This window comes from Chroicocephalus ridibundus, chromosome 13 (assembly GCF_963924245.1).
Source record: "Chroicocephalus ridibundus chromosome 13, bChrRid1.1, whole genome shotgun sequence".
Classification (NCBI taxonomy): domain Eukaryota; kingdom Metazoa; phylum Chordata; class Aves; order Charadriiformes; family Laridae; genus Chroicocephalus; species Chroicocephalus ridibundus.
The window spans coordinates 13,835,516-13,907,604 of NC_086296.1; the positions used below are offsets into that span (position 1 = coordinate 13,835,516).

The 72,089-nt window shown below is 46.1% G+C and overlaps 2 long non-coding RNA genes across 2 annotated transcripts; one reads left to right on the forward strand and one right to left on the reverse strand.

Moving 5' to 3' along the window:
• The first annotated feature begins 11,559 nt into the window (after positions 1–11,559).
• LOC134522899 (uncharacterized) lies at positions 11,560–16,225 on the forward strand. The gene is made up of 3 exons (XR_010073168.1): positions 11,560–11,762; positions 12,514–12,726; positions 13,872–16,225. It is a non-coding gene; the product is annotated as an uncharacterized LOC134522899 (long non-coding RNA).
• A 2,812-nt stretch (positions 16,226–19,037) lies between these two features.
• On the reverse strand, positions 19,038–38,690 carry LOC134523111 (uncharacterized). Its single transcript, XR_010073222.1, has 3 exons — positions 38,592–38,690; positions 37,669–37,781; positions 19,038–19,322 (listed from the first exon to the last, which is right to left on the reverse strand). It is a non-coding gene; the product is annotated as an uncharacterized LOC134523111 (long non-coding RNA).
• Between the last annotated feature and the right edge of the window lie 33,399 nt (positions 38,691–72,089).

The following is a 72,089-nucleotide window of genomic DNA, read 5'->3' on the forward strand; positions in this document are numbered from 1 at the left end:
TTAAAATGGCACACGATGAAGCAGGAATCTGGGCAAGATTCACCCTTGGTTTAGGCTGAGATAAGGACTATCAAAACGTGCAGCATCCGGATGGGTTTTAGACCACAGACAGTGCCCAGGTCGCAGACGTACGATGCTCCCCAGGCGAGACCATCGACGTGCAGGTTTGGGGCTGCAGCGCTTTCTATAACATCGCCATTTAAGATGCTTCCAGTCCTGGTCAGGCTGCTAGGACTGAAGTCAGCTCCCCGAGGAAATTTAGAAAAGTCATCTATTGTTGGCCCAGACCCCGGGAAGGTCAGATCACACAAAGTTAAGGTGAGTTTTGAGTTGTACTGGACTCAATTTTCAAAGAAGTCAGGCCACGTTTTCAGAGACCTGGACCACCTAAGCAAACCACCGCCAGTTTTCACTACAGTTTTCAGATAAACACAAAACTACAGGCAATTCAACTGTTTCTGTCATACATAGACCCAAGGGAGGTTAAAACTCACTACTTGGAAACAACTTTTCCAAGTCCGGGGATTTGAAAACGTGATTTACCTTAGGACAAGAGAAACATTACAACACTTCTTAGACAAGACCAGCTGCCAATCCCGTCAGTCCCCAAACCCACCCATTCATCTAAGGAGAAACATCAGCACGTTAAAGGCTTTGGGTATAGAAAACAAGGTCATGAAGGAGAATAGAAAAAAAAAAAATAAAAAAAATAGAGGCTTCCACCGCTACATCAGCATTTTCCTTCGGTGATTTTCCCCTACCTTGCCTATTGCTTGACACATCATTACCTGGTAATAGGTCTCTCAGCTCTGGGTGGGAACGGGAGTGGAAAGAGCTGCTGGGAACTTAAGGACCACAGCAAGCCGCGTGCTTAATAAAACCAGAGATGCATGTCTGGAAAAGGTAGAGCAGACATATAGAATTGCAAAAGAGGCCCTTGCTCGCACGATCTGGGGCTCAGCCCTGCAAAACTGTCGAATACCTCCTGCAACGAGTGGGAGTGAAAGGTGCTCACATGACGTTACGGGATCAGTCGCTCATTCATTACTTGACTCCTGGTTTTACTATTCTCCTTAATGGACTCCACTTCCTCCCTTTTCCCTCTATGTGTGCGTTAAAGGGATCGGACCTCCACATGTGCTGACTCTCAATTGAGAAACACCCCATATAATCACAGGGAACTTTATCTCATCTGCAGCCTGCGACACCTTCCCACAGAGGATGTGCTTTGTACTGTCCAGTCTGGATAAAAAAAAAAAAAATATATTGCAAAACACAACAAAAAAAGACAATCATTTTCCTTGTTTAGATTTCACTGGAGCTGCCAGAAAATCCAGCTGGTTGAAGCATACTAAATGTGTTTTGCAACTATTTGCCTTAAAGTTTTCTTTTGTAAAGACTTGTGAACATTTCTGTCGCCTTTTCACAAAAAACCAACAATACTTGAAGAGAATTTTTGCAGTTGTTTCTCTCTTTCTGAACCCGTTCTCAAGAAAGGAAAATTCAAAAGCTTAAAACAATTTATGGTTTATTTTCTCACGTAGACTTACATTTCAACTGAAGGTCAGGGCCTTTATAAAGGTTTGCATTCTATAGGTGAACAAGCTTTGAATGCCAACCTTCAACCGAGTATGAATGACTATTTTATCTGGGTCGTGATCTTCCAAGACACCAAACTCAGCTGAAAAATGGATTCATCTATCCTAACTTAGTTAGGTGATGTATTTGAGCTGGTAACCCTGGTCGATTTGGTAGCTCAAGGAGAGAAAGGGGCAACTCAAGAGACACACAGAGGAATCGCCCCCCTGAGCCACCTGCTTCTCTCCAGTGGCACTTGCAGGAGATGACACTGGCCAGGTGATGCTGAGCTGCCTACCACCAGAGAAGTGAAGCCTGTCGATCCCGTTAAACGTTCCCAGCACACAGACAACCCAATATTCAACAATTACAGAGCCTGCCTTGCTCTTCCTTTACATCAAGACAGAAATTAGCCACCTGAGTTTTCTTCATTGCTCTCCACAAAATCTGCTCACCCCCAAAAAATCTGAAGGCAAATTTCAAACCAGACAAGCCAGACTTTGGGAGTCACTCCCTGACCTCCCCCACGTTATCAGCCGCATGAGATGCCACCGTGGCCTAGTCTCGCCCGGCAGGCAGCCGCACCACCAGTTCAGATTGCTTGTTGCTCTGTTTCCAAGGAATAAATTGACCCTCTAGGCTATGCAGCGTGGCTGCGTGATGGCCAGTTAATTTTTATAACTGGCTCATATCTAGTCCTCTCCTCTCCAGCATGGGCTGACCCTCCAACAGCAGCAGAGCTGCACCTTCTCCCAGCAAAGCACCAAGCGCTGCCCACCTTCAGGCTTGCAGGGCTCCACGCTCTCCTCCTCAGCCAGGGTTACTATGGCTTCATAGAAAGCATTAATAATACAAACACTGAACCCACAAAATATGGGCATTCAAGCCCAACCGGTTTAATTTGGAAAAGCATCAAGAAGATCCAGGTTATCAGATTCTACTACATGTGGAGCACGGCAACGCCTATTGCACGAGCTGAGTGTTTCTAACCTGGCCCCAGTGGTTTCCAGGAAAGGTGGTGCTCCCTCCTCAGTTCCACCCCACCCAACAGTTTGTTTATAGTCTATGTATAAGGCAAAAGCTTACTTCAGATGTACGTTTTTAGAAGCCCCTTCACCTGTAAGAAGCTGTTTTGCCAAGAGCTTCGCATGATCAGAGGACTACGGAGTTGGGTAGAATTGGCAAGTCAAGGAGAGCACGTTTCTCTAAACAATGGCACAATGTGGGTTCCTTCCGCACAAGAAAGTAACGTAACTCGTCCAAACTTCCTCCCCAATGCCCGTCAAAATCACTCCCAAGTAATAACGCCATGCCCGGAGATGCTAACAGCTCTTTGAATTTCTACCATTTCAAACCCGATCCCCCTTTTGGGTGGCCCTCGTCACTCACATGTGCTTCAACTGCCAGCTGTTGGAGGCAAAGAGCTGGAACGCGGCCACCACCTAAAAACTTGCAGGTGACCTAACCTCCGCCTGTGCATCTGTGCGGTTCTGCAAAGAAGTGAATCAGAAATAATAACGGGAAATGAAACGTCTCAGCCCTACATGACTCAGTTTTCCGATCTGAGTTCACTTTCTTCTTCCTTTGTCCTTTAACAGTTTATAACACTTCACTGGGAAGAGGAAGGAGGGATTTGAAGAAGTGAGATTAAACGTATACATACGTATCTTCCATTATGGTCAACTTGGGGCATGACGGAGCTGAGAGACCCTGAAATCAGTCACAGGAGCCAAACCCCGCCGGCTGGGGCCACCCCCCAGCTCAGCCCCAGGTGCCATGGGCCAGTGTCCCAGCGATGACTGCTGCCACCACACCAGGCGCCTGGCTGGGCCCTGCCGCCGCTCAGGAACTTGGCTCCCAACTGGGTTCATTAGATGCGAATGGCTTTTGCGTTAGCAGATATCAGGCCTGCTCCTCCACCCCCCTCGCCCCACGTACCACCCCTGTCACTTCCGCAGCACAACCCTCCTTTCAAACCCCCAATTTGTCTGTTTAGTGTCTTCATAAAGGAGGTAGAAAATGAAAGAGCGAGGCTGGGGGAAGGGGACGGGATGACTAAATCAGTAACTGGTCTCTTTAATTTCTCTGCACCCCCCCCCCCCACCCGCCCCCATACATACCCCGGGGGACACAGGCTTCAAAGTGAGCTACAAATATTTACTAATTCTATTAACAGGATACAAATTGTTTTCAGGGGAGCATCAACCACACAAACTGGTGTCGCAGCCCCCCCCCCCGCCCCGGCTCACACCCCCCCCGGCCCCGGCGCAGCCACATGCACTATATAGGCAACTATTCCTTCCCGCCCCCCCCCAATTTTTCCTAAGTTCAAGATGAGTTGAAGGGTCAAAAAGGCAAAGGGTGTTTCAGAAGTTTAGCAGACAGCATTTGGTAAGGGGAAGGCAGCGGGAGGGGGCGGGGGGGAGAGAAGAGAGAAGGAATCTGGCATGCATTAGGCTGAACAGTTCCAAACATCCATCCTCCACAGACTTGTTACTTTCTTTCTTTCTCACAGGATTTTTTTTTTTTTTTGGTAATTTGTGGTTTATTTAAGTTTTTGGGTTTTTTTCATATCAGCCAACAACTGTATTTTAATCTCCTTCCCCCACCCTCCTCTGCTGCCTGCTCGCCTCCAAAAAGCACACGCTCACTTGCGATACTCAGACCGAAGCGCTCAGACATATCCTACGTGCTTCGCCCAAAGAGCTGCCGCGAGGACTTTGCAATAGTTGCTGGAAACTTGAATAAAACGCTCCATCGTGGAGCTCGATGCAGCGAGATGCTCCACTGCCGCCAGGACGCGGCCGAGGAGGAACAGTGCTCGCTGGTGTCCCAACGTGTGTCCCACTGCCCAGACGCAAGAGTAACGGTGAGCTTTCTAGCGAGGAGAAGGAGGTCTTAGTCAAAGGCTACAGTTGCTGCTGTATAGTTCAATGGAGTATAATTAGAGTTAATACCAGCTAAGCCTTTGGCTCCACAAAGTCTTCCAGGATGTAATTTTCCACAGGACTTAAATGTTGACCCATATCTCATTATGTTTTATGAGCCCAAAATAAGAACAGTACAGGCTACGTATTTAAAAGAAATAATACTTCCCAAATGTCCAGCTCCTTAAAGCAAATCCATCTGGCTGACTGGACAGATGACCAGAGCCCTCACAAATACATCAAGATGACATCAGTTGGGACCGTGGCATAAAGTGGGCCAGATCTGACCTCCGGACACCACCTCCTCATCCTGGAGGAGAGTGGAAAACTCAGCCAGGCATCAACAGCATCGGGAATGACTCGTAGCAGATGTGTCCCTTTGCTGTCACCAGACTGTCAGGTGTGACCCAAAGAAGATTGTTCTCTTCACATCGAAGTGATGTCATGGGGAGGAGAAGGCTGTGCACCACTTTATTTGTTAACCTTTTCTGGCATGCCAAATATTTTCACTTTTGTTCTGGGTCAAGGAGTACTAAAGATGGAGTAGAGTGTTCAGCAGATTGTGGAGGAGCTGTTGAAGAGGACCTGCCTTCTGCCAACCAGATGTGAGAGCCGAAAAGTCGTGGTACGTGGCAATTAAAAGAGAGCGAACAACCTGACCAAAGACCCCCTCAATCTTAACTACAAATCTTGTTTCTTTGCCTCTCATAGGAGATGACCCCACCAGTCCTCCAAAATTTTTTCCACCAACAGGAAACAAGTAGATAAAACCCTATATTTTAGGGGGAATCTCCTCCCTTCAGAAACAAACAAACACACACACACACCCAAGCCCACACAACAAAAACCAACCCAAACCCAACTGCCCCAGCTTTTGGGGGCGAGATGGAGGGCATATGAACACACGAGCAGAAAGTAGAGAGGCCAAGCTAAGGAAAGGGAGAGCGCTGCGCCCTGTTGCATGCCACCCAACCTCAGGTGGTTCTCTCAGGCGCACGTATTAGAAGTCACGTTGCCGCTGTCTTATCAGTGAAAGAAATAGGTACCTCCAGAGGGCAATTTAAATCTCAGGTGGATTAAAGTGCCCTTTGGCACTAAGCAGTTCAATAGTGCCTGAAATTAGCCAGGATGAATCTGGGCCTTAATCAGCAAATGGACTTTTCATTCCGTGAAAAGTGTCAAGATTGCAAATTATTTTTCATTTCGAATGAGGACCAAAAAAACCCCACCAACATTTCATTTTCCCCATGATTTATTTTTAAATTCATTTGAGTTAATCAAAATATATATTTCCAGTCCCTTCAAAACATTCCCATTTAATTTTACACATCTTTAATTTGTCTAAATATAAACTGCATTTTAAAAATTAAAATTTTTCCCCCCCAAGGAGAACGAGTAAACTCCTTTGGTTTGCAACTACTAAAGTAAGACCTCTGACATTATTTCTCTCATGTTATTTAAAACAAGAATTCCTGAAAAACTGTCCATTTGCACATAGAAAAATAATCAGCTTTCATCAAAGTGATGACGTTTTCTTCGAAGAAACCGGGAGAGTGGCGTTTTATGAACCGCTTAGGGATGGCATGACTTAACCACCTTGTAGAGGAGGATAAGTCAAGGGATGGGCAGGGCTTTGGCGAGGGACCATTTATCCCAGTCCAGGATCCGGAGAAGCTGAACACCGTTTGCTTTTCCTAGGAGCAAATAGCAAGGTACCCATCTTCCTCCTAATAAGTGCTATCATGTTTGACTATTGCTTGAATAACGCGGCTCCGTTCGGAATATCAATCTACAGCAAGAGTCTTCGAATACACAGTTCAAGAGGGAAGGAAAGAGGAGACGGGGCGGCGGGGGGGGGGGAATAATCCACCATCAAATTAGTTCTCTGATAGTTTTCAAATGTTCAAAATGTCAATCTCCTGGCAACACCTGCACGTGGCACATAGACCTTGGCGTTCTGGAGTCCCTGCAGCATCTTTTCAAGTAATCTACGGGAGAATAGAAGGATGTGGCCTTGGAAAAAACCCTCTAAGTGCATAAACAGCTGTGGCCACATTTCCTACGTCTGACATCTCAAGGTTGCTGCAAGAGGGGAGAATGAGGACAAACAAGGCTCTATAACAGGCTCTCTGAAGAAAAGTATTTCCCATGTGTTAGTTATTCGTTAAAGAGTTCAGCAACTGAATTTGTGGAAAGATTTTAGCTGCTTTCTGGTAGTTGCTTTTTTGCAATAGGAGCGGTGTAGAGGATTTCTGCGCCGCCTGTCCGCAAGTACCTGTGGATATCTGAGTACACGCTTTGTGGATGTTCGACTAGATAAAGTTATAGATGTGGTAAGATACAGTCAAACAAACATCCTTACTCATACGAGTGGACTTACAAGGATGATGAGCATTACCCAAAGTAACCACATCAGTCGAAATCATTACTAAGCACGGGCATTATGCTAAACGAAGATAAACCTGAGGATAAACTACAGCATTTTCGGTTACTGTCATGGCTACACCACGTCTAACACTTGGTATCACACCAGTATGACCGAGGTGGCAAATAATTTCCAAACTGGGAACGAAACAGTCCTCCTCCTGGGCAGACCTGACGATGCAGAGCTCACCTATGAAACGGAGCAAGGAATCCAAGTGGCTGGTGTAGCCATTAGTGCTTTCTGGTTAGCTCATCACAACGCAGAGAGACCTGCACGGCAATCTAAGAAGGGATGTCTGTACAACGCATACTCAAACTGAACAAAGTCTGCACGAGGGGCTGGGGGACTCATCCAAGACCAGGAGTGGTCTCCAAAACAAAAGCCGTAAGGCCGAGCAGAACACCCTCGGTCCGGAGGGTGTTCCTCCGCGCCTGGCTGGGGGGCGGGAAATGAGAACCATCTATCCACACAGCTAACATCCACAGGCACCGAGACCTCCACCCTCTCCCCGCCGCGGCCGTGGCCTCGGTCAGTCCCCAGGCAACAGAGGAGAATGGTGAAAACATCAGATGACACCGACCTGCGAGGAGCTGCTGCAGCAGCCGGCGGTTGCTGCAGCAAAGCCTCAGCCCCTCTGGCAGGCTGGAGGGACGGACAGTGGCACAGGGGCAGGCACGGCACCAGAAACTGTGCCTTCAGCTGACACAGCAGCAGTCTGCCTGCCAAAGGATGAGCTCGGACTGATGGCGTACCAGTGAAATTGCTCTTAAAATTCATCTTCCTACACTCTATAGAAAATCCAAGCCCTGCTTTGCCCCTAGTCTGCTGTTTGACTCCTCGCGCCATCAGACCCAGAGATAGCGCTGAATCTCGGGTGCGTCCCATAAGCGCAAACGCAAATAAGCCATTTAAGAGAGGCAACTTTGAACAGTGTTTGCCGAGCACTTCATCAGGGAGCAGAAGAGCTGCCGGGGCTGCGGCAGGTGAAGCCAGCTGTTGTGGAAAATGAGCAGAGAGCAAGAGGCTGAGTCTCCATCTATTCCCCTTGCTGAGCTCAACTCTCCGTAATCCTTAAAAAGGGAGGAAACAAAACAAAACAAAGCCCCTCTGCATCAGCCTGTTTTGGCCATACATCCTCCCTACTGCAATGGCACTCCGACCATCACAGCAACCCAATGAAGTGTTGCTGTAATTAAGGTTTAATGGAGCTGCAAGACTGTGTCATAGCAAAGAGCCTTATAACAGAGGTGGAATGCAATTTACTACCCACCAGGTATAGAGCAATAAATCTGCAATATTTATTGGCAAGAGAGAGAAATGTGATCCAGAATTCCATATGCTGGGTTGGGGGAGGAGATGAACATCACTTCCAAAGGGGGAAAACTTCCTCGGCCGCTCTTACCCCTCTTACTGCTGTGTCCTGGAAGAGGGATAGTATTTATGTGCTGGTAGCCACTCCCAAGGACCCCACAGCACCTTCCGAGCCGCTCGCAGAGAGCTCCAGGGAAGGCTGGCTGCTCCCAGGGCAGGAGTGGCAGCTGGTACCCCGTTGGCTGAGGAGGGGAGGGGGTACCGTAGCTAGCACATCTGGCCAACCCTGCATTCTTGCAATATGAGCCCCAGGATAATGCGAACACAAAACCTTGGGGCCAGCGCTACAGCTGGTGTAAGCTAGCCAAGGCATACTGATTTGCACCCACCGAGTGGCTGGCCTCAGGGTTTTCTTTTTCTGCCCCCCCCACCCCCAACCCCTGGCCCCGGCTACCTCTTTCACTTGAAGCTTGCGGGCAGGCAGTAAACTGCATGTTATTCCATTTATTGCCCTCAGAAGGGGAAAAGGCTGAGCAGACCACGGAGCTGAGCCTGCTGTTCCCGAGGAATAGAGGCATTCCTAGGCCTGCTGCTCCAGGCCATTACACTATCCCTTCTGCTGTTAAGACAGACTCCAGGGAAGCATCTGCTGCCCTTCCAGCGCACTGGCAAATTTGGGTCCAAAACCCCCAAAAACCAACAAAATGCCCCAAATAAACCACGCTTCAGTGGCATATTGAGCGCAGTGACACGATGGAAGTAGTGGCGAGAGGATGCCACCGACCAGCCCTTAAGGCACAGAGATACAGATGCAGTAACTGGAGAAGATCCGCATTTCTGAAAGGTCTTAAACGGCACAAACGCACCATCAGAAAGCACGTGTGCACACGCACAGGAGACATGCATCCAGCACATGCAATTCACGTCTTTCTCTATTGATTTTTAAGCTTAAAAATTGAGATGAGATACACGTGTGGGAATAGGGCACACCATATTTTTCACCGTCCTGAGGCGGACGGCCAAATGTCAACGTCTGTGAAGTACAACCATTAGATAAAAGCAAAATGCAGAACTGCTGCCAGGTGGCAAAAACAACCAGAGAAAAGCCAGAGTGCCCCAGCCCTGGAAGGTGCTGAGTACCTGGGCTGGAGACTGTGGGAATGACAAACGGCTCGTCCCTCCCAGGGGACTGGATTAGTTGTTTCCTATGTGTCCAATAGACATTTTCTCTTCGAGCAAAACAACTAGCAGGTGGCTAGTCCTGCCTTCCGAACGGGCTGTGGCAGATGCAGGGCTGTGCTGAAGGGAAGCTAGGGTTTCACATCCTTTAATTCCCTGCTAGCTAACTGGGTTGTCGGAGGGTCACCGAGATTTGTTTGTGTGCATGTGCGAGCGTCGGAGACCAAGCAACGAACAAGAGGGAGTTTTCCAGTAAGATTAATCCTCTACCAGACCTGGCTCTGGCCCAAGAGTGACTCTCGGAAATGCTGGCATAAATCTACAATTAATGCTGTTTTCTTCAATGGAGCTGCTTGGGAAGTAACTGACAGCAATGTTTGGCCCCCTTGGTGCTGATCCCATGGCTTATGCTCTCATTTTCCCCTCTCTGAATGAATTTCCCACATGAATTTCTTCCTCCTCTCCACAGTTCAAGTATTTAGGGCCACAGAACTACATCACTCTATAGGAGCAATTTCCACTGAAGACCTCAGACAAGATGCATTGGCAGCGACACAACTTGTACCTAGTACCGTCTGTCGTAACTTCGTGGTGATGTTAGTGCCCTGGCTCCTTCCAGCCCGGAGGAGGCCGAGGTGACAGGGACACAGGGCCCTTCACGTGGGTTCAGCATTTCAGCACGAGTGGCGTTGCAGACTCCGGCAGCATTTCAAGATAGCGTCTGAGTTCACTGTAGACGTGCCAGGATGATAACCTTGGCCATATCTGCCGAGGCAAAGGTTTCAAAGGCTCCTCATGGGTCTGACTTCCAAGTTGAAAAAGTCCATCATTTATTGACTTAGGGAATGAGGTTGTTACCAGCTGGGAGTGCACTCCAGAGGTTAAACCCTCCAAGGAACCCTAAGAAACCGTACATCTACCCAGAATGCAGGTTCCTGTCCTAAAAGTTGTGTTAGCAGGCGGCTTTTTAGTTCATCACTTGGCCTGCCAGCATGCCTCTGTGATGGTGGCAGCAGCAAAACCCAGCAGCTTTCATCGTCTGTTTCTTGAACAAGGCAGAGCAAGCATTTCCCCCCAGTTTGTGTGTCTAAAGGCCTCTCGTGGCACTAGTGAACGCAAGCACCACACACATGGGACAGGGATAGCCTCTGGGTCATATCGACAGGGCTCAGAGGGCAAAAGGAGGGGTTTTTTTCCATCCTTAGGTTTAGACTGTAATTCTAGGACAGTGCCAGGTCCCATCTGGATGCCCCGGTGTGCACCTCTAGCTGCTGTTGGCTGAGCTACATAGTTTTGGGAAGCCAGGGTTGCCTGGGAAGGCTGAAGCCTTGTTTCCTTGGTGCACAGGAAAGGAAAATACATGGAAGGTAAGACCTACCATTTCTATAACACATTCTTTGCAAAAATCTCTTTGGTTGCCCCAAGCTTTTCACAGTGACCAGAGCTCAGGTCACACTAAGGTGAGGGAGCACTCAGGGACCCCTCCTCAGCTCTCCGAGCACTACAGTGAACCCCCAAGACATGGGGTTTTGCTTTGGCCGGTTACGCTCCGCTTGGCTTCCTCCACATACAGTGCAAAGTGCCAGATGCCTCCTATGACTTCTTCCAGTAGCTAAGACCCTTTTTGGAGATGGCAAAAGACACAAAGAGGCTGATTCGGGGTTGTCCACAGCCTCTTCCCACGACTGCTCTGAACTCTCACACTGTACCATCCTCCCTACCCTTCCCTTTCTGCCAGGGGCCGAGGGCTCGTTACCTTCACAACAGCCATTTTCAGCCTTCAAGCCCTTACGACTTCAAGGCTAATACCAGGCTGCCCGTATCGGTCAGCTCAAAACCTCCATTTCGTTGGTCTAGATCATCTCCAGGGCTGTTCTCCTCCAAGTCAAACCTTCTCCATCCCCTGGAGCTCCCACACCAGGGCCTGGCTGTACAGCACTGAGGGCTAATCATCCTGAAATGAGCCATTTCTGCTCTGAGAAAAGCTCTGTCTCCGGCTGAGGGCAGAGACCGTTCCTCCATCCTGAAGGCACTCTGAAGCGCTCCGCGTGCTGCCTAAACACAGCAAAGATTTTGTTATTGGGTTTGGGTTCCCCCCCGCCCCCTCCCTCCTTCTCACTGCCTACAGAGCCAAAGGGCCTGTTTGTTTTCCTGTTACTTATCAGAAAGGTTTATTTGCGATTGCTTGAGAGGCGGGGGGAAAAACCCTCTGTAGCCACAGGCAGACAAGCTCAGCGCTCAGGAACATAATGGCTGGAGCCCGCGGACCCATATGCTCGCCATCCTGCGAGGTGGAAGGCCAGCTCTGATCACATCCAGCTGCTCAGGATACGACTGATCAGGTATGGCTGGATGTCAAAAAAAAAAACGGGGTCGGGTTGACTGGGGGTTGTGGCAGGGAGGGGAGCTATTTAAAGCGTGTTGCAGAACTGGGAATTTTCCTGTTTGGCGATGTCAGGGCTGCAAATACAGACACATATACAGCCCCCCTGAAGGGAAGGAGGAGGAGGAGGAGGTTATACTTTCCCTGTCAGCTGCTATAGCATCCTCCGAGCTTCATGAGAGAAAGGACTAAGCTTTCATACTGCGCTGAATAATTCCTGCATTTTTAGGTTCCTATTTCCTCCTCCCCGATGAATTAAGACCTAGGAATTCAGCTTGTTTGTTGTTGCTTTTGTTACTGAATATCCATGAAAAGCTCAATGTCCCTGGGAACTAATTAGGTATTAACCCTGCATTATTGCTGCATATCAGCCATGGAGACATGCCATTTGGATAAATCTCCTTGAAATATGGAAATATTGAAGGATCAGGTGGAATGGCTAAAAAACTAAGTTAAAAAATAAGAAGATTTCTCATACAGAGAAGGAAAGGAGGAAATACTTCAAGCAAAAGCAACTACATAGTATTCTTGTCTACAATTTCTATCATATTCTAAACAAAACTACCAGGTAGGAACAAATCTGTTTGTAGAGGAATACGGTCTCAGCTACCACTAGGAATTGTGTCTGGAAGAGATGTGGGAGAGGACGGGAGCTATAACGGGGTCCTATTCTAGCCTAACTCCAATGTCTTCACTTGTTTTCTGCTTAGCACTTCACTGCACCCCCAATGTTTTTGGGCAAGACACTTTTGGAAGACCACCTCAACCAGACCATATCTTCAAAGACCCGGACCTCCAGTGACGTTAGGCAATAATTTTGTATTTTGGAATATCTTCTTACTTCTATGCATTGCAACCTTTCACAGCACACTATCGCCTGACACAGAAGCACAGACCACTAATGGCATCATATAAATAAGTGCGTACATATCTATATTTTATTACTCAAGCCATTTCAGGAATTTGCAGAGAATTAACTCTGAACACTTATTCATCTATTTTCCCCTCAAAAATCTTCCCATTTGACTTAAAACCTCTATTTGTGGTCCAAGCGGCCGCACACTTAATCAGACTGAACAGAGCCACGCAGCAGCTTTGAAAAGGCCTTAAAATACCTGAAGACTCTAAACCCAAGCCATCAGAAATAGGATGGCTCTCATCCAGCCTCCCCTTGCCACAACAAACTGCGTGTCCCTCTCCTATGTCTTAGGAGAGCGAGCGGAGATCCTGACCCCTCCAGCGACAGGGGATACAGCACCCTCAAAACTCAATGTTTCCACAACACTGTGGCAGCCTAGACAAACACTGACTCAGAGCAACACACCGCTGAACCAAAATATTTTGATTTGATAAAACAAACTCAACAACTGTTTAGACTTTGGGTGACCAGACTCACAATGGAGGTTTCCTTTTCAACTTCCCTATTTATTCTCACCTCTGCCATTGTGCAGCTAGGCGACCACAGCCAAATCTATTCCCTCCTTGCCATGAATCCCCTCCTCGGCTATTCAGATGGCCAGTTCCCCTGGATTGTCTCCCACTGCACGCTTGCATGGAGCCAACACAGCAGGACTCTAGACTTCTTCAGGAAACCCTACGCACGGCTATAATGAAAAAAATCATTATTACAGTTCTTTGCTTTCAAGTTGTTGTACAAGCACTTCCCACAAAGCCAGTAGAGAAGCAAGAAGTCTCATTTCAAGTATTAACGGGTTTACAGAATTCAGTGGTCCTCCCCAAACCACCCTCGTCTCCCTATTACAATAAAATAACCCTGCCTCTGATCGCAGCTACACCCAGCTTCCAACTCCCCTTGCACAAAACAGACTCGTGAGTGCTCACGGTGGGAGGTCTATTCTCACATCAAATTAAAACCAGACAGAATCAATTAAAGCAAAAAGGATGGGGTCCGCTGAGATGACAAAAGCATTTGGGGCAAAGTCTCACAGCTGAATGCAGGAGAGATGCCATTGCCCAGGCTTTCGTGATCCTCCATGGAAGCTGGGATCCAACAACATCTCTCCAGAGGACTCGAGACTGCCAGTCCTAATTTTTTTTTTTTTTTTAGCGGTTTCATGGTGATGAACAGCAAGGAAGACTGAAGTCAGAGAACGATCGAAGAGGATATGAACATAGGAAATTACCAGAGGAGGGACTTTTAGTAACTGGGAGAGAGATGAATAATGGCCATGCTTCTCTCCGTTACCCAGAGATGACTAATTACTGTGGGGGCTCTGAGATAAGAAAACCAAACCCAGGTTTTGTACATTGGCAAAACCCCCCCAGAGGAACATTTAATTCCTCCTTCTTAAGGGCTCATTCCCTACCTTATACCCCTCTGCAACCTCAGGATCTATTCTATGTATTTACACGTATTCCTACAGCCTCTCGGAAACGCCGACTGTGCCCATTCCTACCTTTGCCCTGTGGCAACCCAAGGCCATTCCCCCGTGCCTGCCTGCAGCCAGCCCTGTTTGCCGCAGGGAATGGCAGAGCGCCGCAGCCCATACCCTCAGGAACAGATGTTGGCTTTGTAACTTTAACCCCCCTTCAAGCCATCCCCCTCCCTCCCTCCTCATCCGGCACCTTCAGCCTACTTGCCATCCAATTTGTTACCTACAAGGAAGGTCAGGGTCCCGCTGGGTGCCGTACATCTCCTCTCAGCTTGGGGCACTTAGTTTCACATTTTTTCTCCCACTAAACAAGATGTTGGAGCACAGAAAGAACAAGGCAAAGAAACTGGCTTGAGAGGAGGACCAACACAGGCCCTGTCTCGTGGGGGAGGATTTGTCCTTGCTTCCCCCCCCCAGTACATTCTCCAATGTCCTGGTAACAGGCACAGATTTCCAGGAGAGCAAATGCCTCTGCAAGCTCCTGAGATATTCAGTTTCCAGTGGGAGCAGCATTAGCTCTTATGAGTTTGACATGCTGGGCTGATTTGTGGTGTGAACACACTCTAATTAGTCATTTAACTTAAGAACTAAGACTCCCAAGAGAAGATTTCAGAGGGGAATTCAGAGCTCTTCAGACTGAAATTATCAACTGCCTAATGCAATTGTTCTGCATCTTCTTTTCATGATCTCTTCCCATCTCCCTCTCTCTGACTATCTATTAAAAACAGGTGGAATGAATATTTCCACATCTTTGCCAAACCATGGCTTGTGTAGCCTCCCCTGAAGGCACTTGCGTAAATTCACATCCGGATTTGGGCTGGGGAAAGGAAAATCTGTTCAAGAGCATGGAGCTGGTCCGCAGCAAGTGCTGCTTCACATCTGCCCGATACAATGGAAGGAACCGGTGAAACTGGTTGAAAATTCCAAGCCTCCAGCATGCAAAGGGATTCTTGGAGATGGATGCTCTGAACACTAGACTTGACCCGGACTGCGCTTTAAGTTTGAATCCTGATCTAAGCATCAAACCTAAGCCTGCATCTTAAAATGATCCTAGTTTTAGTTGAACATCCCCACTGCCCCGAGATTATTTGAAAGTTCCTGTAAACAACCACGACGGAGTGCCAGTCTTTGCTACTCTCCCAATGTACATCCCAGAGACTGGATGCCTTGGGTCTATGGTATTCCCAGCTCCAGTACAGCCATGCTGAGTAACCTTAGCACAGTAGTTTCCCCAGCTTGTGCTCCTCCTAATAGAAGAGACAAGCAAGTGACTTTGTGCATGGTTTGGAAAGTTCCCAGCTGGTTTAGCAAGGCTCTATTAAGGGATTTAATCCCCTGAAAAGATGCAGGCTGTGCAATATTTGGCTTCACATCGGATTATTGTCCAACTTGCTGGCTGTAAAATAAAACTTACTCCTACGCAGGTTAGCCTGCTGGAGAAAGCACTGGCCTGGGATTTGGGAAACTTGCAGCAGGATTCAGATCACCTCATCAGGTACCTCAATCATGACGCTGTTCAAGCACCCAGAGCATTTAGTCTCAAATCTTGCCTAATGCAGAAGGGGCTCAAAGTCTCACCAACACATATTTCGGGCTGCAATACTCTCCCCCGTACCTGTGCAGAAGCTCCTCAGGTAGCTGAGCTACAGACACCATCCCACGTTCTGCCACAGTCCAGATCCAGAGAGCCATCCACAGTTCCCTTGGCCAAACCTGCTGAAACACTTTCAACTGGGTTCCCAGCTCAACACAGAGGACACCAGGATGCCCCTGGAGGGACCAGCTCCCAGTTAACTTCACAAAGTGCCTGGGCACCCCTGTATCATGCCCTTGGGTCAAGCATCTACTTCAGGCATCACAATGCCTAAGCCAGGTATACAAAGTAGGTATTATGGTATGTGGGCCTGGATTGCCAATCCTGAAGCTGCTCCAGCTAGAGGATTTGGACAAGTTGCTTCACCTCTCAGTGCCGCAGTTTCCTTATCTCTAAGACGGTAAGACTGATAAACATTCAAAGCACACCGCAAGATGAGATACCAATTAGTTCTAGGTGTTTGTGAATAAAATACGCTTTGCTTGCAACACTGAAAGTCTCAATACACGGGCACTAAATAAAACTGAAGGCCTGTCAGATACTGAATAATTTGGCTGAACTGTATGCTGGTATTTGAAGGTAAAACCAAGCAGAAGTCTTAGTCACTACTTGATTCTACAAAATTCGGAATTCTTGTTTCCAGTAAGTGATAGCCCTTTTACCCCCATACTCCCCAGCCAAGAGAATGTACCTAGCACAAAAAACCCCCATTAAAATCTTTTTGATGGTCCCACAAATGAAGTATGAAAATCCTGCCACGGGGTCAGCTCTCTCTGTCTTCTCAGCCCAGCTCTGCAGCCAGCCAACATCACACGCGCTTCTGTGTGATGCCAACACAGATCTGATCTGAGGACGAAACTTTCATTACTCCTTGCACTGTGCACAGACACAGAGTTTGACTGGTCTAATAAGCTCCAGGTACCTCTGCTTGGCCGGTCACAGCTGCACAAAAGACAAAGGAGGGATCTGACTGGTTCTACATACCACTCTCGGTATACTTTCCCCATCCTACTGAACAACAGAATCACAAGATCTCCTTCCCAGGTCCTCTGCTAGATGAGAATGCTGCAAGTCCAGTGACCTGAAAAGATCTCAATTTCCTCCACAAACCTTTCTAACCATAGTAAAAGCGATTATTTTACAGGTGAGGAGACAGATCTCCAGTTCCTTCTTCAGCAGAACCACTGCTAGAGGAGGTCTTGCAGCGATGTAAAGTCTTTTTTTTTTTTTTTTTTTTTAAATAGAGACTGCCAGACAAATCCTCAAGCTCTCTGGTTTCCCAACACACATGTGAAACCTCATGTCACATCAGCATCTCTCGGAACTCTAAGCTGTAATCAAAGACTCTTCAGAGTGCAGTAAGCCAGCAGGTTCACCTCATCTCACTAGGTTATCTGTTCTTCCTGTTCAGTATAGTGCCTATAGTAGTTTAACGGACTCTTTTTAGAGTTCAGTGTTCTCCATGGGCATAGCATTGAATTTAAGGGGAATGAATAGTATCCACTTGCAAAAAGAAATTAAATCCTTGTGTGTCCTTTGAAACAGTCTAATGTCCTATTAATAATATATTTTATTCTGAGCCCTGGGTTCCCCAACATTGCAAGGGGCTACTAATACCAATTCACACAAGCACAGAACACTTTGTTTAGCTCCTCTCGCATCATAGATCTGGCCACCAGAAAGCTGCTGTGTTTGGTGAAAAGAATTCCAGCTGATATGGGGATCAAATGAATCTCTAGACTGAAAAAGAGAAAGTTTTGCCTCAAACTAACATTTCGAGCAAGAATTCCTGTTCTAGAAATACCTAAACTCAGAATTAGGCTGCAGGAAGTTTGCCAGTGAGGAATCCCACCCGTCATCGATAACAATAGTCCAGGGCTTTCTCCTCCAAAGATTCATATAACATTCAGAAGATGATCCAATATATGAAGATGACCCATATCACATTCAGAAGATGATCCCATATATCCAAGTGAGATATGTCTCACTGGACAAGAAGGGTCTTCACAAGGCTACAACCACCCTCTCAGCAGCAAACGATGGAAGGAAAGGGTTAGTATGACGCCCACCAGCACTGGCAGAGGCTCTTTATACCCCCGTAGAGATCAGTCACTCCCCTGTCCACGCACGCCGGCAAATACCGACCTTGGTTTGCAGAAGGGCCTCAGGTGGTTTCGCACGAGCAGGAGAGGGAGGAAGCCACAGCTCTGCCCGAGCCCCCGACCCCGAGCCACCCCCCGCAGGAAGCCCAGCCCCGCGCCGCCGGCCACCCAGGACCATGGACAGCAGTCCCACCGCCCGGCCCGCCAGGCGCCCGGCCGCCCCTCCGCGGGGCTCTCACTGAAGCCCACGACAGATCCCAGCAAGAGGCTTGGGTTTCTTAGTTATCCTGTTGAAAACGCTCCCATAAAGCACCATGAATCAATTCTGCCCATCCCGAGTGCTGGAGTTCTTCAGTGAGCGCACACTAGTTCAAGGAATGCCATTGTCCCTGCTGAGTTCTAGTGAACGCCTCAGTCAGAACAGTGCAGAGAACTTTAAGTCTCTCTGCTCTGTTGTAAACAGAAACCTGCTCCCCAGCCCACGTCCTGATAATAACTAAGATGTAATGAAAGCATTCAGAGGAACACCTATGAACCTCTCCTTCAGCTTCCACTGTTAAGTGCCCCCTGGCTTCCATGACACACTTAAAGGACTTTTCTGCAAAGGCCAAGTTGTTACACACACATGTATTCTATTTACTCCGTATCTCCACTTATGCCGTATGAATTCACTAAACAAGCAAGAGACGGCACGATGGCATCTCATTTTATAAGGTGCCAATGTCATTTTGCACAACTGAATTTCTTACCACGCAACACTGGGTGTATATACAGAACTGGGTAGATACAGCCTTCGAGGATGAAAGAAGAGCGAGCACATTCACCTCTGCTGCAAGTGATTTTAAATACCAATGCCGGTACATCAAGAACTAATTATTAATTACCTCACATTTCCAATTATACACAGTTGCTTCAAAACAAGCAGACAATCAGGTTTAGCTAGTTATCAGCAGCCACGCTGACAAGGAGCACATCGCTAAGATACTACCAGACCAGTATTCCTATAAGGTGGCTTCATTCTCATTCAGCATCCAAAGTTCAACTTGGAGGACATAGAAATTGAGAGAAATGGCTAGTGACAGTGAGTCTTGATAGGGTCATAGGCTTTGCAACAGCTTCAACATGCAGGCGGGTGAAAACATCACTCTCAAAGTAAAGGGACAGAGGAAAGAAATAAAGAAGGGGAAAAGGGAGAGGAAAGAAAAAGGAAAGGTTGATGGACAGTTGGACTTGTTGAGGGTGAAATCAATTAAAGTGCATCAAATCCAGAATTCATGCTTTTTCAAAGTGACAAATATGTGCTGGAAACTGAGAAAGACGAGGGGAAAATAATGTCTTTGACCTCCCGGAGACCGGCTGTTCCTTCCGTCAGAGGAGCCAAAAGTGAAGTGAGATGCGTTCATGATAAATTGTAACAGCCAGGCAGCCACCTTAAAAAAGAACGAGGTGAAAAGGTTACAGAAGGGACCCAAAATGCAAAGAATTCAACCAAACATCAAGATAAATCAACTCAGGCCCTTGTGTATGCGTACCCAGCCTTCACAGAGCTGCTGCGGCTCATCTCAATCTGTTAGCCTTACTTAAAGTGTAAGAGACACACATGCACACATCGTGCCTACAAAAGCTTTTGAAAACATCGTTACAAGGGACGGACTCACTTCACCCTTCCAAAGCTAAGGGAAGCAGTGACCAAGCTACCTGCCACCCTGCTTGTGGAAACTGTTAGAAAATAACAGCATTTCTTTGATGCACACAAGTATCACAGGCAATCCTGTGTGCTGCTCAATTCAGCTGTGTTTCAGGGGAAAGCTTTCGAAGAGCTAGACACCTCCCTCCTAACTAAAGCAAGCGTACAGTATTCGTACTTCTGAAAGTTTCAGAGTCTTACTATCTCTTATTTTCTCTTGCACTTAGATCTAACGTTCTGGTTTTGAGCTTCAAAGCAAAGTACAAATATTTGTCTGGATGTTTCCACTAGCATGGCAGCTTCGGATCTTTTCCCTTACCGACAACCGGAAAATACTAACTCTGATAATTACTCTCATGCAAAACAGTTGAATGCAAAGCTTAAATATCAGAAAAAAAAAAACCAGTAGGCATACAATAGCTACTAATAAAATCTTTGAAACATCCCTCCAAAGACTGTGCTATGCAGGGAAACACAACTTCATAACCACAGAACACCAACACACACATTTTCAACCCATTACACGCCCAAGCAAACAACTCAATCAAGGTGAAACATTGAAAAAATGATACAACTCCCTTGACAGCGGTGTTCTCCATGTGAGGGAAGACTTCAGAACTTTACACACTGTCTTTTTGGTTGAAGTTCTCCTTCTGGATCAATTCTAACAAAAAGAAAAAAATCTTCCCCAGTGATGCATCTCATGGTTTATGTGAACTGTAACAAGCCAAAGCAGCATTTTTAGGGAACACTTACTGTTGTTCCGCGCGTTTGTGCGCTTAGGCGGGGCATACGCAATACACCTCCCGTTCGCATGCCCACACTCTGGCGTCGGACTGACTCCCCACTTCATCCCATCACGTTTTCAAACACGAGGTGTTTGCGATACATGGTCCTTAAACTATTAATACATAGCAATGGACGTTACCCTGAGACCTTCATGCGAGAGCTGCCCAAGCCTTTCTGACTGCTTATTGACCTTTGAAGAGGTTACTGAAAAAAGGATGTTTGCTCTCCTTTCCTGAGCTATCACCAGCACTGAAGGGACTATATGAAGTAGTTTACAACAGTTCAGACATGATCAGTCAAGCCCGTTCACGCTGCTGACTGTTGCGCAAAACGGTAACCCTTAGGGTGGCCCTGCGCATGGGAGCTATAGGAGATTCCCAACTGCAGCATGGAATTTCTTATGCCTGGGATCCCAGCTGGCGCTGAGAGCTTATCGTTGGCAAATGCCTGCACCGACGGGAACGAAGCTTGCATTGACGCTGCTGCTGCGAGGAAGCTCAGCTATCAAGTCCTAGCTGGCATCCTCACAGCTCTGCCTTCAGAAAGCACTGGTGATCATCTCACCAACTCCTCCTGACGCAGATGCCCGCCCCACTGTTGTTGCATTCTTCTTCACGACAACCTTCTCTGGATGGTCCCCTCCCCGAAACAGCATGATTCTCTCAGGGAGACACGAGTTCACATCAACAAATTCTTCCCGACACTGCCCTGAAGCACTTTCGCTATGATCAGCTATTCAGAGTGATGGGACACACTAGTTAGATCTCTCTGTGTGTTTATCAATCCCTTCTCAGCCATTTTCCTCTGTAAATCCGTCAAATCTTTTTCTTCAAGCTCTGTGGGAACAGTTAGGAGCTATCTCCTCAGAGGTGCCTGCCCTGCCACTTGGATTTCATCCCCCTCCTGGAGAAGTTAGATGTCAGCAATCAGAGGACTGGCCTGCACAAGGCAGACCCAGCAGCAGCAGCGCTTACTGCCAGTGCCCTCGGAGGGAGGGGGTCCTTATGAAAGACCCTTGTAAGATCCCTCGTCCCTGTGCAGGGCACTGGGAGGAGTCCTCTTAGCCTGGGACGGAGAAGGAAGAAGGGGAAAAGCGCAGAGATGAAGTCAAAGGAGTAAAAATTCTTTAACAGCCCAAACCAGACACAAACAACTTGCTCTGAGCTGAGCCAGGGCAGGAATCAAGCTGTTCCACAGGAACACAGGACTCTTACAGGATTTTAACGCCACAGGACTTAAAAAGCGTATTGGACTTTACATGTGTATCAGTATTTCAAGCATCTACTGCAATGTCCCTTAGCCAACATAGTGCAAGACATTTAAATGGTAGCAAAGGGGGAAAACCACCCGTTTACAACCCTGTGATGAATGTAAAAGAAGCCACATACCGCCACCAACAGATCTGGATCTTACAAGTTTCCTTTTATTCTTCCAGGGAATTTTCTGCCCGAGAAGTCATACGTCTTCTTCCCTTTTAAACCGGGAGTATCAGACGGCCTGTGTGCCTTACATATTGATGCCTGTAACCTTCACAGATGGCAGTGAGTTGCCAGCCAGTCTAAATCTGCATAGATGCTGTCCTATGAAACTACACTGCGTAGCTTATATGCAGTTTGATTGTGCAGATCTAGGTCAGCGTCCTGCATCCTGACAAACGTCAAATGAGAATGCTTATTTCCTCTTTTACACTTGTCATCAGCCGAGCTGGTCATCATCCCCATTTTGCAGTCGGGGGAAAGAAGCACAAAGCAGTGAAGTGACGTGGCTGAGGCCACTTTGCCGGCCAGTGCTTGATTTGGGAACCAAGTCCACGTAAGCAAGCTCCAGGTCCTCCACATCACCAACCAGGGCAACACCATGTTCATAAGACTACTTCAAAATGCTTTTGGGAAGATATACTTGGTGGAGGGTTGGCAAAATCTGTAGATATCCCCAGTTGCATTCTCTCAACCATCTACCTGATGAGTTTACCATGGAATTGCAAGTGGCATCCCCACAGTCCAAAATTTAGGACAAACCCAAGTGTCTCCCAACAAGCTACTTACTCCTTGTTTGCTCACCAGCCAGAATAAGCCCTCGGGAATTTGGATCCTTTCTTTTAAGCCCTGCAGAACGGGGCAGGAATCTCACAGAACAACCCTTCGTGCTCTATCTCATCAAATGCGCTGGATGCAGGCGTAAGAGACAAACACGAGATTATATATATACAAAGCCAACAGAACATTTTACCATCCAAAAAAAGGGGTTCTGTCACTATGATTGAATAGCTTCTGCTCCTGCTTCTGATGTCTCGTGTCGGAAGGGGCAGATGAGAAAGGCCCACGTGGCAGAAACAAACAGCTTCACAAAAAAAAAAGTCTGGTAACTAGCAACCAGACAGCTCCGTATCAGCCACATCCAGGAGGACAAAAAAAAAAAAAGTTTCCCCAAGAGCCAGACGGCAATTGTTATTCTTTTAGGACTGAAATTTATTTGTTTGTCCAAAAAAAATTTGCCATTGGAACATCAGCATATTTTTTTATTTTGGTTTTTCAGTTTTTGTTGACTTTCACTAAATTGTTTTCATTCATTGCATGAAATCTTCCATCTATGCGGTGTTTCAGTCTTTTTTTTTTTTTTCCCCCATCTATTCTAAATTCTTTTTCCATTTTTGTGGATTTCAAAGTAATTTGGTGCTGAAATATTTTGGGTGAGTTTGGAACGGAGACAAAGCTTTTCATTTTTTGAGGAAGAAAAAGAAATCTTTTTTTAAGCTCCTGTTTCATTACTGCTCATTAGAAAAATGAACAAAATTGTTATTTTTTATTTTTGAAAGGAAGACCATCAGTAAAATGCGACTAAATGGAAGCTCCTCTTTGCTGATCCTTGACATTTGGCTTCACCACAGCTGCTGCCACACAAAAGCCAGGCTGCAGCTCTGCGAGTTCGGCCACAAAAATGGTAAAGTTTTATTTTTGGAGGGACAATACAATTGAAAGGAAAATAAACCAAAACAACTACAACCAGCTGTTTTCCTTAAGCACAGAATAGTGATTTGTGTCGGGATGCAAGCCGTGCTGGGCTGCCTGTGCAGAGACTGTACCATGCTACTGACACAACACCGTACGCGCGGCATTTGTTGCCTTTTGAGCACAGGCTAGCTGGAAAACCACATAAAATCTTCATCTGTGCCCTTCTCCCCTTCCACTGGAAGGAGCCGCTTGAACACTGCATTCATCTTTGAATGACCTGGAGATGTCCGTATGTTGTCAGCCCAACACACAGAACAGGCTTTCACCCGATGCGCTGTATGGAAGGGTTAAATCCAGCTGCCCCTGGACATCCCGATATGCGATGTTTGCTGTTGATACCAAGACCTGATCCTAACACGTGACCCCGGAGCAATACAGAGGAATAGATGACAGATTTTAGCATGGGATTGCCGTTCCTGATCACCAAGCGTTCTGTGTTGTTAAGTGAAATCCATCACCAACTGAAACAAGGCCATTTCCTCCGAACGTAAATCCTAGAATTACTGGTGGGGAAGGGAATTCAGCAGAAGTGCTACAACACTGTGCCATGCACGTAATTCAGCTGGTTTAATTCACAGCTTTCCAACCTTTGGAAACCTTGACTTGCATAGATTTGTGAAAGGCCTGAAGCTTTAACCTTCTTCCCTCTGGTACAACTTCCTACACTAACCCTCTGGGATATTAAATCTTCCACTTGCCATTTTCTCCGAGGCAGAGAGGATATGAATTTCATAACAAGAGCCATGAAATACGACAGGAAACCAACAGCATGGACTTGCGAGTGCTCCACGCACAGCCGCAGGACCGGACAAGCCATTAGCACCAGCACACGGAGCAGCTGCCGGGGACACAGAGGGCCACGGGGGTGCGTAAGGAAAGGCACGATTGCACTTGATCACATCAGAGAAGGACCAAATCGGAGCAGGACAGAGCCAATGCACAGGAAAACCCGGGCTCAGCAAGGAGTTACTCCTTACATTTGTCTGACTTCAGGGGTTATGAAGGTACTGGGCTGACAGCTTAGAAGGGCTGCAGGAGGGGAAAAAAACCCAAAAATTTATGCATGTAACAGCTACAGGAGTACAGCACTGCTTATTTCCTACTTGAACTTGTGCCTCTGCTATAACCAAAGTGATATGAACCGGTGAAGGAACAGGAGTCAGGCCCAAGAAGTCTTGTCTCCCTCACCAAGAGCTCTGCCAACGCAGATGTTTTTCCAGAAGCTCAGAGGTCACAAAGCCCCGCGTGGATCGCAACAGCGACGAAGTGTTCCCAGTGAAAGCAATCCAGCTGCAGAACACCCTTCCAGAGGAGACCAGCACAGCAATCCAGCACCTCACCACCCTGAGGGCACACTGCAAAGCTTTCCTCCTCCTAAAGACTATTTTATTATCAGCAAGAAGTTTATACAGATACCCCCTTCGACCCCGAAGGGCTGCATTTAGGCCCTCCTTTCAGTATATTCAACAGAAATTAAAATAAAAACCCAAGCATTTTTAACCTAAACCAATATCATACTTTACCCTTACCAGAGTTTTTACCCCCCAAAAATAAGAGAGTTGAATAGTTAAAGAAATCCCCAAAGGAACTCAATACTGCTGTCAGACAGTACGCTTCTGCAGATGATACAAAGCCCTAAGAGGGACAGTACAGCATAGTTTTTCCCCTGTGTTGTTGGAAACTGAGAAGCAGAGGAGATACTCCGCAGGGGGTTGCAGTTTATACCACAAATGCATCCAACTGCTGTGGCCTGCTAGACTTTAGCTATCCAAGGCAGGCCACCACAGCTGGAATAATCAACAACCGGGGAAGGCCCTGAGTGCCTGTGTACAAACCTGGGTCACGCAGAAGGGAGAAACCAGCACAAGGTCTTCTGCCACACGGAGTGCGTTAGTAAGAGGGCAAGCACACATTCAAGGGTATGCAGGAAGAAGGCGTTAAGGAACAACTACGTGAGGTCTTCCACAACACATATGGGCGATGTTCATGAGAAACTGCAAATCAACTGCTGCAAAGCATCTAGAAAGCCCTTAGTAACACAGACACAGCCTTCTCTTCCAAATCAAGGTTCACCTGCACAAAGGATGCTCAGAAGCACTATAGCAATCCACATGTCCATGCCACACGACATGGATAACATTCGGTAAACAACCCTTATCAAAAGCTTTTGGCTGCAACAATAACAGTAATATTTTTATTGTCGTAAAGATCCTGGCACTAAAACCGATATGCTTGCTTAGTTAAGGTGAAAGAACTAGAAAAAAAAGGAAGAGATAGACTGGCTGTTCACTGTACCACATCCTTTACTCCAATTATTGCTGTTCAGTCAGCCTGGGCAAGAACGTGACCAGCTCTCCACCTGCACGTGATCTGGTGCGCTAGCAAAAGAACCTCATCACTTTAAAGTAGTCTGTGAGCATTCAAGTCTAACATACAGGTTTTAGCATATCCGGCCTCTTGAGCCAGAAGCAGCAAGAAAACACTTGACCCACACTCCACATTTGTCCAGAAAACTAAGGAAACAGCCAACTTCAAAACAACAAAAGTAAGAGCTCAACAGAGACAAAAGAGCTCCTCTTGTACTTTCTCTTCGGCCATGCTCCAACCAGAATCAGGTGTGCATCTTTCAATACTTTCAAGCTACCAAGCTTCAACATTTTTCCAAAGAACAGCTTCTCCAAAGAGCCAGCTGGCTCCTAACACTTCCACTGCCCAGTCCACCTGGGAAACTGTAGCACCTCTCTGATGAGGCACCATTCCACAACCCTGCTACTCACTACACGCATTTCTTCTTACATCAGTCTCTACAAGCCGTATTCCCAACCGCACGTAAAGTTCACTTACAGTCAGGAGCAGCCGGTGCTTTTCCTTCCATCTCTTCTGGTGGCTCCCATTTCCCCAGGTCCTTTGCAGCAGAGGTGGCTTTGAAGCAGGCAGTTTATTTCAGCCAGTCAATGAGCAGACTTCAGTAAAAGCAACCTCACCCCCCAGTGAGTTTTCCTCACAACACAGGGAGCACTTTTCTCATCCTTTAAGGAGACTCTGCAGTCACTTGCATGCTTCCCACTGGTGGTGTTACATATAGACTGAGAACAATAAAGAGTTTAGTTTTCACTTATCAGCATGGGTTGGCTTCTCCTCTTCTCCAAACAGCACAGGCCACCAGCTAACCCACCCCGGCTGCAGAATGATGGGATTGGAGTCCCAGCGTACAACGACTGAACTTGAATCCTCCACGCAAGCCGCAAAGAGACAATCCAAAGGTAGCCCGGGGCTGATAAAAGAGAGCTGGGGTGAGGGACTGAGCTTAAATGCAGCTCCCGGACCAAGGAGCAGCCGTGGTGGGCCCAGGTGAGGCTCATCGGGGCATTAAGGCCCTATTGGTGCACCCAGGCCCTGGCAATTTTTTACCTAATTGCTGCCAAAAGAAGACACCTGGACACACCCAGGGAACTTCTATCTAGAGAAATTTCTAGTTTTCTGTAAGGGGATTCCCCTCTTGGAACAGCAGAGTGCGAGTAAATGGATTCCTGTCCCTCAAAAGCCAGAGCAGCTGGCTGCCTTTCAAAAGCCCAGGCTCCTGATCAGCCCTCAGTGCTACCCAGGAGTTCAAACCAGGTAACTATGCCGAGTTTAAATTTGATCAAGCCTCTGAACTGGCACAGCTGCTGAGGATGTAACATAATTCTGCCCCTGAAAAATCCTAACTGCTTTTCCTTATAGTCAAAATGTCCTTTGACGCTTTGCAGAGGCAAAACGGACCCAAACCGGGGCTGGCAAAACCACCCGACAGACGGCACTTGTGTGAAACCCTCCCAGATCCCAGCATAAAACCAAAGGGGAGCCAAGCCCAGAAGGACAAGGAGCACAAGAGCCAGTGATCCACGTTCCTCACCAAGGTGACAGCTCTCCAAAACCACCCTGAAATGGCTCAGCCTGGCCGGGACACCGTGCTCCATCTGGGCTGCAACCTCTCTGGTTTTTCACTTGCTGTTTGCGTTTTCTCTTGAGCATCTCGAGCTCAGGAGATGAGTCAAGCACACGAGTAAAAGGAATTGCCATTTTACAACAGTCTTTTCCTTTCCTTCCTACCCTCCTTTGCCCTCATCTGTCCCTGCCATCAGCTGTCTGCAGACAACTCCTTGGCACTTTCCACTTCTCCTCGCTTTCTCTTCCAAGTCACCAGTAGCATCCCCCCCACCCCCCCGCCCCAAGCCCCGCTGCCTGCTGTGGCAGCTTTTCTGCACCAAGAAGATAATAAATACATCAGGCCTGTCAAAGTCGCATTGTTTTGGCTGGAAAGAGGTGCCCCCCTGCCGGGTGAGATTACTTCCCACCGCGATGTACGGCTTTCCCTTACTGACAGCTCTCCAACAGGGAGTAATCAGTGTCCAACCGCGAGGAGCAGGCAGCCAACGCTGCTAAATGGCACTCAGGGCTGACGAGGGCAAAGAGGAGGAAAAAGGAGCTTAGCCCTGCTCGCACACAGCCCTTCTCTTGCCAGCGTGGTGTGCTGACAGGGAGACAAACTGGGTCTCCTTGCCGGCCCTGCCTGTGATTTCCCAGGCAGGGGGGGTGGCAATGAGAAATGGGAAACTAATATTCCTGCGCGAGTCTCGGGGCAAGTGTCAGCCTTAATCCCACACAAGCAGGACACCTGGAACCAGCGGCTCTTGGTGCCTACACGTGTTACTGAATGCGAAATTAAGAAAGGAAAGACACAAAGAGGGACAGAGAATAATATTTCTCGTTGCCCCCGGGTACGGGCGTTTTTCTAGAGGCCAGGCCCTTTACACCCCGCCATGGTAAATGCTCTGGCAAAGACTCGCCCTGAGCTGCACTCCCGGCACAGGACGGATTTCTGGGGACAAGAGCAAGCAGGGAAGTGGCATTCACTGGGGTAACAGATTTCCCATGGAAAACTTCATACAGAAAGAGTTTGGCTTGTTTGCATTTCGCAAATGTCTAGGATTTTCAGCACTCTCCGAGACATCCAGGTAACCTGAAGGGCAGCCGTTTTCTCACCTGCAGGTCATCAGCTCGCCTCAGAAACATGCTGTCATTGCGCTGCTGTTTCTGATTATGCCAGATGAATTAGCTTTGTATTCTTGGCTTTTTTAATTAAAGAAATAGAAAAGAGTAAAATGATCATTAAGACACTGTGACGGGACTGAGCAGTATTATAATGACTCATCTGGAGTTTGTCGACCTCTAGACCGGCCTCTTCGAAGACACTTAAGGGAATCAATTGCCCATATCCCACTAAAATCTCTGTATGTGGTTCATGAAGCTTTAAGCCCCTTTCCCACCCCCACAACCTCCATCCCTCACCTCTGAAGTCTCTCTAGTCCATTATTCTTGAGGCTGATTTGTGAACAATGTGTTCACTTTCTGTACTGCCTAATGAAGATGTTCCTGTCCCTGAATACTGTATCTGCTGCACGCTTAATGGAAAAAAATAGCTATTATTATCATTGGTGGTTCAGATGAGTTTCTTGGCAGTGAGGGTGGTACAGTTATGTGGATGATCAAACAAGCCAGTGATTATTGCCAATGCATTTTTGAGGAAATCATTGCTGTTTAAACTCTAATCACAACAATACCTCATTTAAAAGCATAAAAGCTTTCGCTCAGCAGACGTACCTTTTTTTTTTTTTAATAGCTAGACAATTAAATAAATCTCCTGACACTTAACCATCATTTACCCAACAGTCAGAAAATGGATTCAATGCCTTTGCATTAGTTAGATTACGATATTAAAGCAAAAACTGAACAAGTACAAGCAGGTGAAGTGGAGCGTGTGCTGCACTGCAAGGGTAGTGTGGTATCTTTGGCAGGGGTTTTTTTTTTGGTTTTCCTTTATTCAGACACCAAGATACTTCTTAGCATTATCGTGTTTCATAGATTTTAACGGTCTCTGGAAAACAAGGTAGCTGTTCCCCCTTTTATAGGCTGGAAACTGAAGCATGGCAGAGACAAAGCCACCCTGAAATTCTGTGCCAGAAACAGGAATTGAGTCTGGATCTGGTGAACTGTTCAAAAAGTAATGTTTCTACACTTAATCCTTATCCAAGCTTTATTTTATTAGCATTTCCATTAAAACTGATACTGGGAAACTTCAGCCCAAGTGTGGATTCAAGCTCATCAGCAAAATAGTCTGGGATCTAGTGCATTTTTGCTAGCATCTTAGGAAAGGCTGCATTACCTTAAAACACAGCCCTCAAATTAACATTGAAACAACCATGACTGACCCCGCACTGATATGAACATCAGCCATTGACACACGATAGACCTTGTATTACCCACGATCCCACTGGTACTCTTAATTCCTGGCTCTAGCACTTCTCCCTCATTAGGTTCCTCATGTGAGCACGTTCTTCTGATTACCATTATTCAGAAGCTGATGCTAAACAACTCCTAAATTTGTTGCCTTCTGCCAGCTGTCAGCTACCAGCAACAGTAGTGGGAGTGCCTTTCTCCTTTTCAGGTAACAACAACAATGATACAAAATCCTTGCCTTCCAAGCAATGTTTGAGACATGGTGTTATATATCCATTAACCTATGCTGAATTTCACGGTCTCCTTTATAATACGCCGTTCATAAAAAAAAAAAAAAATGGAAAGGAAGGCAATTGATCCAGTCTCATTTCAGATTCTAAATAACTGACAACTACATAGACAGTTAATTGTTTCTTGATCTCTGCTTACTCAATTTTTAAAGAGTTCCCACAGATAAATGTTACAGAGGTGGATCTTCGTTTTCACCTCCCTCCCAGCCCTTGTTTTGGCAGAAAAAAATACCTCTGCTTCATAAAGATGTTTATGATGGGCTGGAAAGAGTTAAAACCTCATCTCCCACTCCTCCCTCTTTATCGTTTTAATTGGCTGTTCTGATGACCTGACCACCTCTTTGATACGCATCAAATGCCGGCCCGTGAAATACGGAGCATGTCAGCCTGCCGAACAAGGGTCAACCTGATTGTCAATAAGGCCATCAATCAGACCTGCCGGCATGATGGATCCAATCCAGACCAAAAGCCCCAGATGGAAATGAAACAGCCTCCCTGATGATAACACAGTGTCCACTGCGCGGCCCGACGGCGCGCAGAAGGGTCACTGGCCCCGAGGCCAGAAGGCGGCAAACTTCAAACTGGGAAAAGGCAACAGTGAGCAAACAACAAAACCCCCAAAACCAACAAAAAGAAACCCTCTCGGCCAACCCAGAGGCGGCTCCAAATCAAAGAAGCTAAGTGAGGTGAGAGAGATGGGAGGACATGCCAGGAGTCCACAAGGGAGACAGTGGGGAGGAGCCCTTAAAGGGCGAAATCGCACATGTCTCAACTCTACTAGTTGAGACCTACCCTCTACCTACCCTCCTGCTTCTCCTCCTGCGTATCCCCTCCCGTGAAGAGTGACACCACCACAAATGAACGCCACAGTTGCACAAACGTGCTCTCCACAATGAAGTGAATTAGGGGACAAATCTAAGGTAAAACCAACCATAATTCCTTTCCGAGATGTTTGGGGACTTCACCATGGAGCTGTAAGAACCTCTGTGCTACCAAGGGAGGAGAAAGCATGGAAAAGCAGCAGCTAAAGAGAGGAGGAAGAGTGATCTTCTTCTGGTGAGAATACTGGCTTACATTGGCCTCAACAGTTTACAAAATTACTGCTTAACATGCTCCATGGTGTGATGGCTGCAATAGCTCTAGCAACGGCTTATTCTCTTTGGACAGGCACCATCACCGCAAGCTACTTAAGATCCTCTGCTTATGAATGGGGCATAAAGTAGGAACGATATTCCACATAACTCTGCAATAAGAAGAAACTCTTAAGATGCCAGTCACTTCAGATGCAGGATTTTCTGAAGATGAACTTCCAAAACACATGAGCACACCACAGGCAGCGGGGCAAAAGGATTCAAATGAAGAGCGTCCTCTTGCAAAACTGAGGAAAGCCGCCTCCTTTCCAAGGATAAACTAAATAGGATAGAAAGGCCTAAAGACACTACCCATCTTGGGTATTTTTCTGGCTCCATCACCCTTTCTGTGAAGGGATAAGGTCTGAATCCTCAACAGATACAAGGTGCATCTGCAAGGGCAGAAAACTTAAGACAAAGTGTCTAACCTCACCAACACAACTACCTGAAAGGAGGGTGTAGAGAGTTGAAGGGTGGTCTCTCCTCCCAAGCAACAAGTGATAGGACAAGAGGAAATGGCCTCAAGTTGCCCCAGGGGAGGTTTAGGATGGATAGTAGGAAAAATCTCTTTATCAAAAGGGTTATCAAGCATTGGAACAGGCTGCCCAGGGAAGTGCTGGAATCACCATCCCTGGAGGTATTTAAAAGCCAGGTAGACGTGGTGCTGGGGTACATGGGTTAGTGGTGGGTTTGTCATTATTAGGTTGATGGTTGGACTCGATGATCTTAAAGGTCCCTTCCAACCTAGACGATTCTATGATTCACACAGACAGTACAGGCATGCCTGCACACCAGCATGCCCACACACACTACAAACACACAGAAACACAAAAGTGCACACACATGATATATGTGCTATTTTGAAACGCAGGAGCCTGGAAGTAAGATGGATAAAGCCAAAAAATGTCACTTAGCTTGGAGTACTACCCCTGTTACTGTCTCTGAGAACCCGTGACACACACACATTTGCTGGCTGAAGTCCATCAGTGACCCACATACAGACCTCACCCCAAACTCACACGGGCGAGCACATTTAAACGTACACCCCCCCCAAACTCTGGTCCCCTTTTCCCTGTTGCTCTGAAGACAAGGTAATTGCTTGTCCGACGCTCCAAGCCAACTCCACTAGCTGCCGTGTGCGAGTTTCACACCCTGCGGCCTTCCACCCCTGCCCTCTGCTGCACCTCCTCGTGTCACTGCTCACGTCTCAGGGCTCAGAGGCTGCTGCGGTGCAAATATTTGCATGCTCTTGGGGGAGGAACACAGTGCACTGGCCCGCAGGGGCAGGCGGTCTGCGTATTTATTCTGGAATAGCAAACAACATGGAGAGCAAAGAAGAGAAAAGGCCAGATAAGATAAAAGTGTGTTACCAGGTCTAACAACATAAAATCAACAAAGACCACAGAGAAAAGTTATCTGCAAAGACCAGCAACTCCAGCAGCAAGTGATTCTGACAGAGGAGCCCTTTTTTCAGGTTGAATCACTCGTAAGATTGGTGAGACGAAGCTGTTTGTCTCTTGGAGTGCTCAGTATCAAGTCACTGTGAATCACTGTCTCTGTCTTAAGCGATTTACATAAAAAGATGTTTTCGTGGTCTCTGTCCTGCCCACATCATGAACCCGTAGCTGCAACCGGCACCTTCATAATACGGACCACGACTAAAAGACTTCTCCCCACATTGTAAGATAAGATTCTTTCAGAACAAGCCACAGGCTAATATCTGACTGAAGAGTGGCGTGAACGACTGCAGCAGTTAATTTCCAGCGCGTCGTGGGACTGGATATTTCTTCCAGAAGACAGATTCACCCAGCTATGAAGGTTTCCTCTGTCATTTGAGAAATATTCACATTTGCTTAAGTTTTAATTCATGCATGTGACTAATTCATACAGTGAAACAAAGTGTACTTGTTAGACAAACTGCATAATGATGAATCCAGAGGGAAAAAATAGAAAGGAGGTACTAGGAGAACCACATGTGAAAACCATATGGGAGGGTGTTCCACCAGCTTGGAACCAGATGGAAGAAAACATTGTCCCTGGACACTGTACAGAGTCCTACTGATAACACATGATAAATCATTCACTGAGTGTAAGCAGGAGAGCGAACATCACCACATACCAAGCTGTGGAGGGACAACAGGACCACGAGCTGGAGGACATTAGATAAAAGGACAGCATTAAAAGCTCAGATGTTACCCCCTTGTGTAGATCTAATCGGAGCTATTATCAGCAGGGACAGCCAGAATAGCTGCAGAAAGAAAGCAAAGCACAGCAGCAGGGTTTGAACGCGCTGAGAGAAACCACAACACAGCCCGGTTTGCAGTAGCGGGAAGCTGAACAGGGATGTTGGAGAATTGTCTAGATATTCACCCCTACAAAGAAGACAGGAACTTAAGTCCTGTACCCAAGCACCAACTTTTCTCTGTGACCTTTGACAAGTCATTTAAGGTCAGCTGAAGTCAAAGGGCATCCTCCCATTCACTCCAAAGCGCTGCTTGCCAGCTGCCTTCTCAACCATGCTGCGTTTCCCAGGGAGCCTAAATCCCTTCTCCCACACTCCTCCTGCCCGTTCTCCACAACAGCGTCTCTCAGGGAGGACAACTGCTCCTGACACAAGAGGACTCCAGGTTTCACTGGGTCAGAGGAGAGGACAGCGAAATACACATAAATGATGCTCAGAAGTAGGGCAGATAGAAGGTGGCGTCCCTAACCGTCAATAATTTATTTATAGTCACCAGTATCAAGAAGCAACGATGCCAGCAGTAGTTCTGCTCAAGCAGATTTCAGACCGACAACTAGTTAAAGCTTTACATCCAGCTGAATTTTCCAACTCTGTTTATGGCCTGAAAGGTCATTCCCGGCTGTGACTCCTCTTTCCTTGCCAGTCTTTTCATTTCTTGTGTCATGGGGAATTTTCCTATCGAGGGAAGAGGAGCCTAACGATAAATATGACTACTTCATGCTCTCAGTAGCCCCCATGTGCACAATTATCTGTGTAAGCACCAAATGACTTCTTGCCCTAAGAAAGGCCTGAAATCTCTCTGCCAAGTGCAGTGAATTTTTTTTTAATGGTACAAGGCTGCATAACAGACCCCGGAGCCGGATGGGTCATTGTGCAGAGAGACAGACACCCAGACAAGGAAGCTGACCAAAACACATGTATGCAGGACCACCAAGGATGACCCTAAATTAGACCACCCAGTCACTCGATTGGCCTGATTTTGAGGAGCCAGAATCTCAGAGCATAAAACGGTGTCCTCACCCGGGTTCCTTGGCCTGCGTTTTAGACCATCGCATATCTCCAGTGACTTCCTGCTACTGACCTCGTATAATAAATCATCCTAGCCAGCCTCCCTCCCTCCCTCCTGGCAACATCCTGTTCCTTCCTCAAAAAATCCTCCCACTCACAATTCCAAGGTTCGATATCAATCTTAAATAAATGCCTCTCTGGACTCAGCTGCATTCCCTAAGCCACCTTATCTCCTGCCTCTCTAGAACGGCTGTGGTTCAAGAAGCGTATGCAGAAGCCTCTTACACCTTTTAAATTTTAATTCTATTCTTGTGTCCTCTTTCTTTTTCCCATACTTCCTTACAGAGAAGAAAAGTTATCTTCAGGAGAATGTACTCTGCAATACGGATGTGTGCTTACCATGACTTCTGAAAGGGAAAAATGACAGCCCAAAAAAGAGGCAGTGCTGCAATTTTCTATACAGGGAGAAGAGAATCCGTGGGAGAGGTTCTGCTCTACCGTCTCCCTTGCTCTGGCTTCCCTCACTTCTCAATTTAGGTGAAGGAAAAATCTGTTGATACATCTACTCATCAGAGTCCCTTCTTCAGCATCCAACAGTAGGGGACCGACTGCCTCCATGTGACCTTTCCAATTCCCACCCGAAGTCCAGCTTGACCTGGGGTATCTGAGTCAGGAAAGCACTGCCCTTCAGAAAGCATCGCCACTGCAGAAAGCATAGGCACCTACAGCAAGTAAGTCAGCCCAGGACAACGGGACTCCTGATCACATCTTTCACCTAAATATCTTAAGCTAAGTAGGATGAATCCAGGTCCTGACATGAGTTATATCTCTGAAAGCCCCTGGAGTAACTCGCAGTCAAAAGGAACCACGTTTACTCCTCGATCCAGCAAAGTCTCGTTAATTATATATGTCTTTACACTATGCCGACCGCAGTGAAGACTGGTTCATGTTGGACTTGATTTAATTTTCACTCAGGAACTCCTTCCCCATATATTTCATTATTTCATCACTTCTGTAACCCTTTCTGTTAACGTGTTCACCCCCACCTTCAAAACATTATGCCTGGTGCTTTGCAGGTTATAATCCTTCCAAAGAATGCGATCACTCAAAAGCAATGAGATTTGCCTGCTTAAATTTCACATTTACAAGGTTGTATGTGATACTGGTGCTTACCTACTCTTCTTTTTATCTTCCTTTGCTCTACCCTCATCTTTCCTTGCCTTTACAGAGCACCAAAATGCCCCTGATCATCTAACCAACTCCCTGGAGTCCATTTCAATGAGGATCTGTTTCTCTCTTCAGAAGAATTCCTCAGGTCTCCCCAGACTCGCATCTCTTTTTTTAAAATGTAAGCGTAACCAACTAATTCATTAGCAATTCACTTGATAACGAGCCAATGATCATCTTTAAGCAAAGCAGCAGCGAACTAGCAGATTTCCAAGTTGGAAGAAAAAGCTGGAGAAGAAGCAAAGACAGTCAGAAAAAGAGAGTGGGGTGAATAAGACGGCACGGCAGTCTCCTAAAATGCCCTCAGAGTTTATAAAGTAATCTTATTCCAGCACACACATCCCTCAGATGCCCTCCCTCTCCTTATCATCCAACTCACTCAACCATGTCACTGACATATGTACTTAGCAGCAGTTATCGTCAGTGGCACATAAATAAATGGCAGGTATCAAAGAATCAAGGTCGTCAACTCGTCATGAATATTTCAGAGAGAAGCAACATGAAAAGCTCAAGTGTCCCAGCCTCTCCGATTTCCAACAGAAGGAAAAAAAAATACAAACCACACGCGCACAACACACACACACACACACGGTCTGCTGGCTCGGCCATCACACGCACGTAGTTCATTTCAAGGCAATACTGCATATGTTACAAGACAATCTGTCACATTTTAAAAATATATAAATATATATTATATATCTCCTCTGTATAATGTGCAAACTCTAAGCAGCTGGCAAGAGGGCAGTGGTGATTTAATGCAAGAAAACTGCGCTTTGCTGAAGGGGCTGGGGACTAGATAGCTTGGGTTGTAACAAGAAGCCTCTTTGACAAAGGCGCAGAGTGGCATCTTTTCACACAATTATATGTGGGTCACTTTAACCTCTGCTGTGCAGGATTCCCTTGAGCTGCTTCTGTCCGCGTGTCGCTGCACAGAAATCAAAGCAGAAATTCCTCTCTCCCTCTCTTTCTTTTTGGGCAAGGCAGCGAAAGGACGGAGCCGGAGCCGGACGGGGTTCCCCCCCGTCACACAGGCTGCTACCCTGAGCTTCCCGGCGAACGCAAACGCCACACTTCGGGGCCCAGCACTTTCGTTAATGAGATATGTTAATCAATGGACACATCTGAGATTTCGAGCTGTGTCAGTGCACTACAATACTGGGATATATGGCTCTTTCTAGCCAAAGAGACTTCGTTAAGTTTCGCTTTCAGCACGTACGCCCCACACTTTTTGGAAACTCTTTGACTTTTGTTCTGTGGACGGAGAGACAGAGGGACAGAAGGCAGACAGACATTGTTTCACAGGCTTCGGAGATACAAATTTTCTCCTGTCAAGTACAACTCAGATTTGCAAATGGAAATTTCATCAAAACCATCATAATTCATTAAACAAAGCAAACATTTCTCTAACCAAATCATTTGGGTATTCCACTGTTCTGGGTTTGCTTGTTTTTTTAGTGTTTGCAGGGAATTTATTTATCAGATAACTCCATTTCTGGGAGCGTGGTGGCAAAGTTTCAATGAGATTAATTTCCCGCTTTCTAGTGTCTTGAAAGTTTGCTCTTTATTATGGGTTTTTTTGTTTGTTTTTCCAGGCACCTCACCATATTCTTCATGGTATCTCTGGACTCAAACGGTTTGATGTGGTATACAGCAAATGATCTTTATGTTCCGTGGCAAACTGGATTTAAATGACAAGATCTTCTAAACTTGAGAAAGTCACCGTGGAAACCCTGCTTTCATTTACATTAAAACGGGTTCTTTCTCAATGAACTCATTTTGGAAATGAAGGAAACATTCCTTGCAGTGACAACTGATACTTACGCTGTCGTTCAGCTCCAATTATTTTGTCCATTCACACATTTTCAATACCAATGGGCTGCAGGGTTTTGAACTTGAAAAACCCGAGAAGCTGGAAAAGCCTTTGAAGACGGCTGGAGACTGGGAGATAAGGACACAAATTGGAAGTGTCTGCCAAGACACCTAAAAGCGAAGATTAAGACCAACGATCTTAAAGGTATTCGAGCATTTTTCGCCTGTTGAGATCAGTTCCAGATCACGGTCTGATATTAAAAAGTACATCATGGCATTGCCAGAACCAGTAACTGCTGCTCACCTTTCGCCCTCCGTTGCTCATTTCCCCTCCACGCCAAAGTGCTCTTTCCCCTCCCTTGTGCCAGGAAAACTCTGTGTGACCAGGCGCTGAACCAGACGGAGGAACTTTTCCCGCTTTAAACAAACAAACAAACAAACACACTAAACCTTCTTTTTTTTTTTCCCCTTTTTTTTTTTGTGTGCCAAGTTGGATGGCTCCTCCCAGCTGGTTCCCAACCACAGGAGCAGTTGTGCCAGCACAGCAGCAAGAACAAGAGGCCAGGAGACAACAATGTCTTAAAACCAATGTTACCACCAAGCAATTTGTAATATCAAACCACAGGCTAAATCTCAACTAAAAGCTTTTCGGGTTCAGAGCAAACACCTCTATTAAGATGAATTAAGCAATTCACAGCGTTCAGAACTGCAGTTTCAAACGTCACTTAAATCTTTATTTTCAACCCTTGCTCCTGTAGCAAAAACGGCCTGAAAGAAACCAGATAGGAAGGCCATTAATTCCAGGTTTCTGTAGAAGAGGTTTTTTTGTGTATATTTTGTTTAATACAAAAGCATATCTCTGCACTGCAGTCACTATCACTGTGACTCCACTACACCCCAGAGAAACCAGAACTACCTTAAAATTCACTAGTGCGGGTCCTGATAACCATCTAGTCTCAACAGCACAGGCTCAGCATGGACTAATTTGTCCTGACAAGATTATTTGCAAATTAGGTGAGGAGGTCAGACAGCTGCCCTATAACCACATAAAAATGTAGTAAACATTGGCTCCAAGTTTATACCCTACCTACTTTTCAAATGTTTTTCACAGGGCGTTTGCTTCGTGTGCCCCTTCAGTGCCAAGTTTCACCCACTCTTTAGGCCCAGTTTCAGCCAAGAATACATTTAAATGCCTTGCTCAGGCTGAGATTGCAGGTGTCTACTCACCTAAGTCGGGTGTCGTTCAGCTGAATGGTATGAAATAGATCCTCGGCCGGGAAGACTGGAGTGTGGTGATGCTTAACGCCAGGCAGGAACTGGATGGCTGGAATTAAACACATGCAAAACCAAAAAGGATGGAAGCAGGTTTTGCCTTGAACTGACGACAAAATGGTTTCTAGATGTTTATACATCATATCTCTGTGCTAGATGTAAGAGCCTGCCCCATCTGGAGGGCTCAACTAGTCATATGATGTTATGGTGAGAACAATTTTGGATCACAATCAGAACATCCTCCTCCATCACGCTTCGCAAAGGGTCTGTCTCTATTTTGTCATGCGGAGGCATGAGCTGCCTGTCAGTGAAATGAGCAGAGCACAGAGGGATTTCCCACGCAAAATGATCCAAAACCCACGGACTCACATGAACCCATTCCAGATGTCTCAACGGTTTGTACCGACACGTGGCACGAGCATGGCCAAATGACAGAAGGAGTTGGAAAAAGGTTCACACTTGTCTTCAATTCTCAGCTTCGTGGTCTATTTGGAAAACAAATTTCTGGAGTTTACGTCCTGCTCTGTATTTCTGGAATCTGGGAAGCACTAATAAAAGCAAGGGTGCCTGGTCAGGGCCATTGCACGCCCTGGGGAAAACAAGGCAGAAGGGTAATATCCTCTTAATCCTGCGCGTATGTAGAAAAGGCATCTGACCGCTAACACACAGTCACATCACAGACATACCCTACATGTCAGTGTACGCGGACAGGACACAAAAGCAGCATATACACCAGGCTGACCAAAAACCAGTGTAATCTTCCAGTATCGTCACAAGGGCAAGAAGATGCAAAAGTACTTAAAACAAGAATAAGAAATGCCATACTGGGTCAGACCAAAAATCAGTCTAGCTCTGTACCTGATCTCTACCAGAAGCAGGCTGCTTAAGGGAGAACACAAAACCCAGGTCCTCTGAAGAGTGATCCTTCCCTGTTATACCTGGCTATCGTTTTAGCAATCTGCTTAAAGACTTCCTACACCAGGTGGGTAGCATAGCCATCAACGGAGCCATCCTCCATTTACACATCTAAATATTCTCTGAATTAATTTGTGCTTTTGGCCATCGTATTCCTTGGCAATGACTTCTGCATTCTATTTAGCCACTCGTGTCACAACTTATTTCCTTTTATTTGTTTTAAACTTATTACCTGAAGGGTTCTTCTGGTCCTCCCGACTCCAAAGCCTCCCTGTGAGAGCCATTCCAGAAATTTTTCAGTACAATTTCATTGGGAAAGGTCAACTAAGTTAAACTGAAATTCCTCAGAAAAATAACGCGAGAATTTCAAAAAGAGCATGTCCTCAGGTCCCGCATGGAATTTCTTGGCCACTCCACTCCATTTCTTGTTTTTAGGGTCACCATGCGTAATGTGGGATACCTGGAGTTTTACACCACTTGCAAGTATTTAATCATGTGTACAAAAGTGAATGCTTCCAGGAAGGCAAGCTACAAAAGCCTCTCCCAGCCATCCACTGGATCTGAGCTACTACACTCAGACCCAACGCGGAAGACTCCGCTTCTAGTCCACGAGCTTTGGTTTCCCATCTCACGGCCACATGCCATCGGCACTGGTTTATTCTGGGGTGACTGAATTCCTTTTTCTAATTTTGAATAACCGTGTGCTTGTTCTAAACTAGAATAGATATGAAACCCGTTTCTCCTCCCCAGTTCTGTTCTACCCGCGCTTCCTGTTCACTTGACCTTCACTCCCGAACTTCTACTTCCCAAACATGCCTTTGCTTCTCCACCTGAGATCTACCTGCCTTCCCAAAACTTACTTCTTCTCTGTACCTCCACATCCATTGAACAAGCGTTTGCCCTATTACTGCAGTGAGGTCTCCCTCACTCGGATCCTGACGCTTACTCTCCTTCCCTGACACCTGGGGTCTCATTCTGACAAAGACGGATGCAGTATAGATTTCTTCACCTGAGCCTGTATCATTAGGAAACCTTTACAGTCAACAATAAGAAATAGAAATTTCCAAGGCGTGATTCAGATTACCCTGAAGTGAATCACTGAAGTGGAATATGGATGACTAAATCATGTAAACATCTACAGTGTAAACAGCTAAACTCAATTAAAAGAAATCACACCTTCTGTCTTTGCTGAGACTCCTCTTGGCCACAAGAGAACATCATGCACTCCCGTTTGTTCCTCGTCATTTTGGGTGCTCTAAAAGGAGTAAAGGAGTGAACACTCTCCTCCCATTATCCTTACTTTCAAAGGCACTGTCTTCTGACTTTCCTTCTTTTCCTCGCCCCTTTGAATGGCCTTGTTTCCCACCAGACACACCAGCTGCTATCTCACAAACCTACCACCTTAGTCCTGCCACCAAGAGCAGTCCTCTTGCCCCAGAAGAAAAGATTTCTAGCACTGCATTACCCTGCCCAGACGCCCTTTTGTGAAAACCAGCTAGAGGTGGTCTCGGATGACATTAATTAATTTGACTGAAATGACAAGTAGTGTTGTCTGTACAGAGCGGAAGTTTCAGGTGCCCACAAAATTAATTCAACTTTTTGGCACAAACATGACGTCCCAGCACCAAAATGTAATGATACACACAACTAAGAAATTAACTTGGCTAGCTACTAAATCAAAGCTGTGGAAAACCCTTTTTTTCACCGCTACAGGAACAAGCCTTTCTTATAACTTTGTCATATAAACAGTTTTTTAAGATCCCTGTTCACTGATTTGGGAGTTTCAAAAGGATGTAGGGAAGGAAGCGGTGCTAAGATCCTGGGGCCCTCCCTGAGAACACCCCACGGCCTCCCACCACCTCACCTATCTGAGTAAGAATCTGAACCCCAAACTCATTGCTCTGGTGTTACAATGTCCCGGGGATGGGGCATGCCCTCAAGCAGGCAGAAGCCATTTAAGACAAAGGTATTTGTAACCCTTAGAGCAATTCTAAAAGCTTTTTAGGTAAAGGGCTGAATAGGCTTCTGTCTGAGCAAATCTGACGTATAGAGAGGTAGCCCCATCAGAAGGTGACATAACCCAGATGCCACAGTGCCTTGACACTGACTTTACAGCGCTCTAGAGAGAGGAAGCAACTTCCCCTTGATCAGGCAACACCCAGGACCTCTCCTGCATCACTGAACACTCAGAAACGCCCCATCCCCGCTTACCTCCCCCTAGACAAAATGAAATGTTGTCCCCTATGCATCATTCATCAAAGCCTGGCCCCATAATTAATAGCACCATTTGTTCAGGGGATTTCAACAGGTACTGAAATCCAAAGCATCAAAGCATGGACAGTCTCATCCTGCTCTGGCAGATATAAATATGCCAGGAAGACTTTCACAGACGGGACAGTGACTCAGGAATCACTGTCCCTCTAGAAAGGGTTTTAAAGGTCTTTCAAAGCACTGAGATACTGCAAACTAGGCTCTTGGCTCCAGCACAGATGATACCAAGAAAGCAGTATTACATGAGGGGATCCCATTTTTGGGTTTTTTGAGGCAAGATTTTGGGCTGGAATTGTCTTCACAACAATGGGAACAGCCACAACTACACCAAATACCAAAGGTTCAAACACCCAAAAACCATGGAGCAGTGAGGCACGATGCAGGCGCAGTCGTGCTGCCCTTTCCTTTGGCAGCACATCCCATCACAGCAGCAGAAACAAGGGAGCGGCTGTTGTCAAGGGGCTGTTGTCCATATTGGAGATTCAGTCCAGACCCTACCAAGGCAGTGACACAGGATTTGGTTGGAAACCCTTTCTCCTAGCATTGCAGGCTCAGCCCAGAACAAGATCTCAGCCTCCTTCTTAAAACTCCTCAGCTTCTCTGGAACAAGTTTTTGGGGCCTGTGGTTTTTCAGCAAAGTGGAATTTAAAGAACAAAACCTTGGTGCATTACATCATGGCTCCAGTAATGTCTAGGAACATTTTACGTTTGATAAAATCTCCCCAGATTACCTTCTGAAAGCCTTGCGGTCAAGTCACATGGCTGGAAACACAAGAATGATGTAAGTAACCACTGAATAGCTCATAGATCGGTTCCCTCATGATGCCAGCAGAGAAACTGGGGAGAGGCATCGCTCCTCCTTCAAGGGAACGTGGTAATTAGTTGAAGTCAAGGAAGTGCAATGCCTATGGAGAGACAGGAAGAACGGCCTGGAGTTAACACAAGCTTAGTCTCATTTTGCAGGAATTCTGGGTCCAAGGCTGCAATCCGTGCCTACTCTCTGCACGAGTATTGCCCCTCCTTGTCTACCCCTCTGTGTCTCAGTTTCCTCTGGGTATATTACCCCACCTCCTGCCTGCGTGGTCTGGGGAAAGAAGGTGAAAGACCCATCTCTGAGGGTGAGTTTGTACAGTGTGAGACTTTGCTCTCAGTCTTGGTTCTTTAAGTAGAGGGGAACCTTCCTTGACGTGAGGATTCACATGTGAAGCTTGGCTGTACGGGTGTTAGCGTGGATGGTCACAGGGCACCCCTTCCAGCCTGAGGCGTTTACAAATCTTACCACTGTTAAACCCAGATGAGAATGGCAAAGCACAGGGAGGTGAAAAATGCCAAGCTACGCAGGGAGAACCTGAGGTAAACTTTTCCACGAAACCCTTACTTTAAAGGGAATCTCTGTTTCATCCTTGCCTTCAGGAGATAAACACTTCATTTTGCAATGTATTATTAACTGGATAAGCCCTGTGCTTTGGTGGAGTACTGTACTCTGCCTTTCAGAGACAGCGTGAACCTTAAATCTTCATGTAAAGCCATGTAAGCACGATTTGTCTATTTAACAATGCAAGGATGGGCAGGAGTCGACCTTAAAGTTCCAACCTCAGGTGACTTCTCCCACGTCACTCAAGTTAAAGACAAACGGAGACACAATAACCGAGAATTCCGATTCCCAGATAACCACTAGTTCATGCTGCTTCTCATCAGAGCAATGTCACCATGAGACTTTTATTCAACTGAGAAAGCAGAAGTGACAGCAGCTCTTTGTTGTGATTGGCCCCTAAGCTTACCTTGTCACACTGTAATTAGTTAGCTGGATTCATTTTTTGTAATTGTGGTATTGCATTCGCAAGTGCGGTTGGATGGCTAATTCAACGCTAAGTCTCAAAAGCAGATAACACTACAATGTTCCAACCCTTAAGAACGAGAGGTTTCTCTTAACTGGGTGGTTCGCCCATTTTGCTTGCTTTCCATTAACAAAAGTCTTTATTTTTGCCTTGAACACTCAAAAGGTCCTGGAGCTTTTGTAGTAAGCACAAGATTTATGGACAGTACCTGTCCCAAAGAGCTGACTACCCAGAACAGGCAACAGGTAAGAACAAAAATCTATAGTAACATTAGCTCTTCCTCCTTATAAATTGGGAAATGAACGACGAGGAGATGAAATGACTTGCCTGGTATCATTTCAGCTGAATCAGAACTGCCAGCTTTAGGTAACGACTCAACCAGAAGACCACCCTTCCTCCTGAACAGTAGCTGGAGGTCTAAACGCGAGTAGCCTGGCAAAGGAAGGATTATATGGCTCACATAGCTGAAGATTTCTGGATAACCCGAGGCTTTGCCACAAACTACCTCCCCTCCACGCCTTGGCACAGGATCTTTGTCAAAGCAGCTGAAGATAAATGCTCAAGTCTGGTATTGTTCCCAGTGGCCCATCTGCAAGCTTCGGCACTAACTTCCTGGTAGGCGCCTCCCTTTCAAACTGGAATACAATTTACAAAGCCTTTAATTTTAAACTTTCTCATCACTGACTTAATAAAACTAAATGACAGGTAATGGTCCCAGAAGCCAGGAACTATTAGATCTTTCTCAACACTAATAAGGGCTGATCAGACGCCTGTGCACTCCTTTTCCAGCTCATGAAAGCCCAGCTCCCCAAGGACTTTGCAACCGGGGGGAGAAAAAGGAAACCAACCCTCTCGCAGGCAAGAGAAGAGCGGAGAGAAAAGAAAAAGAGAAAAAAAAAAAAAAAAAAAGAAGGAAAAAACCATGTCAATGTGAACACTTAAAACTGAAAATGGGTAGCAGGATCACTGTGGATAATGCCTGCTCTCTTCTTGGAGTTCATTTGGGGCCCACGTGCTCGCTCCATTTCCCCACCAGGGCACTGGGGGCTCTCCGAGGCGCTACAGGCATCGTGGCTACACAGAGGCATGTAGCAAACCGGCTCTGATTTCTGCCCAAAGGCATCAGTGTCATACCGGTCGGGATGTCAGCTTGGGAGAATGTCAAGGCAGCAGTCACGGTGTGCTGTCACAAAGAGAAATAGATATCATTTCAAACACACAGCTCTGGAGAGAGGAGGGAGAGGCAGAAAAGAGAATCCCATAATGCACTTTTTTTTGGGGGGGGGGAAGAGGGACAAGGAGGCTTAACTCTGCTTTGGCCATACTAGAGGAGGCAGAAGTGGAGGATGTTCCATGTCTTTACAGCCAATGTGTCACAAAGCTGGGAGGGGCAGATGGGTACTCCAGAACGGACCTGATTCTCACCTCTTTTACACGCTTTTGGTTAGAAAAAAGGTATCTGGAGTCAGCCTCCTAAGACTACTTCCTGATTTAAGGAGTTCCTTGGCCAGCACAAAGCTTTAGTCTTCGTCTCTAGCTCAAAGAAGAATGATAGTGGTGTGGTCGCAACAAACACGGCTCTAGTGGTTTTCTGTCCTCCTCAACTTACAGCTCCACACTTCAGTGATGAAGGAGGTTTAAAACCCAATCTCATTCCTACCCCAACTGTCTCACTAAAAACCAGGCCTTAGAGTCTTCACATCCTAGGTCTACGGCAGCGCTGACTTGCATCCATTGCATTACACCCTTCTCCAGAGAAGGGTGGCTGTTACACTCTTATCTCCCCCCATTTCAGAAAACCAGCAAGGTTACTTAGGTATTTGGAGACACTCTACCTCACCTACCTCGTATCCAGGTCACAGTCAGGACTGGAAAACACAGCATCAGACTCCCCTTCTCCACTACAAGACCATACTGGGACAGCTCTTTCCTCTCTCCTTCTCTTTTCTTTATTTTTCTTTTTCCAATATTACATGCCTTTTGCTTTCGTTTCACCGCTGTTCAGGATGGTATTAGATGTGCTGCTACTTCTCTTTCCCAGACCACTCTTCTTTCATGCTGATTTTCTATCCTTCATTGGTTGCTAGGGCATTTGCCACCCAGTGCACCCAGTTGGAGGGGAAAAACTTCTTTGTTGGAGGGGAAAAAGAGAGTCTTCACCTCAGTCCCTTTCCTACGGCTAGGAGGAGAATGGAAAAGAGCAAATTATCCATTGTAGCAGCAAGGAGTGAAGGCTATTATTCCCATTTAGATCAGCACCCCTCAGACCAGGTGATATCACTACCCAACAAGGAAAATAAGGTCCACAAGAATACAGGAGACAGCTGGGAACAGTCCCTGGAAGGAACTTCAGGCCAATCCTTTAGGCTAGGACAACAGGAGAAATGAACACAGGAGGTATGTGGGGTTTAATGCAAATCAGAGCTAAGGATTAAATCTGATGGATGCTGCCATCTATTCTCTTTAGGTTTTGGGGTCTCAGGTGGTAGTAAACCCTGACCACTAGTGGCAGCTGCCATTCCTACTGGTTTGAACAGGTAAAATTTCATGAGATACCTGCCAAGAGCTCTGCCCACAACTAACAGCGACAGTGTCACAATAGTCCCAGTATCTTCATCTGGGTTTAGGTACCTGTATTTTCAAAGCAAAAAACACTTTTCAAACATGCCATCCAAATGCCAAAAAAGCCATCCAAGAGCATATGTATTTTAACAAAAGGAAAGAGGATGGAGTTAATTTTTGAGAGAAACACGACATTTCCAAGAACTGATTATTCTTCATTCCCCATAAATCATTCGCCTTCTGCCCACGTGCACAAAGGGAACAGGACCAGGGAGTCTCAGGCTTCACCTTTGAAGGCATCCTAGTGGAAGGCTTGGAGACGACACAGCAGGCTTATCTCATTACCCCACCACTGATGTCTGTGCAGCGTTTTTGATATACAAAGTCTGTATCACAGAAAGCCCTGGAGCCTGTTGCAATATAATTAATGTGATAGGAAATCTTGTACTGGAGCACAGCCAGGATTTTCATCACACTCAAACCTCACTCAGTAACCACTGGACTTTCCATTCCTCCCTCAGCCACCCACCTTATTTGTCTTTGCTTCCCAATTCCTCTGAAGCACCTTTTAAACCCTATTGACATGATTGTTAGCTATAGTAGCACGCAGGATCTATGAAGGACTCTGTCTGGAGTGAATTCCTTGCCTGCTGGCTCGTCTCTAGCCTAAATCAAGGCTCTCTTATCCTTGCATGTGACACTAGCTCATATAGCCTTGAAACCTCTCACTTCCCTATTCCCTTTGGACATTTTTATACTTAAAGTGGTTCCTCCTTCCTCACCCCTGTCCTTTTCCTCCCAAGTTTGGCTTTCCACATAAAATTCTTTCAGCTTTTCTGAACAGGGAGAAATCTCCCCAGGCCCTGCATTATTCTGGTTACCCTATACTTTGCCCCGTACTCTGGATCTCTGATAATAAGGTGCGTACACTGTATATTACAGCTGTAGAAAGAAGGGGGATTTATACATATGGCCTCTTCGAAGTGTAATACACAGCCCTGGATCCTCTCCCAACATCTGCTCTTAGTCTGGACAAAGGGAATGAAAGACGTTACAAGGTTTGTAGCTTGTGTAAGAAAGATCTCATGAAGAATTGCAATAGCATACTCCTAACCCATGGGAAATGGGTACGGACAGCCTCTTGGAACGAGGTGTAGCCTTGACAGGGATGCTTCATCTTGCAACACCAGCTTTTTCACTGCACTCTTTATTAGTAAATAGCAAATAGCATTTGTATTGCTTCTTACAACGCTGCAGTGTTGGACAGATGAAAATATCTGTAGCCGTAACAGACAGGATTAGTGAAGAGGCTTGACACATCCATACCAGAAATGGAGAGCAGAGAGAAGAAGAGAAGCTGGTGTCTTCGTGTCTGGGCTTACACGTTTGTTTATCTGAATGCTTTCTTATTCCTTTGCAAAAACATGAACTACTACTTTTGCTCTATTTCTACCTTCTGGTCCCCAATGGGTTACACCACGCTGTCACCCCAAGCAGGGTACTAGCTCACTTCATCCAAAATCTGCGTCCACATGGAGATGTAAGCAACCCTGTGCTGGTAGTTTTGGTTTAACCTGGCTCTAAAGTAATCCAACCCTTTTTCACCAATTATACTTCCCTGTCCCCAGATTTAAAGGATTTCTATTCCTGAGAACACAAACATAACTGTGCATTGTCTCTCTCCATGTATGGCCCGTTACTTAGGTAAACTCAAAGCACTGTTGGGTGTTATACCCCTGGCTTGGGCATGATCACATCTTACGCTAGAAAAAAGCACATGGTAAACTCCTAAAGTTTGTCGGTCAACTTACTTTTCACAGGATAGGATGACAATAGAAGGTTCACTGTAAGGCCACAAGATTCACAACATCCAGACCCCCCAAAAAGCCCTAGATGCTCAATTCCCATGGGAATCCTGAAAATCAGCCCTAACACATCTCAGGAGGGGCGCCCAATAGCCAGGGTTACTCTAAAGCTGTAACTGAAAGTTTGGATAACTGTCTTAATTCTGCTGGAGCTGTATCTGTCTTTGGCATCCCTGTATATGCCCTCTTTGTCCAGCCCATTGTTTTGTCCTCATGGGATTTCGATGCTTCAGACACTCGCCCAGGATTTCAGCTTGTTGGAGCAGTATCTGTGGTTGGACCTGCATGAAGAGTCTGAGCAAAAAACTCACAAATAGTAAATCTGAGACGTCTGAGGTCCACCGAAGTTCCTGGCTGAGAAAACACAAGTCCTCATGCTGCAACACGACTGTGCAGGAGCAAAAACAAGGACAGCAGGACTTCCTTCATAAATACTACTGATCTTTAAAACAACCATTTCTTGGCCAACCTTCAGGCTACGTATTTCATCTGTCATAGAAAATAATGGCCAAAAAGGGTATTTCTGTCTTGAACAGAGAAGAGCTGAGTTGGTGTCTTGATTCTGCCACCACCCCTTTTTTAGATTCAGGGCAAATTGTTGAATTTCCAGGCCTCAGCTCCCCATCTCCAAAAGGGACACAGCAGCTACACGTCCCTCTCTCTCCTCTCACCATTCACTTTCTTGTTTATTCAAGCATTTCACAGAACGAACTAGCCAAGACCTAGTGCAACGACTTCATCTGGGGTCTTAGAGGAGTGGCAAATAATAAACAGTAAGGGAGGAGCTGTTTGTCCTAACAAATTGAGAACAAAAGATGAGATGTTGTAATTTGGATAAATATAGAACAATACTCCCTCACCCCCGTGCTGCGGCCCATTTAACTTTCGGAGAGCTGTGCAGCACATGCACGATGCAGCTGGATTCTAGGTTGTGAATCACAGCCCTGAGAAGAGTTTTGCAGCGAATATCAGCAGCAGAATCTCAGTGGTTGTTACAAGCTGTGATCTCTTAGACTATTATTTTATTAAGGAAAAGCACATTTCTCAGAAATCCCCTTCCTTTTCCCCTCCTGCGCCTTTCCTTCTTGAGTTCCCAGGCCTATTTAATAAGGCGTAGCTTTCAAAGGAGCAGAAGCATGACCAGATGGTCTAGCAAAACAGAGCCTGTAAAAAAAGAAAACTTGGGATGCATATGTGTCCCCTCCAAACAAGTCTAAATGTGGATTTTGAGGTGCACCATTTAAGGACAGGCCTGGACTGCTTTCTGATATCTACCCGGTCACATATATGACAGACACTTATCCTTTTCATTGCTTGTTGTCTTTTCAAACCACACAACAGTGTCATTGTTCAGATGGCAACTTCACAGCAAAAGGCGATCGTCACATCCCTCAGCTGGAATTGGCTGCAGTTCAGATTTCAAAGCCCAGAGCAAGGTTTTTTCACTGAAGCTTTTCTTCTGGGAGCATGCTGACAAGCTGAATGCCTTACCCTCAAATGTGCCAGGCCGTAATAAAATCACCAGTCACCCAGGATCTTCTCCAGAGCAGACAAAGGTACTGCAAGGGCAGGGAAAACAGATGCCCTGCAAATACCAGAAATCATGTGGTGTTTACTAGGACTCTCAGCCTTGTTCCTGCCACTCCGCTGGACCAGCTCCAGGCGTTCAGGGTTCACACTGGACTGACTCCAGATTAAATGACAATGTAATAATTTATGCGCGTCTCCATGCTTTGGTTTTAAAACCTACAATTAAAAGGATACAGGGACACAGTAATTTCCCTGCTGAATCAGACCTGTGGGCCCGTTAGCGCGGGATCCTATTCATTATGCTGGTGAGTGGAAAGTTGACAACATAGTTCTCTCTGCTCTGGTATTTGGGAAATTGTTGCTTTAAGGAGGATGACAAAGAGAGAAACAGGGACCTCCTGCAATACTACTTCCAGAATATTTGTAAACCGTGCACAGCTCAGCCTGTGTAACAGCACTGTGGGGATGAGGAAAAGAATGGAAGTTCCATTTGGTACATAATTTCGTACTTTCATTAATTACCTATGTTTTGCTTTGGAAAAGAACCCCCAAAATCTCAATATTCCCTCCACAATTTCATTTTGGACCCACTGAAACATGTTGGAAATGTCTTATACGCAACTAAACGCTACTAGAAAAAGAAGCAAAAAGTCATTTGGAAAGAAAAAGAACACCTAAATAAAACCTACGCCTTCAGCTCGGTCAGGCTCTTCTCTCTATTATTCTTATTCCTCTGAAGACAAAAAAAGAGCCAAATCATTGTGATTTCCTCAACCATTTAAGTATTGCCAAAATGACATTTTCCAACGAGAACCAGACTATCAAAGTACTTTTGACCAATTCGATGTACAACAGTTCCTAGAGAGTATCTATGTGAGCTATGATAATTAGGACAAGATTTTTAAAAAAATTATGTTGCTGTGAGGGAATTCAATGCTTGGACATGGAATATAAAGCCATGTGATTCCTACCACTCTGTTTCCACCTTCAGCTTTCAAGATGTTGGCTAAGGACAGCTACTATTTTATCGTCAGCCAAGAGACTGAGCTTCTTACAGAGGAAACATATGTATCAGACAGCATCTGCAATGAAACTTTATTCTCATTCTGTCTTGTTTAGCTGTTTTCTCTTAAAAACTCATTAGACTGAAAATAAATATATCCTTAGTTCATCATCACAAAGATGACAAAACATAATGGATATTTATCTTGTCTAGACGCCATTTAAACTTCTATAAATGTGACCAGAAAATATTCTTACCAGCTCAGGAGCGTCCTTTTTTGGGAAGGTTTTCAGCGCTAGCAGCTTTTGCTTACATGAAAAATACTGGGCAGAAGCACTTTCTCAAGGCATCGTGATAAGGCAGCTGCCAGTGCCAACCAGTCCGAGGAATCTGAGAAGGGAACAAACAAACGGCTGAGTGTTTGTGCTAGACGGTGAGCCCGGCGACAGTCTGAAAAGCAGTGCTGTGCAGCTGCCCTGCCTTTAGCAGGAGCTTCTCCACCAAACGCTTCTTCCACAGCTATTTCCTACCAGTGGCGAGCTATCCCTGGCACTGAATTGCTTCCTCCTCCTGTCCCTGCACTGCCTCAGCTTCTTGGCCAGAAAGCAGAGGTGTGAGGCTATCTTCTGTCTCTCTTCACCCTTTTCCCACCCAGAAGCACTTTATGAGCATTCCCACCTGCTCCTCCGCGCTCAGATCCAAGGTTGAGATAATACGTGTAGGAGTACACTTGTTATTCCAACTCCCCAGCATAGGTGCTTTGCTTGACTCCGGCTGGTTGGTCCTGGAGCCCAGGGGATATTAACACATAGAATTCCCACCTCCCCCAGCAGGTTCATTTTTAAAGTTTCCTAATCTTTTCAAACCTCTTCAAACATTCAGTTTTGGTCTCGTTTATAATTTGGCTGAGATACTGCCAGCTGTTTACCTGAATCAACTCAGCCGGTCCGTTCCCATGCATTGCCTCGGCACAGCGAGTCCGCCCGAATGACGCGTTCCTCTGCCGGCTGGATTTCCAGCTTTCATACATGAAGGTCCTTACCTCCACATTTCAAAAGAGCCTCCTCCCATTTGACAACTTGGTGTCTCCCCCTGGATGATATGAAAAATCTTATTCTCAACAGTTCTTAAGCCTTTTGATCTTCATAAAAGCCGGGTCACAGAAGATCTTATACCGTATGTCTTGAAGAATGCCATAAACCCTGAGCCATTGCCACATCGAGCCTCAGGACCTCTAATCTCCCACTATTTATGACCTCACATTTTCTTTGAAGGGGCACAATCTACTCTAAAAATCTTCTATTAAAATCACAAATGTCATTACCCATGCCGGCGATTTAAGTTAGTAAAACAGGAATAAAATCCATAATCTACTGATTTTTCTCCCACCAGTCCGACTTTTATGTCATTTGCCTTTACGTCCTCTCCAGTAACAAAAGCAGACGAGGGAATTTCCAGCCAGTTTTCGTCCTCTGGGCAGTGCTGCACATGCCAGTACCACAAACATTATATTGCAAACATTGTGGGGGAGTAGTTTAATCTAAATAAAGATAGTGCCTAATCCGGTGTCTTTAAAATAAACACATGAATCCATTTCTTATAGCAACATTTTGTAAGGCTGTTAAAAACGCAGGACATAAGCTCACCGATGATTTAAGAAACTTATATTAAGAAAATTCTTACATTTAAGAAACTCGTAAGATCAAAAGCAGAATGAGAAGGATTTATTTCTACACACTATTACTGCATCTTCTTTTATCTGTCTATGTGTCAGTATTTCTGAAGGTGCTTTTCATCACCCTGGTATCTTAGGGCCCGATCTCCATCCATAGCGCTGAACACCCTTGAGGTGCCGAGGACCCTCACAACTTCACTGGGGACATTTGGAGCCGACAAGATCTCACCAGCCTTGAACTGATTTCATCCTTGCCGGGTCTGCCCGCAGCGTCATTGCACGCTGCCAGTAGCTATCGCCAAACATACCTTTCTGCATTTTCTAAAGTAAGTCAAGACACAGAGAAAGAGGTAACATATCCTGAACTCAAACATTCCTGAGCTGAAGAGTTCGCACGGCACGCTGTAGGAATGTGCCACAGATATAAAATCAGGCTTTCGAGATCTCAAACAAGAAACGGGTCTGTCACCAAGGTAGTATTTCCACTAACTCTAGAAGAACTAAAAAATAGGCTCTTTTTCTTTCCCAGCTTTGTTATCAGTATATTCCAGCATAGATAGGATAAAGACAAAAATTGCTAGCCCTATTTTGAGATGTGGGAAAGCAAGCAAATACCCCTCCTTTTCTGGACCTGCAAGAAGTGCAGATACTTGAGCCTTGCTCTTGTCTGTTAGAAGAGGAAGATCAAGCTACGCTTCCCTTCCCTCCTCGGTGAGAAAAATCATGGCGTTTTCACTATTTAAGTCAAGGACAACATGTCTTCCTTCTACAAACTATGTCATGGAGTGAGCTTCCTCCTTCCCACTCTATCAATACTTGTGCAGAGACAGAAGGGTTGATTCAGTTTATGGTGATGCTTCACATTTCATGGAGTATTGCCCATCCCTCGTCCACCAAAATGACAATAAGCAAGTACGTCCCAAATCACGGGGGGAAAAGATGATGAATATAAACGGAATCTATTGGAATTATTTTGCATTACGGATCAAGGCAGAAATGTTTCCAGTATCATTAAATTTCTCATTTGTCCAGTACATTTGTCCAGATTGTAAGAATCACATCAGGGAAAACACCACCGACAACAAAATCAACACAAAGTCAAACAGGAAGAGAGGAAACAAAGACTGGTAAAATTAACACTACCTAAGAATTAACAGTACCCAAGACGTCAAGTTTGACATCTTCCTTTTCTTCTCCTTTGAATGGTAGGTTGAGGCAAGTAATGAACCTTTATACACAGTGCAAAGACAGACAGGGAAGGGAAATAAAAAAAAAAAATCAAAGGAAAGAAAAAAATCACAGGGCCTATGATAGAAAAAAAAAACACAAAAAGGGTATTCCCCCCCTCCCCAAGTTGTCAGAGACATGAAGGCACCTGGTACAACCTTCATCAATAAAGGCTCAGATCCGTATCATTAGGAGACAGCTCCTCAGGTTTGAGGCCTAATTTATGATTTTCAGATTGCCAGCTGTGACATAATTCACTGGGCAGCAAGACCGAGGTCAATATACGTTTAAGTAAAAAGGTTTTTCGTAAGCCTGTGGGGTCAGTCAGGAAAAGCTGTCATTATTGGATGGGCGGGAAGACGGGGAGAACGGATGGGCTTGGCAGGGGGAGGAGAAGTGACCAAGCAGTCAATTCCCGTTAAGTAACTAAGACCATTTTATTGCTAAACAGCAGTCTAGCAACAAAGCACATCCTGGAGTATCTGAGCCAAAGGATTTACCCCTTCGGAAATAAATATTGTACCAAATCTCCTGTCCCTTCTTCCCCATTGTCCTCTAAGCAACCTCCGCCCAAATTCAGCTAGGACCCAGATTCAAACCCTTTTTTCAGAGAGGGAAGATACACAACCGAAAAGAGTATTAAACCACCTGAACAGAGTTCAGCTCAAGCAATCTAAGGGCCCTGTGTACAAGAAAAGTACGACACAGGCCCTGCCCGTGCCCCGCGCCATAGCTTCAGCAACCCTGTCCAACGTGAAAGGTAAGGCCTTCCAGAAACTTAAGTTGCCAGTTTTATTTATACCTCCCTTGTGGCTGCTATGATGCCATTTAGCATAAGGCAAAAAGCTTCTACTTAGCAACCATCTATGTACTTGTATTTAAGCTGTAAGATTCCTTGTGGATTGTTCTAGGGGAAAAAAATCATGGCATCTAAACCAACTGACGTAGCCTAGGTTGCGTCCACTCTTTGACGGATAACGCTCTCTGCTCTAGAGAGGGTTAATGAAATGTTCCCCAGCCAAGTCTGAAACCTGCAATGCACGGACCTGACCCAAGCCAGGCCTATATGTAAGAGAAGAAAACCGGTCTCTGTGATCGGTTCCTACGTTCTTGGAAATCCGTGGCTCTAGCAGCTCATGTTCAAGTTGCCAAGACGGGATCTCAGTTATGAAAGCCAGACTAAGGAGACTGAACTGGAGTCCCTTCTCTCCTGTCTGCAGCACCCCAAAGCAGCTGAATCCTTTGCTCAACCTGAAAAACTTCAACAGAAATAGGGCATGGAATACAGAGGAAAAAGTGCCCTGTTTGAGGAGACAAGGAGAGTAGGAAACGCTGACCTACCTGAGTAGGTAGTTTCAATACCTTTTACTACTTGTATGAAAATACAGAATGGCAAGAAGAATCGAGAAACAAAGATAATCCAAGCCCAAAGGGTTCATGGCATGACTACAAACAGAGAAAGTAAGCACAGAAATCCACCTTCTTGCAGGCTGCCTACAGATAGGACTGGCCGCTGGAATACAGGCTCTTGGTGGGATCTAGCTGGCTGCCTGCACAAAAAAGCCTGGGAAGCTGCTCTCCAGCCAAGCAGGCTTGGAAAGCAGTGTTACTCACCAAGATTGCACCAGGGCTGCTCCAGAGAGCATGGATGTGGCCACCCAGTCCAGCTTGGTTTGGCACAAGAAGATGGCTGCGTAAACAGTGGTCAGAATGAGATCCAAACCCAAGACCATTGCTGCCGCGAATGAAGATGGCATGACACAGAAGAGACAACTCTCTGAGGCAGGGCCTAACACATCTAAGTTTGCTTTCTAGGTGCAGGCCACGACTGCTGACGGGGCTGGTACGTTCTAAGAAGGCACTGAAGAGGAAGCCCAGGCTTCACCTGTGAGCAGCAACGCGTCTTATGACTTTTCAACTCTAATGCAAGACCTCACTCTGACTGGTTACTGCTTACAGTGTTTCAAATTCACTTTCCCTGCAGCAAACTCCCCTACGCTGGCATTCATTTCTTTTCCTTCTTTGGCTGCTTGAATCCATCTCTTTACAGTACAGAACGGACCTTTTTTTCCATACTTGGAGGGTTCTCTGCTGTGTGTAGGACTTCGGGATGCCAAGAACCTCCTCCAGAAAACCCCTGGCCGCCCACATTCTCGGAGGCTTCTGTAGCTGTTTCCTGGGGCACTTCCGTTTCTGTTCCAGGTAGCTGGGTGATTTCTGGAACAAATTAGTGTGGAATCAACACTTTTATAAAACCATTAGGCATATTAAAGAAAAAAGCTCATAGCACATCCATTTCAGACATAAGCTCTCTTGAGAAACAGGTATGGGTTGTCAGTTGAGGCTTCTGCTTTGAATAACTGAAATGTAAAGTAGCGTATGGGGATTAGAAGAATTTGCTTCCAGCATGGGACTCGGGAACCCAGCTCTTGCACATCCACGACTGAAGATTTAGATTTACTTCCCATCTCTGGGCTGGGCACTGCCATTATGTAGCATTTAGGCCGGACTTCAAGAAGCTGAGCAGTAAGGTGCACACAAGATTCAACTATTTTCCTCATTATTATTGCAGAGGCCGTAAGTGGCAAACGCAGCTCATGTTTTCTCCTGGTTTCTAACTTGCGGGAAAGCTCGTTATCGGCGGGGCATCCTTGAAACAGCAACCAAGAGCATTAACTTTTAATATTTAATGTATTCCTCAGGCTCTGGGAGAGCAATGTGAGAAATATCCCGTAAAAATCTATTAGTGTTAATAAAATACCACCCAACAGGTTGTCCATTATCAGCAATTAAAGTTTTCAAAGCAGGTCAGATAACTCCCTGAGATGATTTGTGTGGCCTTTACATCCGTTCTTCTCCTTCTTCCATTTTTTTTTTTCTTTATTAAACTTTCTCAACTCTTTTTTTTTTTTTTCCCCTCCCTCCCACAGCACAGTCTGAGCCCTAACCAGTGAATTATAGCACTAATGAGGTGTTTATACTCTCTGCCCATCAATCACAGATGTGTGTGAGTGAAAGCGCCAGCCGATAGTCGGGAAGTGCTGCAGCCTTTGCTGCAGCCAAAGGAATATTAGACTGTAGCTAGATAAATCCCCTGCTCTTTTCCTTTGTTGCTCTTAGCCTCAGGGCAAGAGCAAATCCACTCCATCTGAATTTCTACCCAGCATAAAAACGGGGGCATCCTTGTAGCTCACGTATGCGACCTCTGTCCCTCTCATTTGTCTCACTTTACCCCTTCAGCACAGCAATGCGGCCCCTGGAAAGTGACAGCCGAACAACCAAGGAGCAGCTAACGCAGGGTGCCATCAAATAAGGCAATAGCTGTCCCCCTGTCCTCCTGTTTCAATGCTTTTCTCATCTTTTCCTTGTCAATGTCTGGCAATGAGTCCCCAGAACGCAGATCTGCTGGTGGTGGCACCCTGAAGGACCAACACCAAGACCATAATTAGAAATTAGGAAGAACTACTTTACTGCAAGAGTGGTCAGGCACTGGACCAGCCTGCCCAGGGAGGTGGTTGAGTCACCATCCCTAGAGGTGTTTAAGAAACGTGTAGATTTGGCACTTCAGGGCATGCTCTAGTGACAGAGATTGTAGGGGTTTTTTGTCTGTGTATGGTTGGACTCGATGATCTCAAAGGTCCTTTCCGACCATGAAGATTCTATGATTCTATGATTAGTTAATTTAAGACTTGTTTCATTTAGTAAACAAAACAAAACAAAAACCAGACTTGGATTTTTAATAGTGAGGCTTTGGCTTTCTCACTGGTAATGAATTCATCTTAAAGAAAATTAAAATGAAATCTACATTAATAAATACCCATGTTTATGGAGAACTCGCATACCTTTACACCTACACAAACAGAGGAATTAAATGAGGTCTCTGCAGCCTCAATTTAGCATGGACTGGCTCAGAGTGGGACAAATCCAGATGCAACGCTCACAAAAGACTCCTCAAGGTATGTCTACTGCGGCCTCGAAGTTCCTGGGAAGAAGACAAAGAGCTCGTGGCTGGCGTCCCTGGCGCAAGAGTAGGAAGTCTCCTATGAGATCTTTAAGAAAGGGGAGTTATAGCAAAGAGAAGGAGCTGCAGGGACTCAGCCACGGCTGGGGGGACTAAAAGCAGTTGCTTCTGTTCTACTTTGAGAGCAGGGCCCTCACAAGCTTGGGTACCCCACGTGCTCCTGAGGACGGAGGAGACAGGAGACACCCGCTTGTCTGCTCGTCTCGTCACGGGGGCCCAAAGCCGTGTGCGCAACGCTGGCAGCCTCCTGCCCAGGAGCTGTGGTTTTAACCTTACCTCAGCACCGACTAGGGTGGAGCAAGCAGTTTTTCCTCATCCTGTTGAACGATTCGTATGTAGGGCTTTTATATTATTCTTAAAGAAAAATTATGTTTTCACTCGAATGTGGTTGATCTCTGTGGTGCTTTTTGGAGCGGTATCCCCCCACCCTTGGTTTTTACAAAAATAACTACCGGTCATCCCGTCTTCCCCTCATTCCCACCATATTTATCTCTTCTCCTCCTCACAGGATCCTGTTCAGTCTCTTTCTCGTCTCTGGTTTATGCTCCACTGCTGTAAACAAAGCTGCTCCTGCATCCCGCTCCCTCCCCACACCCTCAGGTGCAGGCCCTGACCTCAGAGGCAGTTCTCTCCCATTGCTGTGCAGATGCTCACCCACCCCTGGGGACAACGGCAGCACTGGGGATGCCAGTTTACTTCATTTGGGCCAGGGGATTTCTTGGTTTTCCTCAGGTTCATGCCTAGGGCAGAGATTTTTAACTCTCACCAATCTGTAACCCCCTACCATTTCTCTGAGGAAGCTACAGGTCCTTGTGCAGCCCATTCCCATCTGCTGACAAACATCATGTTCTCCTTAAGTTACTGTTCACGAACCCCTTCCCAGTTAGGCATGAATCCCCTCAGCCTGCTGGTAGAAAAAAATTGATGAAATTTTCTAGTGGAAATAAAAACCTCTTGTCAGCCCAACTACTGGGTCAGATGCCCACGGGAACCTGCCGGAGATCTGGAGGAACATCTCCACTGCAGATGGGGATAGCCCATCTTCTGGCAACACTGATAAGCGCATTGATAAGCAACATCAACAACAGCACCCCGTGGCCACACTGCTTTCTGGTACTCAAGCAAATGCATCTGAAGGTAGTTTGGGTGTCTCACCCTCCCACTCTGTCTGCTGGATAGACATCTGAATGTCTTGGTAGGGAGGAGGGATGAGAAGGGGAGAGAGGGAGACAAACAGACACTGGGGTTTGTGGTAAGCAGCAGGGAGGGGGGACTTGGCAGCTCTTCGTAGCAGAGCAGGAAGTCTTAATACTTGGAGCCAGTTGACTAACCTCACTGGTGACCTTCCATCCTAGGCGCCAGTGCTCTCACACAGGGGAAAAAAACAGAAGGAGAGAAAGAAACAGAAGCTGAGAGAAAACGGCGCCAACAATCACTGCAACATAGGGCTGAAAGGGACACCATGCTCCAGCCATTTGATAATGATATCTTTAAACATGGGGGGAGCACTAGGAGGGGGACAGCAGACACACTTCTCTGATGCACCTCATAGACCCAGTTTCTGTTCTGAAGGGTTAAGTTTCTATTTACGCACCACAACAAGTGGTTGGATTTTCTCAAGAACTTGGCATGTTGAGAAAATGTGGCTTTGAGTGTCCCAAGGGCTGTATGTAAATCATGGGGTAGGTGTGTTGTGCCGTCTCAGCCCTGAATCATTCAGCCTGGTGACACGACCAGAGCTACAGCTCCCTGACTCACATGCCCAGGATTCCTTCCGACGGAAACCAGAGCGTGGGAGGGGAGAAAACAGAAATGGTGCACAGCCACATCTCACATCTGGGAAGAGAGGAGACGGTCCTCGACACAGGAGTTGGGAAACACTGAATATCCCACAGTTTAGCTAAAGCCCCAGGGAGCAACTGGGTGAGAAGTTCCCCTACGAACTCAAGTTTTTATAAATCTTGTCCTCTTCTGACATCCCAGGCAACAACAGGACAGAAAGAACAGGGATGTCCTACTTCACCACGTCCACGAATGAGGCAATCTCTTTGCGTACACTTCACATATTCTTTATGTGGCTAGAATTGCGCACTCAAAATATAACTTGTCAGTAAAATATTTTAAATATCTCTTGTACCCCCTTTATCCTGTGCAATTATACTTATACACAGAATTTAACAGAGTTGAGCAAATCATTTCCTTCCATCACAGAAACGCAGCCATCTCTAAGGAGGAATAAAGTAACCACTTAACAACACAACAACTTCTACAGTGGAAAAATACATACAAGTGCTGATGATGCCCATGAATGTTCTGAAACAATATGTGCAGGCACGGCTGAGAGAGCCCACAAGCGTCTCCGGCGAAATCTTACTGCCCTCAACTACCCATCCCACCTGCCAGAGGACCCTACCTTGCAGCGGAAGGTCAGCAGGGAAGAACGAGCCTCCATGCACACTACGGACTCTGGGAAAGAGGGGGGAGAGCGTGGGCAGCACAGTGGTTTACGGGTAGGAATTCCATGTTTAGGACAATACTTGGAGTCAGCTGAAAATCATTAAGTTTGGTCACTTGAGTGCTTTTGAACTCCATGCCCCAGACATGAGTCGGAGGCAGTCCTGCTGCACAATGACTCATGTGGCGAGCACGCAGGGATCATACATGCAGAAGGACCCATACAACAGAACCAGCTGCGTAAGGTGTAAAACAACAAAAACATTTCTAATTAAGGACACCCTTAAATATGTCACATGTGACACTGGCACTGTTACATTTCACATAATTTCTCCTTGCACTGTAACCAGGATGGCAAAACATGTACCCTCCAAAGTCAACAAAGCCTTTTTTGGATGATGCCCAAGAATCCGTATGTTGGGCTTCCTCCAGTAAAGCTAGGGAGAAACGACCAGATCACAGCCAAAGGTTGTACTGCCACAAGAGCGGATAAGCATGGAGCCAGCCTGGGCAAGCCAGAGTGAGAGACATTGATTTTATACTGCCAATATAGCCTCTGCGAGACCTGCTGGATTTCCTCTGCCTGTTGGATTAGACTGCGTAGGGAAATAAGAGCCAGAATGGGAGCCAGGGGGAAGGGAATGAGGGGGAAATCACGCCCCATAATTTTAAGCCTCTAAAAGGTAGGGATTCAGTCCAAGCTAATTGTTTAAGTTCACTTTATATTCAACGGAGAAAGAAACTCCATGCCAGGATGGAATTTCTCTCATCTTAAATTAGGTGGGATACGTGTTCCTCCTTACCGTTCTCTCTCAACACGACAGGAAACCTAGATAATTAGTCTAGTTTGGATACTTTGCTTAAGACGACTAAAATCAGGTGAGATGAGTCCTACCCTCAATGTCCCACCCAGGCAAGTGTGACCCCTGAACAACAGAGCCAGGGGTGCAGCTTCAATTCCCCGTGCCCTGACACATCGTGTTCTGCCCCTGCCACCTTTACCCAGGTCGATCATCACCCAACCCCTTGAGAAATCAAGGCCACTCCTGGCATGAGGATGCCAGAAAGTGGCAAATTCTAACTTGCAGGAATAAAGGCAGGAATTTGGGGAGCACAGGGATTCGAGGTGGTTGGCATCACAGTAGCTTCCAACAGCTCATGCCGGTTTCTCTTTAAACTGCCTATTCGTCATATTTCTAAGCTGGATGAATTAGTGGGCCCTGGCATTTCTCCCAGGGCAGCCGAGCTTTCTTCCCAGCTTCCTCTCACTAATGGGCACAAGAGCTTCAGCCCATGAACCCTTTCTCTCCTTCACCTTCGTTTGCTCTCCACTCCCCCAGCGCACGCAGACCCGCGCTGAGCAGGGCTCAGCCACTGAGTGATGGAAAACGAAGGCAGCTGCCAAGACGCAGGGCTGCCGTCAATTCCTGAGCGCAAAGGAGGTGCAATTCACCTCCTCCGTGCCAGGTTACACCAACTCTGCTACCCATGACATCCCTGGCCTCGCTCAACAGCTTCAAGCAAACTGCACAGACTTGCGCTGATACAATTAGCCTGCCTCAGTCCTGGAAACGAAGAAGCCACGAAAAACTACGCTGAATCCTGCCTCTTCCCAACGCTCTCACTTTCTTTCTTTTCCTCCTTTCTTCGTTTTTATTACTGTAATTATTTCTCCCCCTTCTTTTTTTCTCCTCTTCCCCCATTTAATAGGGGAAAAACACAGGAAAGAAAACAGAGGCAGCCAAAAGCTCATTAACATACTTGACCTTTCTGAAGAAAATTAATTCCAAATTCGCACATACCGGCTGTGTTGCTTGGTTTTGTCAAAACGGTGGCATCATTAGAGAGGAGAAGAGATGGCTCAAGGGGACGGGGTGTCTGCCACCTCAATGGAACTTGCACCGAGTTACTGAGTGCTGGCACAAATAAAGCAATGACATGGGCCATTCTGTCAGCTTTTCACATGAAATTAATCTTCGTTTCGTTGGCTGTGTAAATTTTTATCACCATGGAGTGGGGGGTGATGAATATACCAAAGCATCCTGACAGCTATGGCCTGAAAACTCGAGATTGTCTCAGCATCTTAACCGCAGTGGTGCTGGAACAATTCTCCTTTCCTAACGTTGTCCCCGCGTGTGTGCACGCGTGCGTGTGTGCGCGCGGGTGTGCGGTTCTGCCTGTACATGTGAGCGATTCGCTGACACTCTCTTTCGACTCCAATGTGCTGTGGCCTGGGAAATGCTTGGGGTTTGGATTTCCTGGCTCGAGGGCAATGGCAAACAAATTACTGCTTCTCTTTCGCTCTCCCAGTCCCAACCCAAAACCCAGTTTGGATCCCGGCATGCTTTGCTGGGGCTGGCAGGATTTCCTAACGTGATCAAAAAGAGCAGCGCTGCCTCCGTAGCTTGTTGTCACTGTTGTTTTTAAGGTGTATGTCAGGTTGCAGTCCAGGTAAGGACATGACATTGTTTGCTGTTAGCGGGGATGTGAGAATAACACACACCTCAGCTTGCACGTTCCCTCCTCCCCAGCCCGCTCGGGAACGACCACAGGCGCACGCACAAAGAGATGCACCCACACAAACACGCACTGGGGCTCAGCCACACACCCACGCCAACGCGCGGGGTTGGAGTAAAACCACCCTCACCCTACACCGAGCGCCACACGCACAAACACAGCAACACGGGAACCTGCCGCCAGCCCCGGGATCACCGTTCACTCTGTTCTCTAGATCGCATGCGAGACAGATGAGGGATTTAAAACTTTAGAGCAGCGACACAAATTTCACAGAGAAGCTTGTGTCTAAAGCAGTCTGATTGATAATGGCCGGAAACAAAAGCAGGGCGGGTTGGCGGAGACGAGTGCCCGGGCCTCTGGCCACTATCACACATGCGGCACTTGGCAGCACTTGCTAGTCGAGGGCATCAACTGCTCTTTTCAGAGCGATGGAGAGCGAGGCCAGACACAGCACCCCCCTGCACCCAGCCGTCAGTCACAGCCAACGTGCTCAGCAGGAATTGTGTCGCTTACACTTTTGGCTTCCCCAGGAAAATCAGGATTTGGCCCCTGAACGTAAAGCACAGGTCACTTCCCAAATAAATCTGTGCTCATTCTGTCCTAAAATGCCCACTTGTGAAAGCCTGGACAAACTGTGCAACAGAGGCGTATCCGCACATACATGAACACAGTCTGCAACCCTACCCACCAACATCTCCACGGGACTGGCTGGGTGCGAGGTTGTGCGCACCAAATAAGAAATCCCGCTACAAATGTACATGATGTCCTCATACACGTGCCCACTGAGAGCGTGCCCACGAACATACACAGAGATGGACCTTCGCATTTCTGTATATTTGAAGATAGCTCACAATAAAGTCTCAAAAGTAAACATAAGTGGAAACATGTAATAGAGGTCAACTGCTATTTTAGTTAAAATACTATCAATCTTAAGCCATTCCATCCGATTCTGCTCTTGAGCAAATCTATAGTACCAGAGCCCAGGCTCCCTGACATTAGCAAAAAAAAAAGATGTATATAAACGCATACCCACGCAGTCATGTCTGAACCGTCAGTATCATGTGTGGTCCTACACATCGGTGGCCTTTGCACCGTCCAGAGTGAAAAAATCAAAGCCATTTCAGGCCGCAGTGCCTACCTCATACAGGGAACCGCCTGCCTGTGCTTCTTGCTTTTTTGGGACAGACGTGAGTCTTAAACCTTCAGCTCCTTCAGCAGCAGCGGAGAGTTCCTGGAGAAATCATCTCCCAAGCAGGCTGACTTTCAGGCAAGGAAAAAAACTTACATATCGTTGACTGAGAGGAGCGTCCAGCTCTTCAGCCAATATCGAGATCCTCATCTAAAAAGTAAGAACTAAATGAGAAAGAACCCCTCTAAGAAACACTACACCAAAACCTACAGATTCTCTCCTGGTTTGAAACTGAACCAAGTACGACATCACGTAATGCCCACCTTTCAGCTGTTCTGATTTTACCACAGTTGGTGTTATGTGAAATCATCATCAGAAACAGAACAGAACCTGGTGCTGGGTGAATTTTTTAATCGCCAGAATATTGTATTATCCAGATTTGTGTTATCCCACAGCTTTTGCAGAATTTGGCAAATGCTTTTGACTGCAAAAAAATGTGAAAAGGCTGAAAAAGTCCAAGTTTCCTTTAGATTTTTTCTTAAAATGAAACCTTGCGTTTGTTTCTTCTGTTTTCCCATTCACATGAGTGACTCTGCTCAGAATTCCTTTCTGCTTGAAGTTGAAACGTGTTTAAACAGGGATTCTCCCAACTGGGGTCTGAAAAAGAGCTGGAAAAAATACCCTTTTCCCTTCAGTGTATGCCTCGTGAGATAACAGGTAGGTAGGAATGTCTACAGAGTCTGAAGTTCCTCCACACATTAAGTACTGCAAGGTTTTAAACCTGTGATTTGCAGATGATGTGGATAAGTCCCACAGAACAACCTCCGAGAGCGCAGCCCTTACCTCCACCGGGGACCACGTTACTGCAGGAGCACTGGCGCTGTGAAAGCCCTGAGAGCACCAACTGCCCCTGGCAGATCATCAGAGAGAGTGACTGTGGATGTCTATCTCGCCTTCCTTCTGAAAGATGGGACTCGGACATGGCAGTTATGGCTGTCACCAGGATGGATACTGGCCATTGGAAAAGGAGGAAATTTCAAATGGCTGCATCCCTCCAAACACGGGGAAGGTAAAATGTTGAGTGGATCTTCAAGGCCAAAAAGAAGAGCAAAGACGGTCAAAATCATAGAATCGTTAAAGACATGCAAGAGATCTGGTAGGTCATCTTATCCACGCTGTTCTCCCAAAGCTGGATCTACTACAGTGATCTCCTGAAGAGGGTCATGGAACTGCTTGAGATCTCAGATCCGCTATGTTTTAGCCCAGGCTGGTAAGAAGCAAAGCTCGGTCTTTGGTTTTCTTATTTACTGTTTTGTTATCAGTCCAATTCCAGCCAAGAGCATACGGACACAGGCTGATAGGTACCTGGCAGCAATGAAAGCTAACAGCATACTCTGCTGTACCAACAGCAGCGCAGCCCGCACAAGGGAAACCATTATTCCTCTGGAAGCTGTTGGTCTATACCCAGTTGTGAGCCTACAAGTACAAGGAAGATGCTGATAAACTTGAAAAAAACCCAAGAGAGCCACCAAGATGGTCGGTCAGGGGGCTGAAGCACAGGATCTGTGAAGATAAGCTGAGGGAATTGAGTTTGTCCATCCCGTACAAGGTTTTGGGGACACCTAACAGCAGCCTTTTTGATAACATTGTAGGTATAGGAAGGTAGGCTCAGGCTCTTGCGCAGGTGTGTGGCAGGGGAGCAAAAGACATAAATTAAAGGTCAAAAATTGAAGGAGTGAAGGTTCTGCCTGGATATAAGGAAAAAAAATGGGCTATCGCACCTCTGACCCAGGAAGTTTTAAACACCTGACCGGACAAAGCCCTGAGCAACCTCTTCTGAGTTCAGTGTTGAGCCTCCTTGGACCAGGTGGTTGGACTCAACCTCAAGAGGTCCCTTCAGGCCGAATTTACTCATCTCTCCTTTTACATTCTGTAATAACTTTGCAGGGTCCGTAAATGTGCCTGTATGCAGGCATGCACGTTTGCAAGAGACAGGGCGCGCGCCTACTGGGGCGCTAACGTTCATGCATTAAAGTGCAGCCTGGAGTTTGCATGGGCGTGATTGCACGTACTCAAACAAGAGCATTTCTGCCTCTCCATGTACGCGGGAGTGCAACAAAGGGAAGGCATTTGTGCATATGTAAGCAAGTGTATGTGTCTGTACTTACACATCAGTGAAACTGCTGCACGAGGGACCGTGTGGACGCGTGCACGTGTGAGCTCAGGAGCGGGAGAGTATGTTTCCAGCTGCATGGAGTTCACAGAAAAGATCTCTGAGGAAAGCTGCACTAACAAGAGCATCCTTCTCCCTCTTGCCAGCCCTTTGTGGCTTGTTGAAGTAATGTAGTTTTTGAGGGGGGAAGTCTTATATCTTGAGACAAACCACATACCTCCAGGGTGTGCATCCAGCCTGGAAGAGAGTGGAAGTGAGACAAGAGAACAGTCCAAGTCTCTCTGAGGTGTCATTGTGCGCACGCTGAGCGCAATGACTCGGTCCCATCGGAAGCGATGGGGTGAGAAGAGTGAGCGAGCTCCCTTGAGAGGGCTTCAGAAATAGAAACAGGACGATCCAAACACGCTTCCACTTGAAGTCAATCCCCACGTACATTCCCAAAGCGTCAGGGATCCTCTAATACGACCACAGTTGGAAAAGGTGTTCAAAGCCATGCATACAGAGAAATGTGAGGCGCAGTATTAAACTGTGGTGTCAGAATACATGTGTAAAATAACACGTTTGGCATCAAGGGCTTTTAGCCTGAATATTCACCAAAGGAGGTTCTGGTTAATCTCCCAACGCTTTAATAACCCGCTTGCCAACCTGGGTAGGAGCAGAGAAGCAGCACTCCCAAATTCCAGAGAGATGAATCACAGGGTAACCTGGGGGACCCTGATCATGCTGAAGTGAAGGAGAATTGAAACAGATTGCTGAAGAGCAGAAAGGCACACTGGGGGAGGAGGGAGAAGCCGAGGGGACTGCAGTGCGTACAACAGCATGCATCCTGACTGCAGTCTGCAGTAACACGAGAGGGGAAAAATCCCACCCAAAAACTCCAGCTCCGGACACCCTGCTTGTCAGAGGAATTTGAATTTCAGCTCTGACTTGACCGAGACTGCTCCTGACCGAGGAGGTTTACCAGCCTGCTCCGGGAGCCCTGCTGAAGTTCTGCATTGTTGCACTTCATCTGCTGGGTTATGATCAGCCAGCTACGTACGCAAGCCAGGGAGCTGTATACCGAGCTCATTTCATCTGATAGGAATTTGTAAGTAGGTGATCAGAATAAATGATTTATCAGGGCACTAAGCGATCAAGGGCAGTTGTTTCTAAAGGATCTCAGAGCATCTAAAGCCTAAAGTGTTGCGGCGCTTTTAGGTCTACTCCCAGGCTGTCAGCCTTGCCCTTGGAATAAATAATTGTCCTGTTCCTCATTAGCCAAAAAGTAGAAAACCTGTTCCAAAAGTTCCTTGCGCACTCCCCAAGGAAACAGGCATGTGATAAATATCTGCTTGTCAAGAATACAGAGCCATAAGAAGTATAAAGTTTCTAATTAATATTTCAAATGAGATCCCCTTTTGCAGCTCCAGTAGTATGAAAAGAGGAAGAAAAAGAAAGGCTTTTGAAAAACTCTTTTCAATATCAACTCAAATTCTCCCTCCAGGTTTAACAGTAATTCAAGGGAAGGTTGTACCTCTCGATTCACTCTTCGGTCCTTTTTGATACCCCCTTCAACTCACGGCTGTTTCTTTGGTAATGCAGCTGTAATACTCAAACCATCCAGCTTCCCTTAATGAACCTTTGGGCTAATGGGAGCGTAACTGGGGCCATGCCACCACATTAATATCAGCATGGATTGTTTCACCCTTAACCACTGCGAACAGTTTCCAATTCCAGAAGAAGTCCCACCGAGTCGGAAACATGATGCTCCTGCGAGGGCTGCGAGCAAAGGGGAACAAATTCAGTACGTCAGGATTTTAAACGCCCCTTCTGAATTTCGAGCTGTTTACTGTTGGAGTGGAAATGGCTGCTTCTGATTGCAAAAAGGTTGTATCTCACTCATAAAACTCCAAGTGGCCAGTCACTAGAGGGGGCCAGAAAGCCACCTTGTACCAACAGGGGCTGGAAAATCAATGCTAAGGACAAGGACTTGACTTTTACTCTCCGAGTAGGCCACTGCAATGAGTAGGGCAAGCTCCAGTGCCTTTGCTTACAACGGATGCCATTTACTCCTTGTATAATTCCATTTAAATGAATGGACATCTTCAAGAAGAGTACTAGCCCCATGAGTAAATGTGACACAATTTGGCCTTTAAATAGCACTACCCTTTTGATGACCTTCCACAATAATAAAATTAAGTCTAGAAAGACCTCCAGGGTAAAATCAAACTGAATTTGTCAAAATGTGTCAGAAAGAACACAGTATGTAGCCAACCTAAGTTGGGAACGTATCTCCAAACAGGAAAAAGTTGGAGGTCACGGAGAAAACACAAGAATGACAGAAGCCAAGTGAAGTCCGTGGCGATGTGGGAGACACACTATGCAGGCCGTCCCATTGCTCCCTTAGGATCCAAGAAATGTACTTTTTTGGTTTCAGAGTTGCACTGAAAAATGAAAAAATAAAAAGCTTCAACCTGGCATAGGGTCACGCCACAGCCAGTGCAAACACACTAAGAATACGACAGCTTGAAGACTTGATAGGCCAAGCACATGAAAGATGCGGGAGTGAACAGCAGCACCAAGGGCCGTGCCAGGAAAAGGGATGAGCTTTTTGAAAGCCACATTAGTGCTTATGGGAACTTGCCATGTAGATGCATTGTAGGATACTGCCAGTATCCAATTAAGTTCTGGTTGCAATGAGAGCATCTTTCCTATTAACTCCATTGGGCATCACATCGGCATCCCTGGCAGTGCCTTCTGCCCGCACTCGATGGGTCAGCACTGAACTTCTAGTTTTTGATTACTGAATGCACAGCCGCGGGCTCTGATGAAGAACGATGACCCCTTAAACCAGGTCTCTTGGCAAGCTGATGCCAAACAAGCAATCTTCTCAGACAATTTTCTTTGCTGACTGCCACCAACAGGAGGTACCCCAAAGAAAATGGCTAACTGGAGACCCACAAACCCACTGACTGAGCTCTCGTTACATGCAGATGTCACCAGGCACACTGGAGGGAAGGAGTGACATTCTGGTTACGTTAAAGTCTGTGAAGGCTTTTGCCATCAACTTTTAAGTTTTTCACTCTGGCCCACACAGACAAGGGACGTTCCTGGCGAACTTCTAAGGGCCTTCTGAAAGGTGACCAAGAAAGTCAAGTTTCCGATGGTAAAATGCAAGATTCCTATGAGGGGCTCCATGGACAATGTTTAGGAATCCACAAAATGAAAAACCGCTCTCTGGTTAAAGAAATCTCTGAAATTGCTGTTGTAAAGATATAACTTGCGCTAGGAAGGAAAACGCTCTCTCATCTCCTGATGGACAGCCCTTCAGTTTAGCCTTCATTTGCATAATACCCATACTGCAAGGCTACGCCATCAAAAGGTCTGATTTAAGCTATGAAAAGCTGTCAGTGATGAGAAAGGTAGATATGCTTTTCAACTCTTTTCTCTTCGACTGTCATTAAAAATGATTCATGATAAAGCCAAAGTCAAAGCAACTACATGATTAGAACTGAGACCCACCATAAATTAAAAGCCTTTTCTTTCTGTTCTTACCTCGTTGTGCCGGATCGGGTTACCAGAACAGAATAACCATATGAATCCAGAGACAGCCAAGTCTGATGACCGAAACTCAACTGCTACTTGCTTAAAAGGTAAGTGATATCTCAAGAAACACATGTTGGTTGCGTGGCTTAAAACAATGGATCCTTGTAGAAAATCGTAAACCTTTAGTTAAAAAAAAAAAAAAGTTACATTGTAAAATGACATTTACCATAAGCAGCAGAATGTCAGGGCACTGATACCGTGCGCTGCAATACTTCTCTAGGGCTGCTCAGCAGAGGAAATGAGAAAAAAAAAGAGCTGAGCATTTCAAGCATTCATGGGGTATTGAAAGAGGATGAACAGAGAACGCTTTTTCTCCTAATTTTTTTTCCCCAAAGAGAAAATTAATGAATATAGAAACTGGGGCGGAGTAAAGGAGAAGGAAGAAGAGAGAGGGAAGTGTCTTACTTGTTTCTTAAAATCAGAAAACAGAGAGGTTTTAATTATAGCTTAGAAGATTTTGGGTTGGGGGGGGAAAGAAGGAAAGAAAGAAAAAAAAAAAAAAGAAGAGAACCCAGAAAATCTGGGGCTTGACTGGAAGCAAGAGTTGGAAAGCAAAATCTTCACATAAATATCACTTTAGTAAGAAACAATAACTAATAAATACTGTTATACTGATGTTCTATTATGATAACCACGTCACAGCTTTATGCTTATTCAAATGCCAACTGCATATCCACAGCCACTAGGTATCTTCGGATTACATTAAATAGATTGGCAAATTTATTTTGCCAGAAAGAAGTAAGCGTTTCATTTTTAGTTTAAGGCACGTTATGCCCCGCCATATACAAGATCCTACAAGGCCTTTTAAGGAGAGAGATACAAGGGCACAACAGGCAAGAAGTACTGAGAGAGTTCAGATAAAATAAGAAATCTCCTGTTTCTCTTGCCCATACTAAAACTAAACGCAAACCTTAACTGTATGAAGTTCAGAATCATTTATTTCAAGTATCCTCAGTTCTTTTCTCTACCTGAACTAGAAAAGGCAAAAAAACCCAAACCCCAAAACTATGCGGAGAAGATGTTTTTTGCTCCACATGTCTACAGAAGAGCCACAAGTTTTTCCCCAAAATCTTTTTGCATACAATCAACGCCACAAGTCTGTAAAGGTCGGTAAAGTCTGGATCCACATCCAAATTTCACAGAGAATCCATATGATACCCAGTGTGTGTACCTGTACAGCAATTAGTGGATTTTTCTCCACTTACAGTGTGTCTGGATTTGGCCCTCAGGTTCTCATCTTTCTGAGGTTGGTACGTACTCCTTCCTCAGTGGGTGCGGAGGGCTAAGTGTTCCTGGTTCCCTCTGCATTAGCCACCACTACTGAATGGCTGTTGCCATAGATACTGCTACAGTAACATTAGAGTTTCCACAAAGATGCTTCAGCAATTTACTCTGGTGATTAAACTGCAGCCATTTATTGCACAGAATAAATAACAGGGCAACGGTGAATTATGGGGCTTCGACTCCATCGATGGGTCCCGGTGACATCATAAACCACAAGAACCAAGCTCAAGTCATCAGAACTCCCGAGATGGAATTATAAGCTCCATCATTCAAACTGTGCTCTTTAAAGATATTTGATATAATATATGGAGCCAACAAAATGAAAGAGAGAGAGGCAGAGACAGACCGTCAGGCTCTCAGGCCAACCACGTACTCTCCTGGCCACCACGAGTCTGCGGCCGAGATTGGTAACAGCTGCCACCGCGCTCGGCAGAGCAGACGGCCAGGCAGGCAGCACAGCCAGGTATATGTCTTTTCTGGGGAGTGCTGCTCGAGATCGGTGCTGCCCGTGGGACCGCACGGCTCAGCACGCCAGCCGGGTTCTGAACCTTGCAGCCCGCCAGGAGAATCTGGATTCCCAACAAAACTCTCTGGGAGCACTGGTGTTGCAAACTATAAGGAGAAGAATAAACACGCACGAAGTATGGCCTTTGTTTCCTTTGCTAGTTCCTTTTTGTTCTATTAGACAGAGTGGGGTCGCCTCTCTCCGACGGCCTGAGGAAGCCCAGAGAGAGTGGGCTCGGGTTTTAAAGAGTCAGAGCAACCTCGCGTCTAAGCACTGAAGTAGCCTGACGATGTTAGGCTCTGTGTCCCGATGGTATCAATGAAGGATCTTTTTTTAGAACAGACCAAGACTATTTGCTGGCCAAGATTTTTCTTTTCTCTTAGAAGGATACGGGGCAGGTTCTGAGCAAGTTGTAAACTGCTGACATTGATTTAAATGAGCCGAGGCTCTGGCTCCAAGCCTACTGTGCTGGGATAGCATATACCTGCAGCTGATGACTGCGGAGTTTGAAAAACATCGATTGCTTTGTACGTTCTGGCCCATTAGACGTTATTTAAAATACTGAAGTATCAGAGAACAGAACGATCTATAAGATTAGTGATAGCAGATGGATCTTCTCACTCATAAAAGTTGTTTGTTTGACTTCAGGGCTTACCAAAAGTTGTATTTAGCAACTAGCAAATGTGAAGCTTTTTTTCCCCCCCTATTCTGAGAGCTTGATGCGGCCAGCTTTTTGTTTCTTGGTGCATTTGATAACATGGAAGACATAAACCAGACATTGCGGGCTCACTTTCTTTCTCTAACAGCTCTTCACATTGCAAAAAAAAAAATAATAAATCCCTGGCGGGAAATCACAACAGAAATGCCAAAGCAGTACTGGACCGGGACGAATGAAATGG